At 35.9% G+C, this 57,006-nt stretch overlaps 3 protein-coding genes across 4 annotated transcripts; 2 read left to right on the top strand and 1 right to left on the bottom strand.

Annotated features, from left to right (window-relative positions):
- The first annotated feature begins 6,708 nt into the window (after window positions 1-6,708).
- XBCP3 (xylem bark cysteine peptidase 3) lies at window positions 6,709-11,545 on the top strand. The gene is made up of 5 exons (XM_088947745.1): window positions 6,709-7,526; window positions 9,906-10,141; window positions 10,275-10,415; window positions 10,512-10,943; window positions 11,289-11,545. The coding sequence occupies exons 1-5, from the start codon at window positions 7,103-7,105 to the stop codon at window positions 11,385-11,387; spliced, it is 1,332 nt and encodes a 443-aa protein (XP_088803871.1). The 5' UTR covers window positions 6,709-7,102; the 3' UTR covers window positions 11,388-11,545.
- Window positions 11,546-21,320: 9,775 nt separating this feature from the next.
- On the top strand, window positions 21,321-38,143 carry LOC148851259 (putative GTP-binding protein OBGC2). 2 transcript variants are annotated; one of them, XM_088947741.1, is made up of 10 exons: window positions 21,321-21,647; window positions 22,457-22,932; window positions 23,191-23,282; window positions 23,931-24,014; window positions 24,934-25,011; window positions 27,685-27,885; window positions 27,970-28,077; window positions 35,992-36,066; window positions 36,234-36,454; window positions 37,940-38,143. In XM_088947741.1, exons 1-10 carry the CDS (start codon window positions 21,541-21,543, stop codon window positions 38,034-38,036), a joined length of 1,539 nt encoding a protein of 512 aa, XP_088803867.1. In that variant the 5' UTR covers window positions 21,321-21,540; the 3' UTR covers window positions 38,037-38,143. The 2 variants fall into 2 exon arrangements, with proteins under 2 accessions (XP_088803867.1, XP_088803868.1); XM_088947742.1 differs by lacking the exon at window positions 24,934-25,011 and having other exon boundaries at window positions 21,383-21,647.
- A 316-nt stretch (window positions 38,144-38,459) lies between these two features.
- Window positions 38,460-54,872, bottom strand: LOC148851258 (Transducin/WD40 repeat-like superfamily protein). Its single transcript, XM_088947743.1, has 12 exons — window positions 54,364-54,872; window positions 53,710-53,819; window positions 51,821-51,890; window positions 51,074-51,212; window positions 50,803-50,940; window positions 49,702-49,841; window positions 41,801-41,848; window positions 40,995-41,105; window positions 40,733-40,914; window positions 40,509-40,630; window positions 39,462-39,538; window positions 38,460-39,375 (listed from the first exon to the last, which is right to left on the bottom strand). The coding sequence occupies exons 1-12, from the start codon at window positions 54,544-54,546 to the stop codon at window positions 39,265-39,267; spliced, it is 1,431 nt and encodes a 476-aa protein (XP_088803869.1). The 5' UTR covers window positions 54,547-54,872; the 3' UTR covers window positions 38,460-39,264.
- Window positions 54,873-57,006: the final 2,134 nt, after the last annotated feature.

Genomic DNA, 57,006 nt, shown 5'->3' with positions numbered 1-57,006 from the left:
AGTAACTATTTAAAATATATTAATAATTATTGAAAATTTTCTATTAAATAACAAACAAAAAATAGATTTATACATATTATTGAAAACAAATTTATCATAGAAAATAATAAATCATTCCTGAAATACAATAAATATTAATTTTAGTATATATAAATATAGATTATGTTTTTAAAGTTATTATTAATGAACATCATTTTTTTGAAAGATATTTTCTAGAATTATTAATTGGTATAAATGAAATTAGTTATTTACAATATTATTTATTTATTGAAATAATATCATTATTTAAAATTTAAAATATTGTTGAATTTAATAATTAATAAAATTATATTACTATTAATACATAATTTTTTATTTTTTTTATTTTACACTATTTAAGATCTAGTTATATTAAGTATTTCATTATTTAACTAAATATTAAAATCTTAATATATGTATTATAATTGAAAATTATTCAGTAAATATTTAAAATATATTATTAATTGGTTTAAAATTTTAATTTTAATATTTTGTTATTTAAAATATTTAGTTATTGAAATATTTAAATAATATTTCTTTTTTAATGTTAGATTTTTATTACTTGAATAACATGCATAACTTATATTGTTTGTACATAATTTCATTATGAATTTTGTAAAAATATATAATTATGAATAATATGAATATTATTAAATTGATTATAATCATTTTTTGTCTTTGTAATAAATATTTTAAATTTATTATAGAATTTTGTTAGAATATTTAAATAATTCTTACTTTTTTTAATTCAAACTTTCTTTAGATAGATATAGATAAAAGGTAGAAGAGAAGATAAATAAGAATTATAAATAATTTAGGAGATAAACTCTCTACTAAATTAGAGATAATTTTGGAGAAAGTTGGGGATAGTGGGGGAAGTTGTTTAGGAGAAATTTTAGGATATTAGATTATTTAGGTTATTGAAACATGGGGGGAGAGAAGGAGAGAGAGAGAGAGAGAGAGAGAGAGAGATTTTAGAAAGGTTTTTTTTTGGGGGGAAAGTAGAGTTTCTAATTTGTAGTTTCAAAAATGACATGGATTAAAAAAATAAAAATTTCAAAAAAGGGAGAAAATTTATAGACCATCAGATCACGAAGGGTGCTCAACCTGTACAACATAAGCACTTGCGATGAGTTCATAACTTGACACATATTCGTGATGAACTCATGACCTGAAACAGGTTGTGATGAGCTTTAGACTTGCGTGGACTTGTGATGAGTTTAAAGCCATCGTAGGACCGCGATGAGCGCAAATTCATTGCAGAACGAAAGCAAATAAAAGGAGCACGTATGTCATTAATAATGCGTGCGGTGCAACTTTGTGTGGGCCTAACAAGGATGCATAAGCTAAATAGTGACAGCACCCATGACACGTCAATTTAAAAGGGTCATGAAATGAAGTAACACACGTGTATTATGAGAATCCTCATACAAAAGAAAAGTTCATCCTTGATGTATTTCATAAGACACGTGGTGAAACCTTAATAGTGTTCCCTGGCAACTAACAACAAATCCAAGATTCCCTTTCCTAGTGGGAATCAAACGCTTTTGGCCCATTCCTTTCGGGACCTTGGGATCTCTCCCTATAAATAGGGGTCCATCTCATAATGAAATCATCATTCTATCACTCCACTCGCCCTAGCCTTTAGCTTACCTCATGCTCTTGGTTTTCCTTTGTCCTTCAAGGAGACCCTGTGCGTAGCCTAATCACCTTACTCATGCATTTAAATTGAATAATTCATAGAATTATGATTTATATTATTATTACATAATTTCATGATGAATTTTGTAAAAATATATAATTATCAATAATACGAATATTATTTAGGGGTAAGTAGATTATACTCTACCTTAGAATTCTGAATTCCACTATAGACCTATAACAATTCAAAATTTCAAACACATCCACCTAAACACCAATACTTGTCTGTGCATTGGCATCAATTCTGAGTTGACACCTATCCCAACTGTACGATGGAGATAAAATTTGTGGGGGTGGATTGGACAATAAAAATCTCTATTATTAAAGCTATTATAATTAATTTTTGTGCTTTGAATAAATATTTTAAATTTAGTATATAATTTTGTTATGATATTTAAATAATTTTGAAATTTTTTAATTGAAACTTTATTTAAATAGATAGATGTAGATAAAAAGTGGGGGAGATGATGATTTGAAATTAGAGATACCTTAGGAGAGAATTCTCTCCTAATTTAGAGATAATTTAAGAGATAAATAGGAGTTAGAGACCATTTAGGAGATAAATAGGAATTAGAGTCAATTTATGAGAAAGTGGGGGAAAATAGTACCACTTAGCTAAACATTAGAAAAGCAAATCACCCTTTCTTTATGGTTGTTAGAAATAGTTAAGCCTATGTGATATCTTTATTGGCTTAATGGGTAATTATGTGGAATTAAAAAAATAAAAAATAAAAAAATACAGGAAATTAGGAAGGGGGTTGGAGAAGGAGAGGCAATGGTGACAATCATAAAACCTCCCCTATGGTTTCACTTTTTGGACAAAAAGTGGACCCTACTTCTCATGAGTCACGATAAGGAAAGTGATGTCTAAGAGGGATGCTTGCGAGCTGAATTCACTTTCGCTATTTTGAATGGGTTGTTTTTGGGAGCCTATTCACATGACACCTTAGCTAATTCAGGTCCTCATTTGTCTTTTCAACTAAAAAATATATTGAGTGTAAATACCTTTATGCCCACACTCATTATGAGATGTCCTTCACAGTAGTCTATCAAAACAACCCAGGCTGTTTTTTACAAATAGGCAAAGGTTTTCCTTGTTAGCTCAAATCTATCTTTGGATGGATCTGTCATACAAAACCTGCTCACAATCTAGGGTTAATACCGGTTTCGTGAGTGGAGATGGTGGCCACTTGGGAGATGGTAAGGGTCTCACCGACTAGCTTGACCACAAGCTTCCAGTATTCTTGCACCGTGTGCTTAATCTCAACCAGGTATGTGTTTGGAACCGTGGGCGTTTATTCACTAAACATTTGTATTTGATTTGTTTACAAAACCAAGAAAAAGCAATAATGAACCCGTTTATTGACACTTAGGCACTATTAGGCACCATTAAGCACCACATCAACAAAATAGTGGATAAATGCCTATCCGTTGGGGGAAGCATTAAAATGAATCTTCCCCCAACGGTAGGCACACGCATAAATCAATGTTTGCTTTTGCAAGTCTCTATGCGTACTTATCTGCATAATTGGAGAAATGCTGAAGTGGCATTTATGTGATAGCGTTTATTCAATAAATGCCCACAATTCCAAACACTACCCACGTGGCTTCCCTTTAGAGATTTGACGGCTATTTGCCAATTTAGTGGATCTTGTTAAACAAAGAAGCTTTTTGATGGTGTCGTTGCCATTGTAGTTCACGTAGGTGAATTTCATTTTCTTAGATAGAAAAGAGTAAGCGATTATGATGAGAAGAACTACTCCTACTCGGTCTTTTTGTTAGAACTACAGATTAAGCCGGAGGTGGTAGTGGGGAGGAGCAACAAAGTAGATACATAGAGCTTATGAGATTTGATTTGAGTGAGGAAATCTTTCCTCAAACAGCCATTCCCATCCAGATTGAAATAGCTATGTTCCTCCTCTTGAGACGATGGAGTACTTCAAAATATCGCAAAATGACAATGTTGCTAGAGTCGTTAAAACTAGAGGTGTAAAGTGGGGGCACAACCCATCGGCAGCCCGCGCAAAGTGCAGACCATGCTGCCCACCCTGTGAAAATTATGGGGGTCGGCCTAGCACAGCCCACGACCCAGGACAAGCCAGACTGCAGGCCATGCCAGGCTAGGCCATAGGGCGGGCCTTGGGCCTGGGCTGAATCGGACTAGACTAAATGGATTACGAATTTACGATTACCCAAAAACAAATAAATAAATAAAACAATTCAAATAGGAATTTCATTTCATTTAAATTTGAATGAATAATGATACAAATTACAAAGCATACAAATATTGAAATATATAGTGGTTGGATACTTCATACTTCATACTTGGATAAAATGAAATATGAAAATATAATAAATTAATAAAATATAAAAAAATACAATATAGTTACAAATTGAAAATACAAAATTACGTTAATAGCAAATAAATTAAAACAAAATTTACAATAATTTGAAAAAAAATATGGGTTATTTGTTAAAATTTACAATTTAAACAAAGTTTACATTATGATGAAAGCATCATCTGCTTCACGTGAAATATCCGGTGTATGTAGTAGTATCATGCCCTCATTTGTCTTGTAGTTGTAAAGTTGTAATCTATATTCTAGATCATGACTACATCTAGCCAACTTTGGTACAGTGGTATTTGACTACTTACACTAAGACAACTAAACAAGACTCCGATGGAACTGTAGCCTGTAGACATCGGAGGGGTAAGTAGATCACGGATCACATGCCATGGCAGGATTGGTGGCGAGAAATGTTCTCCAACTTCTCCCAATATTTTTAAAACTTATTTTCCATTATTTCAACAATTCATTTAAATTGTGCGTTATTTCTTCTTCCTTCTCATGTGTGAGAAAATGTATGATCAAATGGCCATTACCACCCTTGCTACAATGGCTAAAGTATTTTCTACATTTTTGGCAAACTGCTCTTTTCCCCTTCCCCTCAACATCCTCTATTTTAAATATTTTCCAAATCGGGCTACAAAACTTGGGGTTTTGGGAAGAATCGACCATTTTTTTTAATTCTAAAAAAATAAAATTAATTTAATTGGATTACCCTAGATTGCCAGTTCAAAATCCCAACTTGATTTCAATGGTTAAAGCCTTTCAATGTCCAAGGCTCCAAGCCTCCCAAATCGCTAACTTAGAGAATCAAGTAATCAACCAATCAGACTATTAGAGTTCACTCAGATTGTAGAGAAAGTATGAGAGAGATTAAGAGAATAAGAGAATTGTTGAATTGGTGTGATGAGAAGAATGGTGAAGGATATGGCTATTTATAGGAATTGAAAATAATTCAATTGCCCAAAATACCCTAAAAACTAACTGTTTTTAGTTGTTAAGAGGAGCATTTTGGTAATTGTAAAGTTATTTATAACTTTATCCAAAATGCCCCCTAAATTAGTTGTTATATATCTATTAGGGGCATTTGTGTCATTTTCTCCCCTCCATATAGCTGTTATGGGGGTATTTATGTAAACCCCCCCCCCAAAAAAAAGCTGAAACTAGCTGTTGGGGGGACTTGGGGCTTGGGGGGGGGGGGGGGGCAATGGCTAGTTTTTGGATGGGCTGAGCGCGACCTGCTACGAGCCCTACGGGCCACTGGCACGGCCTGTGGGTTGTCGTGCCAAGCTGGGATGGGTCGGGCCGGGCCGGTCCAATTTCGTGCCAGGCCACAAGTGGCCCAACCCAATTTACACCTCTAGTTAAAACCTTTGTTGAAGCTCTTCTTAGGTGGCCCCTCCCCGTTGGATTCTCCATCAAAGATGCACTCTTCTTTCTTTTCTCTTCTCGACATCCTACAAGGGTGGATGTTAGGAAATGCTTGCCCTAAATGACCATCAAGCTATCAACTATAACCCGTCCCTAGCGTCTATACTATTCAAATCTTGACCAGACAACAGGTGCATGAGAGGTCCACTGAACTTATCAGAGATGCTGTATTTAATGCTATGTTTGGTTTGAAGGAAAAAGTATGGAAAAGAAAGGAAAGGGAGAGAAACCTTTACAAACTTTATATAGATTTCCTTACCTTTCCTTTCCTTTTCCTACCTTTTCCTTCAAACCAAATATGGCCTTAGTGGATTTGATTAGGGTGTTCATTTGATTGGTTCAGTTTGGAAATAGAACCTAACCAATCTTTCAATTAGGTTATTTTCACAAGTTGAACTTAATCGGATTAGACTTATTTTTGGTTAATTTAAAGGTATGAATGATATGAAAAATTTCTTTTTAACTAAAATGTCCCCAATTCTAAGGGGTACTTGGTCCCTCTCTAATTATAAGGGCATTTGAAATGTTACTTTTCACCTCATTGAATTCACTCTCATTAAATTTTATATTTAAATTATTAACTCTCATATTCTCTCATTAAATCCTATATTTAAGGCATTTTTCTCACTAATAAATTATACTAATTAAATTAAATTCAATACTTTTCTTGTTTAGTAAGATAAGGAGTCAACAATTTAATCTTCAGGGTCAAATGTATTAAAGTTGATGTCATAACTAAATAATAAGAATTAGAAAGAGATAAAAATAGAAAAAACTTTATAGAAAATATTTGGTACATCTCTAATATTTTATATTAATCGTAGCAAAAAAAATTTAAAAATAATGAATTTTTAATTGATACATATAATAAATTTATATAACTATAGAAATTGAATATATTAATTATGAACTTTATGTAATCATATGTGATCTCTCTCTATATACACAGAATTTATATAAAATTTAATATGATATTATATATTTATTATATTAAACAAAAAATATGACGAATGAATTTTTTTTGTCAATTGTATTCATGATAAAAACACAAAAGAATGCATTTAGCGTTTAACCTATGACCCATTGATTTGGGTCAAAAAGGTTTGATGGCTCAACCAGATGGATCATTGGATTACCGGCTGAGTGTTTTAGGTTTTTTGGGACGAATACCTCCATTTGTGCTTATTTCTACGATTCTACCATGAATTTTGATGGAAAAAGATAATTAGATAAATAATCATCAATCAGGGCTCATTTTTAAACAAGTGGTAATTTCTTTTCTGTTTAAAGTTTAAACATAAAAAAAGTTTCCTCAGGAGGCACGTGAGGTCCAGTGACATAATGCCCTTACCACGGAGAGCACGCCGAGCGACCGTCTCAGCTATCATCGGCAGCGGAGGATACGATATATGAAGACTCTCTATCTCGTTCTTGCGCTCAGTGGGGTGGCTGCGTCCATGCAATACATGTATTGTGTCGTAAGAGCTTCAACCTCTTTGGTCCATTCACAAATCACCCATTGGTCTCTGGTTGTGGCTGGAATCCCTACCGAGCACTCAGAACCCAGTTAGCCATTTTTTCTTTCTCAGTTTCTCTATCCCAAAATGGTTTTGTCTCTGTCTTCTCTACTACTTCTTCTTGTTATTTTTAGCCATGTTTATCTCTCTTACTCTTCCACTTCGGATCTCTTCGATCGTTGGTGTGAAGAACATGGCAGGACTTACTCCTCAGAAGAAGAGAGGCTCTTCAGGCTTAAAGTTTTTGAAGATAATCTTGCTTTCGTTACCGAACACAATAGCATGGCTAATTCAACCTATTCCCTTGCTCTCAACGCCTTCGCTGATCTCACCCATCATGAATTCAAGATCTCTAGGTTAGGCCTCGCTGCCGCGGCAACTGATATGGTTCGGTCTTCCCCTAGAGCTCCATCATTGATTGAAAGCCCCAGTATCGCAGGTCAACTTCCGTCATCAATTGATTGGAGGGAGAAGGGGGCAGTCACGAACGTGAAGGATCAGGGCAGTTGTGGTAAGTTTTTATTTGGATTTTTCTAAGTTAATTTCATTTTTTTAGCTCCCTTGAACAAAAATCATGATTTTTTTTTTTCCCTCAACTTACCATGATCAGCTTATATACACCCTTAGATAAAATCGATGAAATTCATATTTGTGCACCAAATTCTAACTCACTGCTTGAGCTTAAAAAGAACGAGGAAAACAAAAAAAGGGAAACATCTTTTCGGATACTTTTCGCTTCACAAAATAAGCAGTTGTTGGGTCAAGGGAGAAAGCTCCGAATTCGAGCACCACACATCTCTTCAGGCATCTGGGTGTCATGATTACCTTCTAATTCAACAAAAATAAGCATTCTTGTCCCCTGTGATTCTTGAATCCTACTAAAGTACCCCTTTTCGAGATCCTAATTGAGAGAGCTTTGCAATGCCCAATATTTTCCATATTTGGATCCTTTTCACCAAGGTCTCTGGCTTCCGATCTAGGTCTTGGAAAGGATTTCCAAACCAGGCTCTGTCTCTGGCTCTGATTAGGACCTTTAATTTTATTTTCTGCTAGAGCTGGGATTTGGAAGACTTTCACCTGATAATGAAAAAGAAAAAAATGAAGGAAGATCAGTACGCTTTTGAATATACAATTTTATAGGGATATTGAAGTGATCAGAAAATTTTACGAAATTGTCATCTTTATCTGTACAATTCCCATCAAACACTGGTCTGATTTGCACTAATAGTGATTCTACCTTACCAAAAAAATCTTGGCTTAAATTGGTAGATTAAACTTCAATGAAAGAAGATTTAGGACATGTTCTGAACTACTTGGTTACTTAGTTATTAGCAAATCAGACCTATTGGTAACCTGTTGATCATTGTTAAAGTACGCTATTTCATTGAGAGTTTGTATCAATTAAACTTGGGCTTATAGTGGCCCTATTGGGGATTCTGATGTAACTGAAGGTGGAACTGGAGTTCTTTTGTTGGGTTTAAGGACAGCTTCAGCTCTCACCTCTTGGTCTATCTTTGCTAATGGTGGGAGGTGACTCTAAAAATGTTATAAACTGGGTTAACAGGATTCAACAAGGCCCGTGGGTGTTTGACTTCCTTATTAATGAAATCAGGGAGACTGCTGCTAGATTAAACTGTTATTGTAGATGGATTCCTAGAGAGTTAAAAAGTGTTGCTGATGGGTTGGCAAAAGCTGTGGTGTATAGGGCTCTTTTGCATGGTGGGAATTCTTTACCTATGTAATTCTGGGGAATTTTTTTTGGTTTTATTGGTTTTCTTGGCCTTTTGTATTAGCTGTCCTGTACATCCTCTTTTTTTGCTTCTGAAATGAAAGTTACCCTTTTTCAAAAAATAAAAAAAGGCCATTGTGCAATGCTGATCCCAGCTATCTGGGATTTTGGGAGGGCTAGGCTGGATATGGACCTAACCTTCAGTATTTCATAATCTACAAGAAATATATAATATGAATTCAAATGCTCTCTTTCTTTTATATTAGAACAGTAAATTATATGGCTCTTCATTATACATTTTATTGCACTTGACAGGGCATAGGTTTGGAGTGTTTCTTGTGTCTGCATGCAAGTTGACTTAAGAGAAGTGAAAAAAAAACTGCCTTAGTAGTGCAAGTAAAGAAAACAAAATTAGGTTTTAAGCCTTGGACAAATGAAGTTAAATTACAGGAAAGATACCTGGGAATTTGTGATCATGGTACTTGGTTTAATATAGTTTCAATTATAAAAGATAAAAACCTAATTAATGCGTGCTTATGACAAAAACTAAGCTGAGATTTGTGATTTTATTTGTTCTCATGATTCACAACCTATTTTGTGCATGTTATGTGGTATGCTCAGATTATAAGTCTACAGATTGGTTTTCTATAGAAAAAGAAGTTTGCCAATGAATGAATCCAGCCAACCTATGTTCCTTAATAAGAATTTAAGATTTCCAGATCAGGATGTCTTTACATCTCTCAATTTCCCATCTTTTTTCCCTCAAGAGGGAAGACATAGTGATGGTAGATGTAATATTGTTCTAATAGAATATATTGAAATTGCACATAAACTGTAGGCAAGGGAATAACAAGGATTGTTACCTAAACTTCCAAAATAAATTTTCAAGGCTAACTATTTTCTTATTTTATTGACAGTTTTTGAGAGTGATCCCTAGGTCTTTTTAAAAACTTTAATTGTTTATCACTTCTTAATTTGTTTGGGCCAACAAGTTTGTTGGAAAGCCTTCTATGAACTGCCACTTGTAGAAGGCTTGGATTCATGTAGCTGACCCATACAGTTGGGATAAGGCTTGGATGCTGATGATGGTGGTGTTTACCACTTTACCTACACATTGTAGCATTTTCTCATTTATAGATGATTCTTTTTGGTTTTTTCCAGGTGCTTGTTGGTCTTTCTCAGCCACAGGTGCAATAGAAGGCATAAATAAGATAGTCACTGGGTCTCTTTTGAGCCTCTCTGAACAAGAGCTAGTTGACTGTGACAGATCTTACAATAGTGGATGTGGGGGTGGGCTTATGGACTATGCATTTCAATGGGTTATAAAGAATAAAGGGATTGACACAGAGGACGATTACCCATATCAAGGTGGGGAAAGGACCTGCAATAAAGACAAGGTAATTGCTTCTTTCCTCCAGCATTTTTGTACTTGTCCATTGAACATGTTCCTAGGATCATTAATTTTCTTAGACTATATTTCTTTTCTGCATGCATACTGTTGTCTGATATCCGGACTTTGTCTTACTGTAGTTAAGAAAACATGTTGTAACCATTGATGGTTATACTGGTGTACCATCCAACAGTGAAAAACATCTGCTCCAGGCTGTTGCTTCTCAACCTGTGAGTGTGGGTATATGTGGTAGTGAGAGAGCATTCCAATTATACTCAAAGGTGTGTCTTTACACTTAATTGCCAATAATTAATTTGTTCCCCTTAAGGATACAACAAACATTAACAGTGAGGGATTTCCGTACATTTTCTTGACAGGGGATCTTTGGTGGCCCATGTTCAACTTCTTTGGATCATGCTGTATTGATTGTTGGGTATGGTTCGGAAAATGGAGTTGACTATTGGATTGTGAAGAACTCATGGGGAACCCACTGGGGAATGAATGGCTATATGCACATGCTGCGTAATAGTGGCAGTCCACAAGGAATATGTGGTATAAATATGCTAGCTTCATACCCAACTAAGACGAGTCCAAATCCTCCTCCATCACCTTCCCCAGGCCCTACTAGATGTGATCTTCTGTCTTACTGTCAAGAAGGGGAAACCTGCTGCTGTACCCGGCGTATCTTGGGAATATGCTTTTCATGGAAATGTTGCGAGTTGAATTCAGCTGTATGCTGCAAAGATCACCGATACTGTTGCCCACATGATTATCCAATTTGTGATACTGAAAGGAAGCAATGCCTCAAGGTTTGTATTACATATCCTTCATGAAAATAAGCAAACACCTAGGTATATTCAGCTGATTTAATTTGATCAAGTGAAAATTGGATTTTTCTTTTTCAGATTCTACTTTTCTCCTTAATCTCACCACTCATTAATTCTTTTTTTTTTTTTCCCTCTTGGTATGAATTTATCTGTATAATGTATGCATCTCCGTGTATGCATGTTTTGCTAGCATTATCTTCTATGTATCGTGTATGTATGTTTGTATGCATGCATATTACCAAGTATCTCAATAGGAAATTAGCTATTCAGGATCTTGTTCTTTACTATTTCATGTCTTCATTACCAGTTTTATTCTTATGCCTGCAGAGTACTGGGAATTTTACAAGTGTAAAAAGTCTTGACAAGAGCAGTTCGCTTGTAAAGTTTGGAGGTTGGAATCCACTTCTTGGGAATTGGAATTTGTAATGTGCTATTTATGCAAGTATGCTATCTTGTATCATGTGTATGTTATCCACAAACAATTTTGCATGTCTTTAAAATTTGTATCCTCTATACACTCTATCCTAAGTAATTACTGGAATTTGTTGGCAGGGGCAGACAATATTATCCCCTGAATTCTAGAAGCATGGTTATATCAAATTCCCTAAACTACCCAATACACCAAAAGCATAGTTAGAGAATAAATATGTTAACAAAAAAGATAACTCATGAAAAATGTAAACAAAAGGTCTCATTTTTTTTTTCATTTGAGAGAACAATGTTTGTTCAAAAGACACCTGCTGTTCAAATACCAAAAATAAGGTGGAATCTTTGAGTTTAGTTCCCTTATCAAAAGGGTGGCCACGATCGAGCTCTTCATGAGCTATTCGAACTTGGCTCAGCTCGGTTTCAATTGAGGTCGAGCCTAGATTACAAGTTCGTTTAATAAATGAGTCGAACTGGCTAGAAATATATATATATAATAAAATATTATAATTTTTATTTTTTATAAAATATATTTTTCAAATCGAGCTCGAGCCGGCTTGGCTGGACACAAATCCAACCCCCATCCGTGTATTCATGGTCAGGTAGGAAATATGGATATGAAATCATTCTCAAGGAAATCTATAATTTTGATCGGATTGGTTAATTTGGTTTGGTTTTTAATGGGTTTCGGTTTCGGTTTCGGTTCTGATATTTAGAGGTTTGGTTAATCGAAATAACCGAACTTGTTAGGGTAAATTAGTAAGTTTATAGGCCAAAACACAGCATCAAAACCCAAGAGCTCGACATGTAATGTCTCATGTGTCATGTCTCCAGTCTCCCTTTGGCCTTCCTAGTTCCCTACGCAGCTCTACCCTCTGCGCCTCTCTTTGCCCATTGCTCAGTCTGCTCTCACTCATCAGTGACAGTCGTCACTTTCTTTCTTCTTTTCTCTTTGTCTTCTACTCTTCACTTCTTCAAAGTTCAGTCTTCTCTCTTCTCTTCATTTCTGAGTTTCTCTTTTATCTTCTCTTAAAATCTTCGGTCTAGCACCAGCCGCACCACTCACTCACTCACCAGTGGCAGCGACAAGTGATACTTCGGCAAGGCGGCGATGGTGACTGGTTCAGAGCGTGAAGACAAGGTTAGGGAACTTCTCAGCTTTTATTCTTCATTAAGAAAATAAACATAAACAGTTAAAATCCTTGAGGCTATTTCGTCTTCTCACCTTATTGGGACCCAATTTCTTCCATTTTTTCTTGCTATAAATCCCTGCAATTGACCATGGTTATTTCATCGTTAGAACTTAGAAGAGTATGGGCTGCCTCAAAACTTTCTATTCGAGTTGACCATTTTCAAGACTTGACTGTTTGTGATTCAGTAGAGTAGAAATGTACAATTTAGGAAGAAACAATCAAATAATGGCAAAAATTCGGTTCTAACCAAATCATCAACCGAATTAACCGAAAAAAAAATTGGTTCGGTTTGATCGGTTTAGGTGAAATTTGGTTTTAGAACATAATATATCAGTTTTATAAAATTCGGTTTGCTCGGTTCAGTTTTTAACCGAACAAACTGAATGCACAGCCCTATAGAGTAGGGACCCGTGCGATGCACGGGAAAGTCAATATGCAATTGGATGACCGTTAGGTGATTAGCACCCTGTGATAGATGGTCCAACATCCATTTATTAGATGTCTTAACTTGAGGCTACGATGAATGGCATAGGGTCTCCAATAATAATAAAGGAATATTGTAGTCAAGTACCCTCCAAAGTTATTGGAATTTTGTTACACACAGGCTTGAAAGAAGAATGAAGAAAATGCTTTATTACGAAGAATAAGTAGAACAAATTCTATTCTAAGCTGGATAAGAATAGTAGAATGGTTAGAATGGTTGAACATTAAGGCTCACTTTGGAAGCTGTACGAATGCAAATATTTTACAGAGTAAATACATACAAAATATAAGGTTTTGCACTCTACGTATTTGTATTTGTACTCCTTTTAAACTCAGGCTAAAGGAAGTTTAAATTATCCAAATTATAATTGATTTCTCACCTTGTACACGATATGATTCATGGTTAAGGAAATTAAAGTAAAAGGAGCACTATAATATTTTCAATTGGTATTATTTTTGAGTTTTATCTAATTAGTCGGTGCAAGACCCAAGTTTAGGCATCTAGGTGAAGTTACTAATTTGAAAAATCCAAACTGTATCGAGCCCGGCTTTAGGACCAGGCCCATTCAAAGTTTAACAAATCTCAATCAACCTGTCAAGTTGCACCATAGTGAAGAAAGTGGCCAATTTCCTGTTTCATTCCTATTTGTACCCAAGTTTATGTTATTTGTAATATTTGTAGCTCTCTTTGTTGATCGTTATCTAGTGAAAAGTATGCTACCATGTAATTTACCTTGGATCACCAAAGGAATAGCAATACTAGTAGTTCTCTTTAACTAAGTTAATATAGTCAAACTTAACAGCAAAATGTTAAATATCATCAGAATATAAAGAGTATTAAAGACATTTCCAAGGAATATTATTGAATTTCCCAACAATTGCACTGGTTGTAGCAGAGTCTGATCCAATTCCCAAGATCTTCCAGTTCTGCCCAAAAGCAAAAAGAAGAGCTTTAAAGATAGCTAGGAAGTAACTTGCAAAATGCCTTTTTTAACTTCAAAAGTTTCACCTGCAGCGACAATGAAACCACAAAACCATGTGCCCCATCGGTTATATTCTTCATACTTTCACAATCTGAAACTGTAAGTCATGAAATTTCTCCAATTTGACCCTGTAACTGGGTAGTGACAGGCAAATGTTACTTTTTTTTATAACCCGTAATATCTAAAACATCCATAATCTATTCAGTATTAACAAAAGAGACAATCAATAAAATAATTAAAAAAATTGGGAACAAAAGAGATCTAAGGAAGTTATTACAGAAAAATATACTTTTTAGCATGGCTTTCAAAACAGGACTGGACCGGATGGTCGGACTGGAAAAACTGAGTATCGGTCACTTCCGTTTTCCCTCAAAACTGTTTTTTTCCTCAAAACCATTGATTTTGGTCAGTAAATCGTTGAATCGACTGGTTAATTGTTTGAACCATTCGAATGGTTTTGATCGTTTTCCATTTTTTTTTGTCAGAACGGACTGGTCGTTCAGATTGAACGGTCGGACCGTTCAAACCTCTGTTTTTAAAAACCATGCTTTGTAGAGTGGCAGACAATAATTTATTTTTATTAGGGAAGAAGCCAAAGTAATAGTAGAGCCGAAAATACTAACTATAGGTAACTAATTAGAATTAGATAACATCATAAAGTGGAGCTTGCGTAACAGATAAGAGAAATATAAATAAAATGACAACAGGGGTTAGACAACTTAGACTCTTAGTTGTAATGCCTCATGCTCGTTAAGTTTTTTGGTGATATCTGTTATTGGTGGTACTCAACACCTATATGGCATGAATCTCATATTTGTATTCTTTTTTCTTAGGCTATGTGGTTTGAAAGAATATGCAGGGAAAGGAAGAGAAACCTTTACAAACCCTGTACAGGTTTCTCTGTCTTTCCCTTCCTTTTCCTTCAACCCAAACATAGGCTCAGTAAATGTTGTCTCACTTGTCAAAAATAATTACAAAAATCCTCATGCCCTAGCTTCTCTTTCTTAGTTATTAGGTGGATTCCATCATATCTCACAAAAAGATTTGAAAGTCCAGCCAAATACTTAGCTGCACAATACAATATATTACATTAACTTCAATATACATTGAATCACATCATTGGCCATTTTATATCAATTGGATACAACTATGAAATTTGACTAAATATATATGCAATCAGCTTAATAGATTACAGAAGTCTTTAACTACCTGATTATAAGGATCAACATAGAATAGACCCTGTAAAAAGTAAAACATTACCAGCAGACCAAACAAATAGTCAGAAAACTCTCCAAATCTCAAGTCCTTTGTTGTTGGTTTTTCCAGAGCCTGGAGGAACCACCTATAGTCCTGTTAAAGTACAATATGATGCAGTTAAAATGCCATTAGAAAATATACCACTTTAAACTTTCAACAAATAAATTGAACTTACCCTACGAGCACCAATTCCTTATTTTTCTTGAAGCTTAGGCTCAGTTTTTACTTTTAGTTACTCAATAAAACTAATTAATCCCAAAGTAGTGAATAATTTCATTTCACATGCTGAGAACTTGCTTCATGATATTCTAGGGGCCGATTCTCTGATAATTTCACCTTCTTGAGAGGCCTAGGTTTGTTCGGACTTTGTTGTTTCCATAAATTGATTTGTTGAAGGACTTGATTTATTCCAAAATGGCTATAAGGTTTATCGGCCAACACTTGACAGATCAGCATTTACTCTATGCTTTCACTTATGGTTTTTAAAAACGATTCAGAAATGGAACTACTTTGACCACTCGTTCCTGGGTCAAATGGTCCACCCATCAGGTCTGAACCCTAGTCAGATGGTTTTTGGGTCTAAAACCTGATCTTAGACATGACCGTTCTTGGGCCAACTGGTCCAATCATTCGGTCTGGTCCAGTTTTTAAAACCGTACTTTCGCTAATAGCATTTAAGTGGCTCTCGTCAATATCAGATAGTTTTCCATCAAGCACTTCTACAACATCATAGATATACTCATTAACGGAAAAGCAATAGAAGAGGAATGGATTTTCAAAAGGATAACATTCAATAGAGCAGATCACACTTCTTACAGCATTAACTAGTGAATGACCCCATACTAAGTATGGGAAAGTTAATTATATATATATATATATATATATATGAATAAACATTAATAATTTTTATTACTATTTTTATTATTGTTTATAAACTGCCAGTTTTCAAGACACTCATACAGTCTACAGGTCCACATAAATTGACCCTTATATGCCAAACCTGTAAAATTATACAGGTTACTAAATTCAACTTGAACCATTTATTACTTTAATTTAACCATTCTTATTTTTATTATTAATTTATTTTAATATTTAATTTAATTATATAATAATAATATTAACTAAATTTATAATTATTTAAATATTTACTTAAAATATTTTTTCCAACCAACTATAATTATTATATAATAGATTTGTTAATTCATATTTTGCATTTAAGAATAAACATTAGTGATTTGGCTTAACAATTTTAATGACAATTAATAAATATTGATTTTATTTAAGGTTTAATTACTGTATTCAGTAATTATTATGGGGTATGCTTTGAATAAACATTAATGATAATTGATGATTGTTATTTTGTTTTGATTATTTACTTAATTAAGTACTTGATTATTACTATTATTATTATTAATTTTATGTAAATAATTGATTGTTATTATTATTTACTAAATTCAGTAATTTTCAGCAAGTAATTATTTGATTTAATTTGAATTATTTCATTTTTTAATTATTTATAATAGACATTTAGGATAGTCTATTTATTTGATTTAATAGACTTACCATGTTTTATCTAGACAATGACCCCATACTAAGTAAGGGGCAACTACAATATCATTTAATTTGAAATTTATTATTTAACAATAAAAATCAATGTCATGTTGAGCAGCCCACCCCTAAAAAAGTATCAATAACTTTGGAATCATTAATCTGTTTATAAAATAGTAAAATAAGATGGATGTTTACAACAATATCACCAATATTGCTTAATATTTAGGGACATATGAATGGATAAAAAGCAATTAAATGATATCTATTCAAAGAGGCAAAGAAGGAAGAAAATCGCTCAAAGATCTGCTAAGAAAAACAATCCATGTCAAACAACATTTGTAGATGCATCCATCCTTTGAAGTAAGAGATGAAAAATATATGACTACAATCAAATCATCATGTATGGTTACAATCAATTGATAATTTAATCGGGACTCCAAAGCCCATCCAATAGAGGAAACATAAAAGAAAGGAGAATAATTGGATCATTCTAAGTATGGAAGTCACCTCCAAGTTAGGTGGCAACCCTTTTTTTTTGGTTGATCATGGTTACAGATTTTAAGTCTAAGCTCCCACAATGCACGTAGACCAGCTAGAATTTATCTTTAGGAAAAAGGCAGGGAAACATGTATATAACATAATGGTATGTTTGAATTATGGGAATTGGGTTGAAATTATAATTTTGGGCATATTGATGTGTCAAATTCAAGTCAATTAGAATACTAATAGACTTTTAGTTCATTCATTTAGTTGCAATTTGAGTATATTTTTTTATTCCATGTCTTTATTGAGTAATATAGATTAATAACATATTAATAATTATGAAATCAGTAATAATAATAAGTATATTATTATTACTATTATTTACTAATAATATATTCTTATTATGTGTGTATTGATTTTGAAATCAGTAATATTAAATAATAACAACAATAATAATAATAATAATTATTATTATGAAATAATTAATTTGTTATAATTATGATTCTTAGTCAATTTCTAAAATAATAATTGCTTTTCTATTTCTTTTAGTTTAACAATAATGGATAAATGAAAGTTTATAATTTAACTTTTACCAAATGAAATATTTATTGGAGAATAATAATAGTATTAATTATAATTACTTATAATAATAATAATGTAAATAAGTAACACTAATTTTATATTTATAAAATAATTAATATGAATTAATATAAATATAAAATGATTTTATCCCGATTAATAATTATCATTGTTATAATTAATAAATTAATTATCAGTAAGAAATTATAATCAGTAATTAAATTTTATCATAAATCATTATTATTAGTAATAATTGGTTATAATTATTGATAATAATAATATAAATATATATAATTTTATTAATTAATATAAGTATTAATTATAATTACTGACAATAATAATATAATTAATTATTTAATATAAATGTATGAATTATAATTTCTGATAATAATTCTAATATAACAGTAAATGTTTATTTTAAAAATAATTAATACGAGTTAATATAAATATAAAATGATTATTTTCGAATTATTAATTGTTGTTATGAAAATCGTTATTAATTATCATTCTGAATTAATAATGAGAAATATTATCAATAATCATTTAATATCAGTAATTAAGTATTAGCAGTAATTATTATAAAAAAATATTATCAGTAATTAATTATTATCAGTGGGTTATTATTATTAGTAATTAATAGTTGGAATTAATTAATTAAAAGCCATTAATTATTATTAGTACTCCTCTCTTTCAAAAAGCTGACTCATCATCATCGTCATCATCAATGACAATAACTTGATAAATACATACTTTGATAAAAATAGATAAATATAATTAATTTATTTTTTTTATCTTTTGAAAAACTAAATAAGATAAAAATAAAATGGTTAACATTGCAAATGAAAAATTATTTGGATTTTTGCAAGAAAAACTTATTGAACATAAAAACCAATTATTCAATAAGGTCATTAATCAAAGAGTATTTAAAATTATTTAGTAAATAATAATTTTAATAAATTAAATTAATTAATTATCTATCCAAATTAAAGTGGGTAATTTCAGAAAATAATTTTAAGTAATTAAAATTTTCTATTAACATTTTTTAATAATAATCAGTATTATTAATAGATTAATAATATATTAATAATTATAAATTCAGTAATAATAATACATATATTATTATTAACTTATAGTATATTCTTATTATGTGTGTATTGATTTTGAAATCAGTAATATTAAAGTATTATTATTATTATTTTATTCTTATTTTTATTAAGTAATTAATTTGTTATAAATATAATTTTTAATTAATTCATAAAATAATATTTGCTTTTATAATTCTTTAAGTTTAACAATATTGAATAATAGAAAGTTTTATAATTTAACTTTTACTAAATTAAGTATTTATTGGAGAATAATAATAGAATTAACTAATATAATATTATTAATTATAACTACTTGTAATAATAATGTAAATAAGTAGCACTAATTATATATTTATAAAATAATTAATATGAATTAATATCAATATAAAATGATTATATCCCAATTAATAATTAATATTCTGAAGTAATAATTATCATGATTAGTATTAGTAATAATTAATTATAATTATTGATAATAATAATAATAATATAACTATATTAACTAATATAATATTATTAATTATAATTACTTATAATAATATAATTAATTATTTCATATAAATGTATGAAATATAATTTTTGATAATAATTATAATATAAATAATTTACATTAAATATTTATTTTCAAAATAATTAATATGAGTTAATATAAATAAAAAATGATTATTTCTGAATTATTAATTACCATTATGAAAATATTTATTAATTATCATTTCGAATTAATAATGAGAAATATTGTGAATAATAAATTATAAGTAATTAAGTATTAGCTGTAATTATTATAAGAAATAGTTTTCAGTAATTAATTATTATCAGTGAGTAATTATTATTAGTAATTAATAGCTAGAGTTAATTAATTAGAAGTAGTTAACAATAATTATTATTAGAAATCAATAGCGGGAATTAATTAGTTAGTTTAATAGTTAACATTAATTAATAGCACAATTTCCTTTTTTTTAGAAAATGATTGAAAGTGGGAGCTTCCCATTTCTCACAACTCTGCATGGCAGTAGGCTCCACTCTCCATGTTAGTGGGCTCTTTTCTTGAACTACCACTAATCAGAATTTGACACATGTCTAGTGGATTGAACTACCACTAATCAGAATTTGACACACGTCTAGTGGATTCTGTTTTTGAACCACCACTAGTCAGAATTTGACATTGTCCATTTTATTTAAATTTTTGGAATGACATGTGTCTCATTGTAATATATATATATATATATATATATATATATATATATATATATATATGGGAGTGATGGAGTAAGAAACAACTCATTCATTAGGAGGCGGGAAGAATCTTATATTATTTCCTTTCCTTCATCTTCTGTGTTAAATTTTCAATGGGCTCAGGCCCTAAGGCTATGTTTGATTTGAAAGAGAAAGTAGAAAGAGGAAGGGAAAGGCGGTGAAACCTTTACAAACCTTATATAGGTTTTCTTACATTTCCCTTCATTTCCCTACTTTTTCTTTCAAATCAAGCATAGCGTAATAAATGTAAGCCTGATGTAGTTGAAATTTCTTCAAATCAGACATCAACCCAATAAGTTGGATCTATTTCACCTATTCTGATCTGATCTGATTGAAACCTGGGCATACGTACATATAGCACACGAGCGATATTTTTCGAACTTTTTTATATTTCAATATCCAGCTGATAAAAAAACTGAGAATGCATATTTAAGCCAGAGGCAACAACCATTTTGTAGTTTGTACAAGTTATAAAGATTTCTTGTCTCCACCTTAGGGTGTCAATTGGACTGGATTTGGTCCAATCCAATGTGAGTCCATTACAAATAGATCTGGTCCAATCCAGTCCAATGAATATTTTGAACCATTTTGGACCGATCCAGAGACTGTTCAATTTGTTCAAAATTCTGTTAATTTAGATTGGTTTTAACTCAAACCTGGTCCATTGACACATTTGTTCTTATATTCTATCATTGGACCAGATAACGTCTCAATGCAATATAAATTTATTATGGATGGACTAAGTCCAATCCAATATCATATCGATCCATCCAGTTGTCCAAATTCAATATGTCTTATTGGTCCATCCAATCCATCCAAATGGATTTTGGGTTAAACTCCGTCCAAATAGATTTTGATTTGGACGGAGTCCAACCCAAACCGGTCCATTGACACCTCTATCTCTACCCCCCGAGATGAATCTTACAATAATTTGACCAACTTTCCCCTTCAATAAAAAAAGTGATTTATTCGTATAGAAAAAAAATAATACGTGTCTTGGGGCTGGCCCGGCTGAGTGCGTTGTTATCGGTTCGGTCCGGGTCTATCATGAGTGGTCCAGACCAGATCCATTGGCAGCTCTATACATCTGTGACCCGTTAAATCAGATTTATGGGCTTACTGGATCTGGGCCTGCACGGGCTTATTTGAGAACCGAGATATTACAATTTCACAACACGCATACTGAGATGGTGAGATTCATTACCGCTTTAGAATCACGGATATAACACGACGGACTCTGTCGTCTCTTCCGAGTTCCGGCAGCACTCAGAGAGCATCGTGAGAAATGGCTTATACTGCTTCCCCGCCGTTGTTGTCGTTTATGAATGCTCAACTTCTTAAGGATCACTCGTCGTTCAATTTCTACTCCAATCGTCTTCTTTTACCAACAAGGTATTTGCTTCAAGAATTGAGTGCATGATGCTATCGGAAAACTAAAATCATTATCCACTCCTTGTTCTTATTATATACTTCTCTAAACTTTTGCAGCTTCGTTACGTTTCTTGCTTGTTGGTTTTACTCCAAATTTTATCTGTTTCGTAGCAAACGCTTCCTACAAATTAATTTACTTGCAGACTTCCTTTTCAAGTGGATTAGGTGCCTTTTTTTATACTTTGGAAAAGTTTTATTTTTTACTTTTAAGTTTCCTGTTGAGGATAGCTGATGGGAGGAACCGAAGAGAACCGACAGAACTATTCTTCATTCTTGTTTTCTTTGGTCGGAAAAACAATTTAGCCTAAAAAATAATTTGGAATTTCAAGTAAAATGAAGTTGACAGTATATTTTCAATGCCTCTGCCTTTCTTTTATTGAAGAACGAACAATTTTAGAGGAAGCCCATTTCATAATTTCTGTAGAAAAGAGAAAAGATTATATTGTATTTTTTTTTTACTATCTCCCTCGTTTCTTTTAGATTCTATATGTGCAATTAAGAAGAAAAGTTGAGTTTCAAAGACCATTTTCAGTATTCTTTTGTATTTTATTTGGTAACTTTTCATGTTTTCCAACTTCCGAATATCTACTCTTTTTGTAATGTCTTGGTCTCAATGATCAAATTCCTATTTTATTTGAGCTTCCTATCTCTGGTCATAGACGCTATCTTAATGCTTCTCCATGTTTCCTGTTTATTCAAACTGTTTTTTTTTTTTTTCTTTCTTTAGTTCTCGTGGTGGTAATTTGGTCCACTTCATATCTGAGTTACAGGTTAGTTCAGCAAAAAAGAAGCCACTCAGTAAACACTCGATACCGTATTATTAATTGTAGACATGCCAAGGTCAAAGAGTCTCCTTCGGCAAACCTTGCTGCAATGATGAGGGAACCACACAAGTACTTTGATCAAGTCATCATAACAGTTCGTTCTGGAGATGGAGGCCATGGAGCGATTCTTAGCATGCCCAACCAAAAGTCTGATTCAAAATCACAAGAAAAAAATAACCAGGGGAGGAGGAAAAAGAGTTTGTATAAAAGGGACTTTGATGGGTCACTTATCCTCCCTATGGGTGGACATGGGGGAGATGTAGTTATTTATGCAGATGAGAGTAAAGATTCATTGCTGGAATTTCACAAGAAGAGTCGTTACAATGCAAAGCGCGGGGGAAATGTTGATACAATGGGTGTATTGACCTCCCAACTGCATGATGGATTTGCTGCACCCACACTCTGTATCCCTGTTCCAGTAGGTTTGTACATTACACCACCTTCTATGGAGACTCTTAGCCTGCTTTTGTGCCCAATTCCGAAGAAAGAGAATATGCTAGGGGGGAGGGGGAGGGCAAATGAAGGAACACAAAGGATGGTTCCAACTATTTAAATCTGTTGACATTTTCAGTACTTATTTCAACCGTCCAGAGTGAAATGTAATATGGACATTATTAACAAATTGAACTGATATATCCTTTTCTGGAGGCATTATCTGACTGTTTGTGTACCTATGGCAGGTACAGTTGTAAAACGTAAGAGAGGAATGTTTCTGGCTGATTTAGCACGCCCGGGTGATAAAATTCTAGTTGCAAGAGGTGGGCATGGAGGGGTAAGCCATTGTTCTTTTGAAATTACTGGAGATTTGGGTAGATTTTCTATGCTCTATCAAATACTTCACAGTGATCATTTCTCAAATTTGGGTATTCCCTGTATTTTAATGTTTCAACAACTTTTATCACTAGCCGTTTGGTTGTCTCCAAGTTATTGAACATTATGTTGGATGGCCTGATAAGGGGCTCACATTCTTAGAGGCTGTTTGGTAATGTGTCAAGAGGATGGATTGAATGACATATTTCTTTGCCTTTTAGTGGATGAAATAATTAATTGAGGCATATTAATCATCCCAACTTCAGTTCCAAACATTAAGGAGATCAGAACCTCCTTAAAAACTTATTCACTAAAAGACAAAGCAATAAGTAATTTAGTTCAGCGGTTTGAGCTATTATCAAATTGTCACTTAGTGGAACTTTAAAAGTACCTAGCTATGCAGAGAAAGGAAAAAGAAACTTATCACTTTGATCCACAGCATAGCCCTACATCTCTTTTACAAGATTCCATGGAAGCATGATTCTTTACGATAGTTATAGATTTCTATTGTCTTATATAATATCAATTGTATTAATAGGATTGCCATTAAACATCTAGTTGCACCACATGGTCAAGCATGACCTTTCCTATGTTGTTAATCTTGTTGCAGATCAGTTTGCTGGAAATGCCTGAACATAAAAGGAAAAAAATAATGGCTTTAACTACTAATGTTGTGAGAGATGACAGTGATAAGGTATGATTGCTAATGCCCTGTTTCAGACCTTCTATATACCATATTTGATTCTTATTTTGTGAAATGGAATGATCCTTACCTTTTTCAAAAAAAAAAAAAAAGAATCTTATTTTGTGAAATGCATATTCCTATAGGCCATCTCCAAGTTTTTGTCTGTTTGACACTAATATGTTTTTTCTGGATTAGCTAATTTTCTTTTTTGGGTTTTATTTTCTTCAAACATTAACATATTGGAACTAATTAGTTTTATTGAGTAACTAAAAACAAAAGAAAGTTGGAAAAGGGTGGGTTGCAAGATATAGCTTATTCACTACTTTGGGATTCAATTCATGAAAAGTGTTTAGCTGGAACTGTGCCCTAGGTTGAAGATTCATGTAATTACCCATGAGAATAGAAGTGATCTTTTTTTGATTGATACCAATGGGAGTGGAAGTGCTAATATCTTAGTGTGTGTAAAATGCAGGCACCCACTTGCATGGACACCAGATGTTACATATTTTGCAATTTGCTTAAATTTCTACTCGACTATACATACACATGTATCTTCACGTGTGTGCCTCAGGTCTTCCAACTTTGATCATTAGAAAGGCTATCACAAGATCATTTAAGTGCCATTTAAATCCCATAAGAATGATTACAGCCTCGAGTCTTGACACTGAATCTTCAGATCTCAACTTTACATTAAGATGTAGGCTCTTGTAGTTGCCAACCTTGGCTTAATCTCCATTTTACGGCAGAACACTCCGCACAAATTGGCTCTAACAATTTACTTTAACCATTTCTTGAGGGGAAACATCTTATATCTTAAAGTAAAATTTGACCTGATAGTTTGTAATCAGGTTGGTTTTAGTTAGTTAATGTTCATATCAGATGCTTTTTATTATCGAAACGTGAAAGATGATTTGCCAATTTATGGCAGGTTTTAGTTCTTGGTCAACCTGGTGAGGAGGTTAGTTTGGAGTTGATACTAAGAGTAGTTGCTGATGTTGGCTTAGTGGTAAGTATTAGTTGTTCTGACTACTTTCTTATTAAATTTGTTTGGTAGAGTTATTGCTTTGGTTTGACTGTAAAATCTCAGACTGGGGGTTAAAGTCTGAGAGCTGCTACTTTGTGCTAAAAATGCTGAAACTTAGGTCCGTATCCAGTTTACCCCTCGCAAGAAAAAGACATCCAGAGCTTTTTATTAGATATGAGTAGTGCAATACCATAAGCAATCATAGCCCTTTGCATTCTGTTTTCTCTTTCTTTTTTCCCTTTCGAGATAATAATCCCCCGGATGTAACCAATAAAGATTAATCAAAAGTTAACCAAGTGAGTTTGTTAAAGGGAAGAGAAATTGTAGAAGAAACTGCAAATACATGTTTCTTGCTCGCCCTACAAGGGTTTCCTTGCAGTAATATTGTTAGTAATTCAGATGGTCAAGTCTTACATTATCTTTTATAATTAGTATGATGTGAGAAGTGGTGCCTGGTATGGTTTTTTTCCATTCATTGCTGCTTTTCTGCATCTTCATGACATGGCAAGACTTAAGTACTCTTTAGTGCAGAGCAATATTGAGGTGGTGGAAAATGTAAGACATTGGTTTCCTACTTTTAGAAGAGATAATGACTTGGAAATTGAGTTGTTACTGGTTTTGTGAGTTAGGTATAGGTCCCATATGAGGGGTGGGATAGGGAGATTAGAAAGATTCACAAGGGAGATCCGAAGGAGCCTTTTTCAGTAAGGTTTTTCTTCACTTTGTTGAGGGAGATGCCTAGGGACTTGACATTAGTATCTGGAATCATTTTTAGGGAAAAAGCTATCTTGTAATGCAATCATCCTTTGTGTGGAATTAATCCTTTTCAGTTAGCACGTTTCCAAACATCCACTAAAGCACTATAAGACACTTCCAATGGAAAATGATCAACCATGGTGACACTTCCTTCGTGACCCTGATTTGCTAGCAAGCCTGAGGATTAGTTACCTTCTCTCCATATGTGAGAATAGAATACATTCATTTGATAGCAGTCAGTGGTATGCTGACACTCATTCAATAAGGCTCTACATCTCCATGGCACCTGCATCTTCTTGTTGAGGCTATCACTGGTAGTTTGGAGTCTCTTTTTGGATCATATGCTCTTCGCACCTAGTTGGACTGCAATTCTATAGGCCTCAAGTGCAGCCCACATTTCTACAATGGTAATTGTTGTGATTCTAATTGGGCCTATTGCCATGATAATTTCTCCTTTATTATCCCTACCAATATAGCCAAATGCACTGCTTCCATCCTGTCATGGAGGCATCAAAATTTATCTTAATCATGTTCCTAGTGGGAGCTCTCCAGCTAATCCAAGGCTGTTTTTTATTATCAGATGACTTTATAGAACTCATTAGTCTAATGGCCTCAAGAAATTCCTTCATATGGATAGCTGCACTCTCCAATACTCTGGTGGTCTACCAGTTAGATTTTTGAATTTCTTATCATTTCTATTTTTCCATAGGTAGCATAACAAATAACATACCTTATCAAAAAAAACCTAAATCTCGCTTCCATATCCTCATCATACATCATAGCCTTCCAGTCCTTGAACTTCATATTTTCTCCACTATCATCCAAGTCTTCTTAGCAATTTGGCAGTCCTTAGCAATATGATTGCTATCCTCAGGTTTTCCGCAAAAAGGACACCCAGGACCACAGTTATGATTTATGACCTTTCTCTATTAGTAATTGCTGGAAGCTTGTCCATTAGAAGAATCCATAAAAAATCTTAATTTTTGGAGAGCAGATTATACTTCCTATTTTCTTGAGGGCTTTTAATAGACTTCTGTTTTGTAAAATCTCAGTATTGGTGCTATTATATGCTGATTTAACCAAGAATTTGCCTTCAGCATCCTTATCCCAAATCAAATTGTTCTCCACTTCATCACTTAGAATGTGAATGGCAGATATTTCTCTTGCAATGTGCTCAGGTACCATCCTTCAAATCAAGACATGTTCTAACCTTTAGAGATTAGGTCAATGGCATCTGCCACTCTCAGCTCCATGTTCTCCTGAGACCAATTCATATTATTTATTCTTTTGTTTTAGTGGGGTATTGGAAATCCATCTATTTGTCCAAAATTTAATCTGATTACCCCTTCCAATCTCCCATATTAAACCTTAGATGAGAGTTTTCTTGTTGTGTATCATTCCTTTCCATGCTCATGAGGCCTGCTTTTAAGCTTTTACTTTCATTATTTCTCTGTTTTTGAGGTACTTCTTTCTCATAACTGCAAGCTAAAGATCATGGTCATCTTCCTCATAATACTAGTTTTCGTATGTTTGTTAAGTCTTTTCTGCTTCTAAAATATTCAGTCATGTTTTGTTCATTTAGGCCTGTTTATGCAGACCAGATCAAACATTAGTTAATACAATTGCTTTCCAGTTGCTAGAAACAAGGTTCAAAATATTGAAACATATCAGTGCGTATTATATGATTTTTGACCTCATTGATATACTGCTTCCTTAGAGTTCGGCAATTTCGTTGGTCTTAACCAATAAAAGAGGTCATATGATAATTCTGACAATTTGTCAAATAAAGAAATAAAAAAATGAGTTCTGTTTGATTGAAACTCTTGATATACATGTTTTTTCATATCAAGAGTATTGATACTTTAAACCTTGGCTAGAAGTTGTTTATTTTTCTCCCAGGGGCTTCCAAATGCTGGAAAATCAACTCTGTTGGCAGCCATAACACTTGCAAAACCTGATATTGCTGATTATCCATTCACAACTCTAATGCCAAATCTTGGACGCCTTGATGGTGACCCTAGTTTAGGAGCACTGAAGTATTCATCTGAAGCAACATTAGCAGATTTGCCTGGTCTCATTGAGGGTGCTCATCTAGGAAAGGTATATCTTCACATCTCCATTTTCTTCATCTCTATTTGTCTATGGCTTAAAGTTGCTAAGTCTAAGATCCTTCTCATCTTGCAGGGTCTTGGTCGAAATTTCCTGAGGCACCTAAGAAGAACCAGACTATTGGTTCATGTTGTTGATGCAGCTGCTGAGGACCCTGTGAAAGATTACAGAACTGTTAAAGAAGTATGCTTTTTCTTACCCTCAAATATCTTCCTTTTTGTATGCTTTATGGTTTCTTTTTTTTTTTTTTTGAGTACCTGATTTATGATTTTCTTTTGCATAATCTAGAGATATATATTTTTATTGATGTCCCATATTTAGGCCCTATTAAGTGACTTAATTTTGTAAGGTTATTGATCATGTCATAGCATATGGTATGTTTTTACTTGAGATGCAGTTTCTTATGCCTTTATGTGGGGAACTCTGTCAATCTTTTAATTTCTTTTCCATATGCTTGACCTTGTAAATGCTTGGATTCCCTTCTCTCTCTCTCTCTCTCTCTCACTGTCTTTATAATGGTTTATTTTTAGTTGGGTGATTGTAATTGCTTTATAGTACTTAAAAGGTGTAACCTCAACTTTTTCTATTTAATCACTTGTGTTAAAGTGATCCGAATATGGGTAGTTTAGTCATCTCATGTTTGTTAAGTACCTTGCTTATGTGGCAGTTTTATTAGAGATACTCTGCCCCACACTTATGTAAGGGCAGTTTAGTCTTTGTAAAGGTTATTAGAACCTAATAAACATTAGGGGGGTCGAATGAATAGTAAATCAATGAGTTTCGACTAAACCCTCCTGTTCTCTCTCTCTTTTCTTCTTCTTCATCTTCTTCTACCTTCTCTCCTGGTTTGGGTTAATGTAGCTGCATTCGAGACATGGTATCAGAGCGAGGTTCCTGACCTGCTTCAGTTTGTAAAGCATCTCAGCTGTGTTTGTGACACCTTCTTCTTCGTTTCTGGTTAGTTAATGGAGAGAACTAGTTCGCCCTAGGTCTGAGACATCACAACTCGTTTCTCTCTGCTGCGCACAGTCGTCTTCATCAAGGGAAGTGATTTTAGCAGTGAATGGTTGGTTGATACTCTCAAAGGAAGGTTGGTTATCTAGTCCTTTTGTGTTGCTGGTATTTCTGGGTAGAAACCCTTCAAGAATCAGTTAGTACTGATTAGAACCTAGAGAACTAGGTTCATTGTTGCCCTGGAACGGGTTGTGTACAGTAGCCGAATGGTGTAGGGGCTGCTGTAAGTGGTCGAGTGGGTTAGGGCTGCTGTAGGCGGCCGAGTGGTGTAAGGTGTAATGTAGTGACCTTGCCGAGTTCTTGTGGTTGTGTAATGCCCTCTTAAATGTGTTAAACAAGTCTGAACTGGATGTAGCAGATTTGACTGTGTTATGGTGCACAACTTTTATTGAGTGGTTGTAAGAGGGCCTACATGTGATTAGTGAGTGCTAAATTGATGCTCGTGTGATTCGTGGGTTTGTGAAGTCAGCAGTAGTGTGAATAAGAACAAGGCGTGGGCTCTCACAGTTTTGTTTAGGGGCTGCAATAGGTGCTGAAATATCAAACTGTGAATAACATCAGTCAGCTTGTAGCTGAGAAGTCAGGTTAGAGGCAACTGTGAAAGAGTACAATGGCAGCAATAGGAGATGGGTACAATGATCAGAAACCTAGTGTGGTGGTTTCCCCCGACTACCTAGGGGTACAAAAGACCTCAATTAAACTGAATGGGGAAAACTACGTTCCATGGGCTAAATCTGTGGAAGTTTTTCTCAAGGCAAAGAGGAAAGTGAAGCATGTAAAAGATGAGAAGCCACCGGCCGACTCTCCAGGGTTTGATGATTGGGAACAAGAAGATGCTCAAATCATGACTTGGCTGTGGAATAGTATGGAGCCCAAAATTAGTACCAACTTTATGTTCCTTGATACGGCTAAGGATATATGGGAGCATGCTAAGAAGCTATATTCTGGACAAGATAACACAACAAGAGTATATCAGCTTTATCAGGAGTACTTTGATTTACAACAAGGAACCAAAACACTAGAAGAGTACTATGCCTACATGAAGAATATAAGGAATGAACTCAATGTCTATCATCCCCTCACTCCAGATATTAAAGTTCAGCAATAGCAAAGGGAACAACTAGATGTTACAAGATTTTTAGTGGGCTTGAAGTCGGAGTATGAACCAGTTAGGGCCCAAATATTGGGGGGCTCTTCTCTTCCTACACTTGAGGAAGTTTTCTCAAGGCTTCGTAGAATTTCTTTGGGATTGTTGGACAGTTTTGTATGCCCTTAGCTTCAATCAGAATGATGTACTTTATGAGTTTATTGTAAATGAATAAAAGTGCATATTTGATTCATGTTCCCTTGGTATGTTTCTGTGTAATACCCTTAAACTGAACACTTAATGAGACTCGTGTTAGTTTAGAATGTTCACAGCCGGTGGGTCGGTCTGGGGAGACCTATCCTGATAAGGCTGACACTGTTGTGCCACCAAGTCGGTTGGAGTGGTCTGTCTCAGCTGCCAAGGTGAGACCCTCGGCACATATAGTGTAGGATTAATTGAATCTTTGAACTGGATCAGATTTCTAGTATTGCCCTGGACCTTGGAGATTAATGGGCAAAACTGGAAAGTTACACTCGACCCCTAGACTCGATTATGATACTGCACTAGGTGTCGGATTGGGCTGTCTTTGATGTAAATCAGTGAGATCCTTAACGGGGGTCAAAACCTGGGTATATTGGGACGGTCTGAGAATTCATCTGAATGGATGATCATAGTGACATGATCAGCCCCTTTGTCGGACAAAAGTAATGATCGGGGATGCACTCTCACTGATGGAAACCAAGACTGCCGGTAACCGATTTCAATCGTTGAAATTTGTCTTGCAAAATATATTTTATATGAGATATAAAAGTATATATACATTATGGTTTCCAAAATGTTTGCAAAAGGTTTTAATTCCCGGGATCCATATAAGTAGAGAGTGCAACACCGTTCCTTGTAGCCGAGGGAGAGGTCCTCTCTTGTCGGGCAGTGTTTGATCATTATGGGCTGAGAGGTTAAGTGTAAGACCATTGAGGGTAATGCCTGATGGGCTAATCTTGCATTTGCCCACAGTCCCTGGGTGTTACAAGGTGGCTTGGCCCAGGGACCACTTAGGGTAAGTGTTGGGCCCATAGAGCCCATTTGATGGGTTTCAGGGGGTGAACCGTCCATAACAGTGTATTCGGCCAGGCCTTGTAACAAAGGTTGGGCCGAACCCATGTCGCTGATGTGTAGATCAATGCTTGGGTCCCACGCCATACAAGGAAGCCCAATCGGGCAGTAGTTAGGAAGGCTAAGTGAGCAAATAAGCTTAATGGGCCTAAAGCCCATTTCGAACTGGACTAATTTAATAAGTTAAATATGGGCGAATTCTGAGATGGATCAGCAGTTAGGATAGGGTCTTAACCATATCCACTCAGAGAGTCCAGATCTGATCTAATCTGCAGATAAGATAAGGGTTTATCCTTATCATCTAAAAGGATGTCTGATCCAAATAAGATTTGGATCAACAACTCCTAATTGGATTAGGAGCTTATCTTTTAGAATTACAAAAGAAGGAGGGGGCGGCAGCCTTTAGAGACAGATACTCACATTCTCTTCAGAGCTGAAATCCCAGAAGAAAGATTTCTGCAATCCCTGTGAAAATCTTTCTTGCCGCCTCTTTCCTGTAGCTGCCAGACATCCAGTTCGATCTCCAACTCTGTGGGAGAAAGCAAGATTTGATCTTGTCATTAGTTCTTTGAGAAAGAATTGATAGGAAGCTGTGCTCACGTGCCATCCTACTGTTTCTTGCGAATGACAGAGTTCTTGGACAAGAACACTGCTGATTCTACTCCATCCTACACTGCGCCATCTTCAGTGGGAGCAGTCTTTGGATCATTCATTGGGTGTGAACACCTTCATTGAGAGATAATATTTCTCTGTATCAGGTATACCTCCCTCCTACTCCTTTTGGTTCAGTTTATGGTTCAAGATTGATCATTGAAAATATGATTTTCTAAATAGGGAATGCGATTCCCAGTTGAAGGGAGAGAAAAATTTTTGAAATTCGCCCCCTTTATTCCACAAGATTTGGGCGTCCATACGATGGATCTCTCATCCCTTTAGGGACGGACAGAGAACTCCACACAGTTTGATAGATTAGCACTTGTGACAGCTAGAGGAGGTGGACATAGTACAAGAGGGGGAGGTCATGCTCCCCATGGAGGCCGTGGCTGTTCCATGATTGGTCAGGGTGGTCATGACTCAGGGGGAGGCCGTGGCAGAGGGAAGAATAACTCTACAAGGAAGTGTACTCATTGTGGTAGGGAAGGACACAGTGAATTTCTGTTATGACCTACATGGCCCTCCCTCTAAATGGGCTAATCATGCTGTAGTAGGTGAGGTTGATATCAGTGACAGTAAACAGGCAGACCGGACTCCTCCCACATCTACATCTACTTCTGGGAGGAAGATGGTGAATGTACCGCGTGGCGAGTACGAACGGTTCCTTCAAACTACTTCACTGCATACCACTGCCACACTTGCCTAATCAGGTATTGCCTGCATGTCATCTAAAACCCCTCTGTGGATTATTGACTCTGGAGCCTCAGATCATATGACCGGGACTCCAGGTGTGTTCTCTTCTCTTTCTAAAACATTCACATCACATACTGTTACACTTGCCAATGGGTCTTCATCTCCCATCTATGGTGTTGGTAATGTTGACATGGCTTCTGTACCCTTATCATATGTTTTATATGTATCTAAGTTTTCATTTAATCTTATGTCTGTTAGTAAAATAACCAAAGCTCTTAACTATTCTGTTACCTTCTTTCCTTCCACTTGTGTTTTTCAAGATCTCAAGACGGGGAAGAAGATTGGTGGGGGGCATGAAGTTGGTGGATTGTATTATGTTGACGGTGGTGGATCTTCAATTGCTTTTCAGATTTCACTTACTCTACAATGGCATTGCCGACTGGGACATCCATCTCTCAAGGCTCTCAAGATTTTGGTTCCGTCATTGAGTCATTTGTCAGTTTTGCAATGTGAGTCATGTCAGTTTGGGAAACATTGTCGTGTGTTCTTCAGTCCAAGAGTTGAGAGTCGTATGTTGAGTCATTTTTCTTTGGTTCATTCAGATGTTTGGGGTCCAATCAAAATAGTCTTATAATGGGTACAAGTATTTTGTCTCTTTTATTGATGATTGTTCAAGAATGACATGTATTTACTTAATGAAAGAAAGAAGTGAATTGTTTTCCATTTTTCAAAAATTCCATGCTGAAATACACACACAATTTAGTGTTCCAATCAAAATTTTCCGTTCATATAATGGTCGTGAATACTTTCTTACTTCATTTCAACAGTATTTAGAACAACATGGCATTATTCATCGGACCTCATGTGCATTCACTCCTCAACAAAATGGGGTAGCTAAACGGAAGAACCGTCAACTTCTTGAAACTGCTCGGTCTATTCTTCATCACATGAATGTTCCTAAACAGTTTTGGAGTGATGTTGTACTCACTGCATGTTTTCTCATTAATCGGATGCCCTCTTTCATCCTTCATGGTCGGTCCCCCTTCTCTATCTTGTTTCCCACTTTATCTCCATTCCCATTAACTCCTCGTGTCTTTGATTGTGTGTGCTTTGTCCACAATCTGAGTCCTGGAATAGACAAGCTAGATGCACGCTCAATTAAATGTGTCTTCCTTGGCTACTCACGGACTCAAAAAGGGTACAAGTGTTATAATCCCATTACCCGAAAGTGCTATGTCTGCCCTGATGTCACCTTTTTTGAGTCTGTCCTCTTCTTCTCAAGTCTTGAAGCACCTTCGTCCCCACCCGTACTTCCTCTTCCTCTTCCTGTCAGTGATCCCGTTCCAGATGCTGTTGTTGGAGTAGACTCATCACCTCATCCAGTGCAGATCACCACCGAACGGCCACCAATCCGGCAAGTGTATACACGTTGAACGACACCGGCCCCTCCTCCAGCTTCTACCTCATTTGCGGATCCTCTCATGGCTCCTATTGTTGAACTTTTAGACCTTGACCTACCCATTGCCTTACGGAAAGGTAAACGCAGTTCTACCATTCTTCCCGTTTCCAATTTTGTTTCATTATCTCGTCTTTCTACCTCACTTCGCCAGATTTTTTCACTTTTGTCCTCTATTTCCATACCTAACAATGTTCAAGAAGCTCTTAGTTCACCTGGGTGGCGACGGGCAATGGAGGAGGAACTTTCTGCTCTTCAACATACTCAAACGTGGGAACTAACTACTCTCCCACCTGGTAAGCATGCTGTGGGCTGTAAATGGGTGTATACTGTGAAATACTTGCCAGATGGTAGTGTGGAGCGTCTGAAGGCCAGACTTGTTGCTAAAGGTTACTCACAGTTGTATGGAGTGGATTACATGGAGGCATTCTCTCCGGTGGCTAAGGTTGGTTCTGTTTGTGTACTAATTTCCCTGGCAGTTATGTATGATTGGCCTCTGTTTCAACTTGATATAAAGAATGCCTTCCTCCATGGTGATCTTGTGGAGGAGGTATATATGGAGCAACCACCTAGGTTTGTTGCTTAGGGGGAGGATGGTAAGGTATGCAGATTGAAGAAGGCAATTTATGGGTTGAAACAATCGCCTCGTGCTTGGTTCAGGAAGTTCAGTGAAGTGGTGAAGAGTTTTGGAATGAAGCAATGCCAGATTGATCACTCAATGTTCAACTATGACTCAGAAGCTGGAAAAATTCTATTAGTGGTATATGTGGATGATATTGTCATTACTGGCAGTGATAAATTGGGGATTGACAAACTAAAGGTATTTCTGCAAAATCATTTCCAATCAAAAGATCTTGGAACATTAAAGTATTTCTTGGGATTAGAAGTTGTCAGGTCAAAACAAGGTGTAAATCTGTGTCAAAGAAAATATGTTCTTGATCTATTGGAAGAAACAAGACTGTTAGGTGCAAAACCGGATGAGACCCCTATGGAACCAAATGTTAAGTTGAGCAGTGATACGGGAGAAGTCTTTGAAGATCCTGGAAGGTATAGACGACTAGTGGGGAAGCTGAACTATCTGACTATCATGAGACCTAACATATCCTTTGCAGTCAGTGTGGTGAGCCAATTCATGCAGAACCCTCGTATACCTCACTGGGATGCAGTTCTTGGAATTGTAAGGTATCTGAAAGGAGCTCCAGGCCATGGACTATTGTATAAACCAGGAGGAAAACTTGAAGTAGTGGGGTATACAGATACAGACTGGGCAGACTCGGTGAATGATAAAAGATATACTACAGGCTATTGCACATTCCTTGGAGGAAATCTTGTGACGTGGAAGAGTAAAAAGCAGGCAGTTGTGGCCAGAAGTAGTGCTGAAGCTGAGTATAGGGCCATGGCACATACTACCTGTGAGTTAGTGCAGTTGAGGAATCTTCTACAAGAAATTGGGTTTCACATGGATAAACCTATGAGACTGTATTATGACAACCAAGCTGCACTCCATATCTCATCAAATCCTGTATTTCATGAGAGAACAAAGCATATAGAGGTTGATTGCCACTTTGTGAGGGAGAAGGTCCTTGCTGGAGAGATAAACACAGAACATGTGGGCTTGAATGATCAATGGGCAGATTTGTTTACAAAAACTCTAAGCTCAGGGAAAGTGAACTATCTATGTAACAAGCTGGGATTATATGACATATATTCTCCAGCTTGAGGGGGAATGTTAAAGTGAGCCTAATAGGGGTAGTTTAGTCATCTCATGTTTGTTAAGTACCTCGCTTATGTGGCGGTTTTATTAGAGATACTTTGCCCCACACTTATGTAAGGGCAGTTTAGTCTTTGTAAAGGTTATTAGAACCTAATAAACATTAGGGGGGTCGAATGAATAGTGAATCAATGAGTTTCGACCAAACCCTCTTGTTCTCTCTTTCTCTTTTCTTCTTCTTCATTTTCTTTTTCCTTCTCTCCTGGTTCGGGTTACTGTAGCTGCATTCGAAACAACTTGCATTATGCATTTTATTTTTTCCTTTTCCTGTCAGCATTATGGAAAACAAAAGAATTTATTATTTTGCAGGAGTTGCGGATGTACAATCCTGAGTACCTTGAACGACCGTATGTTGTAGTGTTAAATAAGATTGACCTTCCACAGGTATGTCAATGTAGACTTGCTTCCTTAGACCCTAAACTTTTCCAAAGAAATATTCCTTTGTTATTGGCCAGTGAAGGATGACTATATATTTAGTTTTAGATGCATTTTCCCTAAAATTTGTGCTATTTTTTAGGTTTAAAACAGTTATGCTCAGTTCTGTTTTTCAGGCAATGGATAGGCTGTCATCTTTGATTCAAGAAATATCAAAGATTGGATGTGATGAGGCACCTTCTGAGCCAGAAAAAAATTCTGAGGAAGTGGTCCAGGCACTGTCATTTAAGAGTGAACAAGCAAACAAGCATTCTTTTGGGTCACTCAATGGAAACAGAAAGGAAAAAGAAGTCGATGAATATCCACGTCCTCTTGCTGTTGTGGGTGTTAGCGTTTTGTAAGTGCATTTTTCTCTTTTCATCCGTCTGCTCTTTTATTTTCGTGCATGTTTTTTGTTTCCTCTTGATTTTAATGGGTGCATTTGGCTTTATTGACGTTGAATATCTATAATATAATGTTTTAAAATGTGGAATTGTGACATGAAGTGCCCTACCATCCTAAGGTATGAGGCATAAACAAGAATGCAGGATAAGCATCCTGAGCATGGACTTTAATAAATAAATAAAATATGATGAAATAAATAAAAATAAAGTAGGCATCCCATAAGAATAGAAAACTTCATGAGAAATTAGAAAAAAAAAATATTTGCAAATTCCAATAATAAAACCACAATTTTTTAATGAATACTTCAATTCTATATTTGAATGTGATGGTTTTATTTTATTTTTTTAAATAATAAAACCATCACATTCAAATATAGAATTGAAGTATATTTGCATCAAGTATCACCATCCATAATTATACAAGTATCATCAGCGATCAATATATTACTTACAAAGTTTAGAGTTAAAATTTCGGAATTAACAATTTACATAATTGCACAACAGCACAACATTAACATAAACAAGTGTGTCATCTCATGTTCAAATGAAATGAAATTAAAACTATGGTTCCCCTACTTCTATTTATAACATTTTATTATAATATTACAATAAACAAATTTAAGGGCGTTTTCATTCTGTATTATGTTAATAAATATATAATAGGGAACATGATAAAATGGTTTCTCACGAGGCGTACATACAACTGAAGTGTATGCCTCATATGCTGTTTTTTCCCTTCTTTTTAAGCTTCAAATAATTGGCTCTCCTTTCAGTCCCTTTTCTTTTGTGGGGTGGGGTGGGGACATAACCAGTGCAGAACTGTGGGCCGACCCTGATTTGATATTCAATTCTCCTAGAGGCTTTACATACGTTGCTGTTGACAGGATATGTATTTATGTATTACATGTGAGGATTTATTGGGTGCTCCCTGTGGCTTGTTACCTGATTTGTAGTTGCCTTTGTTCCCGACCTTGTTGCATTTTACCTCCACCAGCACATATAGCGCAAAGTACCCTACTGAGATATCCTTCAAGACATGTTAATTTCATCAGTTTGAGGATTGGTTGCTTTTTTGTGCAAGTGTGAATGCATTTATGTGTTTTTTGTGGGCTAATGATATGAAAGTAGAGATTACTTTCTTCGGTTTCACAAGTGCTTTTTATGGATTACCTTTATTTAACTACTTAAATGCCTTGCAAAAAAGGTGACTCTTATGTGGTTGCCTCATTGTATTATTAGTGACATGGTCTTGGACTCAGTATCATTACTGGGTGTCAAACAGATAGATTTTGAATTGAAAATAGAATCTCCATTGTGAAAAGTAATGCTAGGGCAGATAGGGAGATTTTGAATTGAAAATAGAACCCTCGGTAGTGAAAAAACCAAAATAGTTTTCTCTCATAAGCACTTTGTAAACACGTTCTACTTTATTATTGCAGGAAAGGCATGAGAATCGATGAGATGTTGAGGGAGGTACGAGCAGCCCTAAGAAAGCGCCAACCTTCTGATAATGCTTTGGAATTGATCAGTGTATGAGACCGTTGTTGCTCAGGTTGTAAACTAAGTTCCATTGTTGTCTGATGCCAGATCAAACGATTTTTTTTGGTGCGTAAATTGAGTACATTCGGATTCGGTTCGGCCAAGTCACAGCAATGCTTGCATGAAGCAAGCTCACTAACAGTCTAATACGAGATCACAATATACGCTTCTGAAGCTAATTTGGCTCTCCCAGCCTCCCGCAAACTAGCAAGACTGTTAGAACTTAAGATGCATCTGATCAACCAAAGTTAAACCATGTCTTTTGACGTTTGTATCACTAGTTAGCTGCTTACGGCTTCCCCCAGTTGGTTCCTTGCAAGTATAGCATTCGTAGCCTGTAACATAGTGTTATTTACATGCATGAGCAAGAGCACAACATGAAGGAGATTTACTGTAACATACTAATAAAGACCGTTCTGATTTCTGATAATATTATCATTTTACTATACGTTCTGCAATGAGCACAACCATTTAAATGAGGATTAGAAAAACTGTGGACCATTTAGATACAGCGTACAAGGAATTTCAATTCAATGGCCTGTTCTTTTACAGTTCGTTGCCACCATGTCGCTATCTCCTTCAGCTAAGCGATACCAATGGAATAAGCCTAGTTTGTTCAACAGTGGTTTCTCCAATTTGCACGGTGCATCAATGACTACCCACATACGTATGTCTCTCCATTGCTGGGAACTAGACTAAATCACTAAACCACTCTAACATAAACCACATCAGTAGTACTAAACCACTTGACATGAACTACAAAAGTAATGCCTGTAAACATTTGATCGTCGTGTACTTTGAGTAAAGTCAAACTATTAAAACCTCCTGTGCCGCAAAACACCTTGCTATAACCAATAACCTACAAGCGGAGAAGCAACACAAATTCCAATGAAATTACGGACATGCCTGCGTCTTTGCTCAGAAACTCAAGGATATGAAATCCATCAATGCAAGTCAGGAAGAGCCAATGAAAGATAAAGATTACACAGAACTAATTTCCAGCATGGATTTCTATCCTCATCTCGCATCCTTCTTTTCTGTTTTTAATTCCTTGGACATAGGCCTCGTATATCTCAAGTCTCAACAATGTTTGAAACGACCAATTTGAAACTGTTGCATGTGATCTGGGCTACTGACAAAAGTATGTAATGGGGCAAAAAGTACTGACATTTTTCTCTACTCGGTATACGTGTATCGGACACCTGCATTACTGTATACGGTTGTTTCAACTTGACTTCGCTCTCTTCCATACAATAACAGTTCCATCAGAATCTGATGAAGCCAATAAGTTCTCACCATGGTTCCAAGCGATCCCTATAACTGGAGAACCATGACCCTGCAATTACACGGGTTTAGTTATGTTGAGAGACATTTATAGACATTGACGAATGATAAAACCGAGGACACAAGTGTAAGGCGGACCTGTAGCTTGTTTACACAAGTGTGCCTTGGCCGAGTCAAGTCATAGAAATAGACATTTGAGTCCTCGCTTCCAGCAACTTGTATAAAATAACAAATTGAAATGTCAGTAGGCCAGAGCATATCATCAAACAAATCCCTAAGATTTAGCAATGAAAACTAAAACAAATACTTTGCACAGTCAAGATAAATAGTTGGTCCCTTGTAGTTTGCTGTCTTTGCACTCCCTTTCTCTGGTATATTCCCTAATATGGCAGTGGGTTGCTCCTTGTTTTAGGTCATCTTTGGTGTATTTCTGTTCTTTTGTTAATAAGTTCATTATCAATTAAAAAGGAAAATATTAACTGTATCACTGATGTGGCACAGGTAGAAGGGTTACAAATCAACCAATTAATGAATCTATTTACCCTGTCCAATTTTATCCAGATTGTTGGGCTTTTCTTAAACAGAAAATGATGGTTTGAATGGTTAGGATGATCTAATCATCCCACCATTTTTACCATGTAGGTCTGACAAATGGGGCTGCTAGATGGCATCCACGTTCAAGGGGCAAATTGCAAGCAAATGACAATCTTATTAATTATATTTCTGCAAGTTTATGCATATAAGAGGATATGGATGTGGGCAGTAGAATGGTGGGTTGTCATTTTGTAGCCAACCCCAAATAGCCAGCATTAATACCTACAAAAAGCTGGCATAAAGTCAATTTTAGAAATTTGTCTATTGACACATCCTTCTGAATACAGAGAACAAAATTCAGATTTTGACTTGATAACAATTGCAAGCAACATGTTGGGCATCAGATGACACAAACTTTTCAAGCATGTCCACTATAAATGGTTAAGCTTGTCCTAGAAATCAAATGAAACTGTTCAAGAATGAGAGTTGAGAAGATTCTTTTCTTTTGTTGATTTGGCATGATTTTGAGTGTAGAATGAAATTAGTTTAACTTGGAATAGGATTTGAAATCAAAATGAACTTTGATTCACTATTAAGGGATTCACTGACACATGAAAATCCATATTAACATTTAAATCATGGCAAACAGACCTATGAATTCTCCTTTTTCAAGAGAGAGCAAAGGGCAGAAGGAAGCGCGTATACGGTGGACTCGAGGAGCCAATTTGAGAGAGCATCGGAGAGTCAAATAACCCTGTATTTCCAAAGCAACACTGTAGGAAAGAATCTTTCAGTTTCCAGATGAATAATATCAATTGAAAAGCAAGAATTATACAGGAATATTAGATTTGTAAAGGATAACATAGCAATCAGACCTGAAAAAAGACAAGCTTCCATCTTGTGCACATGCTAGCAACACAGGCCCCCTTGCCAACAGAGAAAATGTTCGATACTGGATAGTTGTGATTGGTGATTTACTGTTATTGCTGCCTCGATTGCGATGAGTTCGGGATAATGCTCCTGTGTGGGAAGTCATACTTACAGTGTATATGCATCCCTGCACATCAACCAGATTGGAACCATATTTAGACAGCACATCTTCACCAAAAAATTAATGCCGTAATGAATTAAACACACCTGAGCATCCCCACAAAATATTAGTTGACCAGTATGATCGTGATCCATAGCTGTAACCTCGCTCTCAAATCCTGCTTTATTTATGATCCTCCCAGTGCTGAAATTAATTACCTGGAATCAAGTAGATTAAGCTATCATGGATAAGATGAGATAAACAGAAATTGATAACTGTGAAACACCATAGAGATAGTGAAGTTGAAAGGACTGAATCAGATATGTTCTGTTAAGTTGGTGCCAAGAAAAAATGTTGCATTTTCAAAGCAACAGGATGGGTTATAAATGTATTCAGTAAGCGTCCAAAAAATCCTCTATTACCTGTAGCCAACTTGTATTGGGTCTAGTTTGCTGTGGTGAATTGTACTACAAAACTGTCATTTCTTTTTTTGTTTCTTTCTCCATTAATGGCAGATTTAGAGTTCATAAAAAAGATGAGAAAGAGATATTTTGATGGTACTTGATCAGAAACGCAAACCCTTTAGTTTCTGAGTAGCCAGGACAAAAGTAAAGAAAAAGGGCGAATAAGAAAATGAGACAAACCACAAAAGGATGGACATGCAGTACAATACCACTTCCAGCAAAGATTGCCAGAAAGGACTAAATAGAATGGATACTTTAAGCTTTTAAATAGAGGAAAGATAAATTGCTTCACACAAATTGTCTGTAAGAGAACTAATTCCTACAAGTATTTGATGATACCCCAGAACGTTCTTACAAAAGGAGAAAGAGCAAGCCAGTAACTATTATTCAACTTTGGGAAATTGGATTTACTATAAGATGGCGGAAAACAAAAGGTAAGATATACATACAGTGATTTCTCTGTTTGCATTGCCAACTGAAAGGAAGTTATTATTTACCTGCATGCAAGGAAAAGAAAGAATAAACATCACTTGAGTCTCACTAGTAGTAGTTATATTGGAAGAAGGCATATCTAAAACCGATAATGTTTCTGTATGCCAAATAAAAGGAAAAAAAATGTATACAACAAGAATATAGTGAGAGGATCAAAGGTTTTGGGGGAAAATGGAAAAGTGAATGAATATAAGACACATAAATACCCATTACCAAATAGAAAAGAAAAACAGATTAGAAAACCATTACTCAATGTTGGTCCCAGCTCTCTGGAGCCTTGGGAGGGATGGGATGGATACAGACCTAACTTTTGACTTTTTTGTTACAGCAAATACCACAAAAAACCTGCAGCTGAGAGGCAACCAATAGGACCAAACAACAATGGAAGATAGAGTTGAGAAATGTAACACCAATCACCAAGGGAAAACCAAACACATTGACAACATAATTTGAGTCGACCATCAAAGAATCCAAAAAAAATCCTACACTTCCTGCCCCTCCCCCACCAAAATATATTCAATTTGACATAAAAAGACCTTTGACTGACATCTTGTATTTTTCTTCTTGTTAGGACTCCGAAATGGGAAGGGCATTTCATAGGGATTTTTTGGAATTTTTGTTAATCTATTAGTTCCATTAAAGATACACAACAACCATCTTACTCTCAATATAGAAGTATCTAATCAGTCAAGGTTTTGAAATTTATGCTCCAGGGCCAATTTCCTATTCTGTAAACTATTCTACAAAACCCATGCACTAATCCAATTAATTTGTGGTAATAGGGACAGAATTAAAGCACCTTTTAAATTCGAGAATGCTTGGTTTGAAGATGCTGATTCTCTCCCTTTATTTAAATCTGGAAACTGGAAAACAATCTGAACTCAGAAACAGAAAAAAGAGCTTGCCTTAGCCTAATTGAAGAAATTGACAGAGCAGAGGAATTGGGCCCAGTTTCAGAGGAATTAAGATTGAAGAGACTTCAGGCAAAGTCTGTTTTTGATAAATTGGCAGTCAAGGAGGAATTAACGTGGAGACAGAGAGATAAGACAGTCTGACTTAAAGCAGGGGACAGGAACACTCATTATTTCCATAAGATGGCAAATGCTAGAATCAGAACTTCTTCAATTAGCAAACTTATTTGGGATGATAAGGTGGGAGAATCTGCTGCAGAAATCAAAGTAATTGCAACTTCCTTTTATAAAGACCTCTATAAGGAAAGTCGGAAGTGCAGACCTCTCCCTTTAAATCTCCCCTTTAAGAGGCTGAGTGAAGATCAAAGAAGCTCCCTTGAAAGACCTTTTACTGAGGAGGAGATTAAGTCAGCAGTTAGCAATTTGGATAAGAAATCTCCTGGGCCGGATGGTTTGTCCAACATATTTAATATTTTATGTAAAGAGTTGGGATTTTGTGAAGAAAGACATTCTAAAAGCTGTTCACGCCTTCGACTCAAGTGCTTCACTGCAAAGAAGCTTGAACAACACTTTTGTCACTCTTATTCCAAAGTTGTAGGGGTTGTGCACTTAAAAGACTTTAGGCCAATAAGTCTTCTGAACAGTTTCTACAAGATTTTGGCTAAAGTTTTAGCTGAAAGGATGAAGGAGGTGTTAAATAGTGTGATCTCAAGCACTCAAAGTGCTTTTGTGCTGGGTAGACAACTCATTGATTTGGTTCTAATTGCAAATGGATTGATTGACTCTAGGAAGAGGGAGGGGATTCCTGGTTTGGTGTGCAAACTGGACAAAGAAAAAGTTTACGACCATGTAAATTGGAGATGCTTAAATTGTCTCTTGGAAAAAAAGAATTTTGGGCAAAAATGGAGGAATTGGATGAAAGTCTGTGCCTTCCCCAAAAGGTTCCATCCTGGTAAATGGACAATTGGTAGGTTTCTTTGAGAGCTCCAGAGGGCTTAGACAAAGAGATCCCCTCTCTTCTCAGCTCTTTACTTGTATAAGTTAGATTTCTAGTGACACAAGAGTGGGAGGATCATTGGGGGAATTTGACAGGTAGAATATTACCTAGGCTTACGTCGGATCATTGGCTAATTTGTCTTACTCAAGAAGGGAATGGGGACGGACCAAAGCCTTTTCGTTTTGAACATATGTGGCTCACAGTCCCGGGCTTTGTGCAAAATGTGAGAAGCTGGTGGGAGGAGGACACCTTAGTGGCTAGATGGGAAGGGATTAGATTCCATAGAAAGCTTAAGAATTTGAAAGGAAAGCTAAAGGAGTGGAATTCCAATCAGTTTGGAAGGATCGAAGAAAGAAAGCCTACCTTGATTAGTCGGATTGAAGAGATTGATAGAAAAGAGGAAGAAGGACAAATGGGCTTGGTAGAGAAGGAGGAGAGGACAAATTTGAAAAAAGAGTTGGAAGTTACACTGTTGAGAGAGGAGATATCGTGGAAACAAAAGTCAAGAGAAAGGTTGATAAAGGAAGGTGATGGGAACACTAGATACTTTCATGCAATCGCAAATGGTAGGAGAAGGAAAAATTGTATCTCCATGCTGGAATTATCATCACCCAACAAAATGACATTGCAAAGGTTTTTGTGGATCACTTCAAACAAATTTATGGAAGGTCAGTAGAGAATAGATGGATCTTAAAGGGTTTGACATGGCTTGCTTTAGATAGCACCTTTAGTAGAGAAGTAGAAAGTGGTTTTAAGTTGGAAGAAGTGAAGGCAGCTATCTATGGATAGGTCCAAGGCTCTGGGTCCAGATAGATTTACCATGGCTTTTTACCAAGATTGTTGGGAGTGGCTTAAGGAAGATTTAATGAAGGTTTTTGAGGAATTCTATCACAGAGGGATGATAAGTAGAGGGGTTAATGCTACTTTTATTGCGTTGATTCCTAAGAAATCAGGAGCATGTCACCCCAAGGACTTTAGACCAATTAGCTTAGTGACACGTCAATACAAAATCATAGCCAAGGTTCTCTCCAACCGCCTAAAGAAGGTACTTCCATCAATCATATCACAGTATCAAGGAGCTTTTATTAAAGAAAGAAAGATTTCAGATCAGCTGCTCATTGCAAATGAGTGTGTAGAGGATTTTAGAAAGAATGGGAGGAAAGGTATTGTGTGCAAGTTGGATCTGGAGAAAGCCTACGATTTTGTGGATTGGGTCTCTTAATTGAAGCTTTGAGCAATTGTGGTTTTGGTGCAAGATGGTGCAAGTGGATTAGAGGTTGCCTAAAATCTTGCATTTTTCAGTCTTGGTGAATGGGTTGGTTATAGATTTCTTTGGTGCTATGAGAGGTCTGAGACAGGGGGATCCTCTTTCACCGTTTCTATTTACTATTGTTGCAGAGGTATTCAATAGATTGATCATAAAAGCAGATGAAATGGGTGTTTTAAGAGGGTGGAGAATGGGGAGAGACCGGGTGATGGTAACCCATCTTCAATTTGCAGACGACATCATTATTTTTTGTGAGGGGCAAGGTGAGCAGAAGGCTAGGAATCTGAGGAGGTTATTGAGCTTGTTTGATATGTTGACAAATCTGAAGGTTAATCTCAATAAAAGTGTAGTAGTTGGGGTAAATATGGGGCGGGAGGAGTTGGAGCTGTGGGCAAGGGAACTCAGATGTGTGTCTAGTGATTGGCCTATGAAGTACTTAGGACTCCCTTTAGGTGCAAACCCTAGGTCTTTGACCTTCTGGAGCCCGGTAGTGGAGAGATTTGAGAAGTTAGCGGCTTGGAAGAGGAATTATATTTCTTTGGAGAAAATTATGCGGGTTTTCTTGTGGGAACCGTGAGAAACAAAGAAGGATCACCTAATCAGATGGGAAATGGTTTGTAGATGGAAGGAGGATGGAGGGCTGGGGTTAGGAACGGTGAAAGAAAAGAACCAGGCTCTTCGGGGGAAGTGGTTGTGGAGATTTCCGAGAGAATCAGACAGGTTATGACATAAAGTGATCGCTAGTATTCATGGGCTCTCTGTGAACGGGTGGGATGCTGAAACTTCTAGCAGCGCCTCTTGCTTTTCACCCTGCAGAGCAATTCAAAAATGCCTTCCATTCTCAATCACATCAGATTCGATTTTAATTCAGGTAACAAGATCAAGTTCTGGGAGGATCTTTGGGTGGGTGAAGCCCCTTTAAAGGTTTCTTTCCCTTCTTTGTTCACCCTTTCTGCTCTCAAGGGTAAGCCAATTTCTGAGTTTCTATTCTCCTCTTCCTCGGCTAATGGGCTTGGGTGGAATCTAGGTTTTCGTAGAAATGTGAGGGACACTGAGTTAGGCCTTGTTTCAAACCTTCTACACATTCTTGAAGGGGTTTTCCCAGACCTAAGTAAACAAGATGATAGAATTTGGACTCTACATCCTTTTGGGTTTTCAGTTGTGCTTCTTTTTTCAAGTCGTTGTCTGTGCCTTCTCAACCAATTACTCCCTTTCTGGTCAAAGAGATCCGATTCCCCCCAAAGTGAGTGCTTTTTGTTGGGAGATCTTCCATGGTGCAATCAACACTCCTGATATTTTACAGAAGAGGAGACCTAGATGGTGCCTCTCCCTAAATTGGTGCTGCTTGTGTGAATCCAATGGTGAATCTGTTCTTCACTTGTTCATTTCCTGTCCATTTGCTTGTGGTATTTGGGATCGGTTCTTTTCTCTTTTTGGGTGCAGGTGGAATACTCTGGACAGATTGGACAGGTTGTTTGATAGATCCACTTTCAACTGGCCAAAAAGGAGGGGAAGACTGATGTGGAGGTGCACAAGAGCAGCAATAATATGGATCCTATGGGAGGAAAGAGATAAATGTATATTTGAGGAAAAGAAAAGAAGCAAGGAAGCTTTAATTGAAGGGATCATGGCAAAAAGTGGTCTTATGGATAAAGACTTTGGAGTTGTTCTCAGATTTCTCTATGTATGATATATTAAGGAACTGGAGAACAATTGCAACCTCAACTTCAGCTAAGTGGAAGACACTAAAGGACTGGGAACCCCCAGAGGTAGGTTTCCTGAAATTAAATTTCGATGGAAGTAGTTTTGGGCACCCAGGGCCCTCTGGAATTGGAGGGTTCTAAGGAATGAAAGCGGAGTGATTTTGGGAATGTACTTAGGTCCCATTGGAGTGTGTGACTCCGTAACAGCAGAATTGAAGGCAGTACTTTATGGGATGCAGAAATCTTTGGAAATGGGGTTTCAGAAGCTAATAGTTGAAGGCAACTCCAAAATAGTAATAAGTTGGTTAAAGCAGAACGAGAAGATTCCTTGGTTTTTCAGAAACAAATTCAAACATTTCAAGAGGTTCTCAAGCGATATGCAGCTGATATTTCAATGGGCTCCTAGGTTGGCAAATGGCTTAGCTGACCATCTAGCAAAGCAAGGGGTAAATAGAGCAGAGTGCTTCTGGGCTCAATTGTGAGACTGATCATCAATTTGTCTATGAATTCTATTGTTGGTAGCCGAGGCTGCCCATGTTTCTGTATTATCTTTTTTCTCTAAGTAATGAAATCTACTTTGACTATTGACAAAAAAAAAATCTCTCTAGTCGGAATGCAACTGAATTTGGTTTGTGGGAAGGGTTTGCAATTGCCCCAAGGGAGGAAAAAGTCAACATCCTCCAATTTGCTGATGACACCTTATGTTTCATAGATGCACCTCAGGAGCATTTGGAAAACTTATTAGGGATTCTCAGCTGGTTTGAAGTAGTAATAGGTCTGGAAGTCAACCTTAATAGAATCCAAATTATCCCAGTGGGTCAGGTTCCTAATTTGGAGGAATGCACCAAAGTAATGGCTTGTCGAGTGAAACAGCTTCCTGTAAAATATTTGGGACTGCCCTTGGGAGCTAAATGTTCTTGTTCAGCCATTTGGAACCCGGTGATTGAAAGATTGGAAAAAAAATCTCTCCTCTTGGAAGGCAAAATATCTGTCTTTTGGAGGAAGAGTAACCCTTTTAAAAAGTACCTTTTCAAAATTTCCTACTTATTTTCTTTCCCTTTTCCCTGTCCCAGCAAAAGTGGCAAAGAGACCGGAGACTCTCCAAAGGAAATTCTTGTGGAGGGGTTGGGAGGAGGAAAAGAAGATTCAACTTGTCAACTGGGATCAAATATGTCTTCCTATGGAAGAAGGGAAATTGGGTTTAAGGAAAATCAAGGTAACTAATTCGGCTCTTCTTAGTAAATGGCTCTGGATTTGCAACAGAAAGGGGAGCTTGGTGGAGAAGCCTGATAGCCGCCAAGTTTGGGGTAGAGTGGGGAAATTGGAGATCGAGAGACCCACTTCCTAATTGGGGCTGCTCTTCATGGAAAGGAACGATGAGATATTTTCCCTTGTTTAGAGAGGGTTTAAGCTTCAAAGTAGGCAGAGGAGACAAAATCAGATTCTGGAAGGATCCTTGGTGCTTGGACCATCCTTTGGCTGAAGATTTCCCTCTTCTTTATCAGTGTGCCACCAATCAGAATGCTTCGATTGCCGACTCTTACACATTCTCAGGTAATGAGGTGACCTAGGTACCACAATTCAGAAGAAGCCTTTTTGATTGGGAAGTGGAAGAAGTTATGAGATTGTTGGAAATTTTACAAGCTCAGAGAATTGACAGTAATCAGGATGACCAGGGGACTTGGAATTGGTCTAAAGAGGGTAGCTTCTCAGTTAAATCAATGGCCAGTAGATTAAGTAGTAGAGCTGCAGTGGTGGATTTTCCATCAAAGAAGATTTGGAATTCAATTAGTCCCTCAAAAGTGAACTTACTTCTCTGGACTATGGATTTAAATAAATGCCTGTCTAAAACCAGCCTAGAAAGAAGAGGCTTGTAGATCCCTGATGACTCTTGTACTCTTTGTGAATCATACCCAGAGACTACTGATCATCTTGGTATTCACTGCCCGATTGCCGCCCAGGTGTGGGACCATTTCTTACAGGCTGTGGGGATTTGTTGGGTCATGCCAAAATCTGTAAAGGATGTGCTCTGCAGTTGGAAGATCAGCAATTTGAAGAAAAAAGGGAAGCTAATCTGGCATACTATCCCGACAGCAGTGCTTTGGGCCATTTGATTTGAGAGAAACAACAGAATATTTAACCAAAAAGTGAAAAGTCCAGAGGAGGTAGGGCAGGCGGCAGTCAGAAAATTGATGTCCTGGATATCTGTCACTCCAGAATTCAAACATTTAAACGTACTCCAGTTGTTGAGATCTCAGTCGATTTGGTATTTGTAATGGGGGGTGTCCCCATTCCTGGCTTGTCTTTGGCAGGTTACTGTTTGTATCTCTAAGTTTTTCTAATAAATTTACCTTACCTTTTCCAAAAAAAAAAAAAAAAGCTTCACCTAAACATCCAAAGAACACAAGGTTAAATGCCCATTCCAAGTTCAACATAGTTTGTCAATAAACTGGGGGTCATCATCTTGAACAAACATTTTTTTTTTGAACCAGTATAAATAAACTGGCATATCTTTTGTCTGAATGATTTTTACAAGAAAAATGTCTTTTAATTGCTCCACCCTCATAGGAGATCTTTGACTAAAGAACTTTTTGATTGGTATCTTCGATTAAAGACTTCCTTTTCCATAGTTCTTATAATTGATTGGCTAATACTAACCATTCCCATAAGCATGAATACTATGACTAGCATTTCAAACAGAAAACAGGAAATAATTTATCAAAAAATTTTCAAACAGGAAATAATAAATCATCTTTAGAATAATTCCCTTTATAAGAATTATTTGGTGTTTTCATATGATATCCAAAAATCCTGTCCAAAACACTTACGTATGGTTCTGTCATCATGTGAAGTTGAAACAAGGGCCACATTTTAATTGTGGTAAAATTTTGTCCGGGTTTATTTATATATAGATATAAACAGACATGAACATTTTGTTTTTTGAGCATTCAATTAAAGAGTATTGATGCTGGTGTCTCACTGGGTGAAAACGAATGCACAATTGTGAAGAGACTCCATATATAACTCGAATGCAATGGCCTTCTGATATTGCCCAGACTCTCACAGTTTTATCCATTGATGATGAAGCAATATATTGATTGTTGGATGAGAAGTCAAAATCTGTAACAAACAACCATTTTAGAAACAAGGCCTTCAAGTCTGACACAGATAACAAAAGCGTAAGACTGCAGTATTTTCCTATGGTGAAGATCCCATTAACTACTTGAAAACGAGTAATTCACAATTTCACATACAACCATATAACACCGTCATCATCTAAGTCTTGACCCAACCATTATGGGTTTGGCTATATGAATCCTGTTTCACATTCACCATTCTGTTCTGTTCAGTATAACTATATAACATATCCAAAAAACAAGATAAGAAAACGAGCAGGTTATAACTCATAGCCAGTCCTGCTTGTTTGGGTGTTAGTGCAGGCATAAATTTTTCATCATGTATGGTTGTTAGTGCACTTTAGGATTTCAAGGATCTTCTTGCAACAGTTTTGCTTGGTTGGCATGCAAGCATGCGAGCATTTTGAATCATGGTGAACATGCTTAGATCGGTCTGGTGGCAAAACAATAATGGCCAGGAAGGTCCTGTTTCAAGCTTGCTGAATTCATCTAGACATGATAAACCAAATAATACTGTGATATTGTCCCTCTTCCACAAATGATCAACAAAATCATAATACTGCTTACAAATCCTAGTCCACGACTAAATCAAAATGGCAGCACATTTCTTCTACTTATCTTCTAGAATTTATTTTATGTTATGTGATTTATAGTGTAGTAGTATACCTCTTAGAACAGTATTACATTTACCAAATACACAAAAATGTAATAGCCATCTGATCAACAACTCCAACATGATAATTTGATAAGACTTCTGGCATATACTGTTCAGACATAAAAATAAGCACTTATACCACTAAGATCTAATTAAATTTCAAAGGTATCAGATTTTAGACTTCCAAATGCTACAAAAAATATAATGCAGAATTCCCAGTCAATATGAAATAAATCATGGAGGACAGGATACAAATAAAGACCATGGAACTAGTACCACTTAATCCAACCTGTGACATCCTTTGAATGCCCTTTCAACTGTTTGATAACTGAAGGTGGCTCGGAGACAGTACAAACTGTCAAGGTTCCATCAGAGGCTCCATAAGCGAGTAGATCTGAACTCATGTGTCCAAACTTCAAGACTGTAACTGGAGATTAGAAAAAAAAAATTAATCTGCTTCCCATAAATGAGAAATCCCAGTGTAGAGTATCCAGGAAAAAGGCAGAGAAAACTAAAACCTTTCTAACATGGACACACATAAACAATGAGGGAGAGAATACCTGAGAATTTGCAGTTGTCAAAGATGCAATGCATTCCTACAAAAGAATATGCAGGTTCCACCCTGTTACTCGGATGATCAGAATCACTTGCATTAGAGCTGAAACTCACACGATGGCTTGGAGCATGATTTCGTAGGTCCTGTAAAGAAAAAAAGATACCCCGTGAACTCTGTAATCCATTGCAGGTTCCAAGAAAGAGGGAATTCAAAACCAGTTCTGTTCAGAGGAGAATTCAACTGGATATCTCTACCCCCAAAAAAGAATGAAAAATAAAAAATGATCTGTGTAGAGTTTAAATTAATATGATTCATTAAAATGGATATGCAAGTCTTCCTAATTTGGAAGTGCCAATGCATAGCATTGAGAACCCAGAGGAGTAATGGTTCATTTCATGAATTTGCACAGACTTTACCATTAGGTAATCGGGCAAAATACATTATCAATACATGCCTACGAGAGTTACACCATGCTTCCTAGTGTCCTCAAGTAGTTGTATGACATGACAGGTGGTTATGGGATTTATGAAGCATGGCATTCAGTCTTCAAAAAACATGAAATCATTTAGATCAAGGAACTATGGATCATATTACAACAAATGATTCCTGCAGATTCCACTTTTTATTAACCAGAATCCCCACCCCAAATATAACTGCTAATTCCTAACCATATTAGGTGAATTAGTTCTGAAGTAGATGCAAGAATCTTTGAAGAATAATGAAAAGAATTTTGTAAATTAGTCGAACATACCCTGCTCGAGCTCCAGCTGTCCACCTCAAACGTAACAGAGGGTGGACCTGGAGATGGAACCCATCGCCCACTGATGCATCAACCAGTAAATTACCCTGATGTCAGAATCGTATGCAAACATAAATTTACAGATGAATGAGAAAAGTTAAATGCATCATTAATTCTTTTCCAGCATAGGATATGAAGCACAAAACCAACAAAATATATTAGATAAGAGATAAGAGTGACAGGGGTGCAATTTGGGTGGGCTCAGGTTGGGCTTTTGTCAAAATTTGAATGAGCCAGGCCCACAGCAGTGTAAAATGCCAACTTGGGCCAACCCGAGTTGGCACCCCTAAACAGTGATGATTGAACAATGTTCAAAAAATGGCAGATAAAATGGTAAACAGTGTTTAAAATAGTTTTAAGATTCAACAACAGTATAATGGGTTCTCTGTTCTCTATCACTCATCCAAATGATGACACAATTTGATTGATTGCAGAAACCATTTTCAGACGGTACCAAAAAAAGCTTGAGCTTTCTTATGTTCATAAAAAAAAAAACAAAAATCTGAGTCTCTGAGTGACTTGATCAAAGATTTTCAATTGATTCTGATTCATAGGCCCCGTTTTCAGAAATAGTACCATTTGAGATTGAGATCTGACCAGGTTGAAAGCATTCTCTTAATCTGTTGTCACAATATAGTCCATGAAAATCAGACTTCACAGAGTTATAATCCATTCTGCGAAACACAAAATTTTAGGTTTTTGAAATTCAAATCTGACATTTGGACCATTGGATGACTAGCATGTGATGCATAATAATTAATAAGCAGAGAACCTGAGTCTTCCACATTAATAAGCCAAATATCATTGTTGTGTGGTGAGACAATCTTGAAGCTTTGGAATAATCTGGACAGTCTTGATATTCCTGATAAGTATTTTTCCCACATATCCCAAATAAACAGAGACATTTGAGGATAGAATTTCCATTTTTGGATGTACTGGAGCTCTAGACCAAGTGGAATTTCCACAAAGCTTAGCAATGTAGTGAATAAGAACTTAAGAAGCAACGGTATAAAGAATTCCTTTTGATGAGCAAAAGCAAAGATTTTATTTATGAGAAGAAAGGAAATATTACTAATTATAGTGGTTTTCAATAGCAATATTGTTACTGCATCTTGTTCAAGGATAAATGCTCATTTAAGTTACTGAATGACAAAGACAAAATTGTGTTCCTTTCTGGTTCTATCCTCCAAAAACATTCCACGAGTGAAGCATTGAAGTTTTGATTGTATGAACAAGTTAAAGACAATGAATTGCTAGTCATTTTCCATAAAAGCAAAAGCCCAGGTGGTTTTAGTTTGATATGGATTACGACAAAAGAAACTTATGCTTGAAGTCCAATCCCGGATGTAATTTTGTAGCCTCATCTTGTGCACCATGTGCACTGCTTTCTAATTTTACGTGAATGAACAAAGAATATCCTTCCATTACAGTGCCTTCCATTTTCTCTACTTTTGGTTCTCCAAACTTCAAGAGATGGATGCTAACATAACAGTTATTCAGTCTCTCTATTACACTTATCTATTGAATTAATGGACTTCATTTTTATTGATGTTTAAAGAAAAAAGCTCTTGCTTACATTTGCGAACTATTAAGGATATTGAAAGAGCTGAGACGCATGGCAATGAAGGATTTATTACCAATATTTCAGTTTGTTTCCTTGTCTCTTTTTTACTTAGGCCCTTGATCAATCCTCTTGCTCATCCATTGTGTATCTTATTCATTAAGGAATGTATTAGCTTTTACTTCTCTCACTGGGTTTTCATTAATCAGGAAAAGAAGATAAATATGGTGATGATTATCTTGCCATCGTAGTCATGGTCATCAAATACAACTTCACTGACCTGTGTCCGGGTGTGCTTGTATGGCTTGATAAACGAAAACTATCCCAATTCCTTGGCCTGCGAATATAATTACGGTATGCTACGTAACCTCTTCCATTGCATTTCCAGTCCTTCAAAAGGAAATAAGTGTACAAATTAAAAGAGTAACAAAATCATCTTCAGAAGATGAACCAGATTCTCCAAATATGAACAAACGTCCAGAACTATCAAAGCATTGGACATTTGGCAGGATAATACATAAATAAAAGGTTGATCGCTTAGAGCTGTTCAAAAGGAAAATCACTTGCATGGCAGAGGAAAGATCGTCAACCATACTAAGAAATGTGGTGGTATAACACCTCAGAAATTTCTTAACAGCAACAAGAAGCTGAAACAAACTGTGGATCTTATAGCCGAACTGTCAAAATTCTCGAATGCAATTGCCAACTTATTGCAGACATGTGTATCTAGCTTTCGCATGCCTCCTAAATATCTCGGGCGTAATGCATGTATTATCCAAATTAATGGCATTATGCCAAGTTTCATCCTTTAATCAGATCAACATTATAAACCAGACATTGTATTTAGCTTCGGATTCGAACACGTCAAATAAGCACAACAACGACAGTAAAAATAATTCTGCGAGAAACGGTAAATTGGGCAAATAAAGCATACCATTCGCCGATCTACACCAGATTCAGCCTTCCTGTAGAGAAGAAGACGTCGAATTCCAACGTAATCGGGATCGACATCGGCACTCGAAGGCTGAAGCAACCAGGCGAAGAACTCCGGATCTATATTTTTCTTCTCCTTCTCCTTCTCTTCCAAAGAAACTTTCTCTAATGTGTCCTCCGCCATTATCCAACACTTTCAGAATTTCCTTCATATAATAGGTTTAATTGGTTAAATCCCTTCAAATCTCGTCTCCATGTCACCGGATCGAACTACAAAGACTACTCTTTAATGAACAGTTCCTTTCCCATGAGTTCCAGCAAATCTCCCGTGCGCCTATGGTCTGTCTGGATCTAGCTGTTTCAGCGAAGTTTAGGTCTTCTATTCTTCGACAATTCTGTTGAGATCGGAGCTCGAAACCTGTGAAATTGGGATTGTAATGCTTCGTTCTGCGAATGGAATTGGAGAACTGAGGTGCACACGACAGGGCTGTTTTCGTACTCGATCTCGATGGCGTGTGAGAGGTGTGCGACGTTTTTTTGGTGGGAAATTCGGGTCAGACCAAGTTAGCCCTGAACCCTGGGATGAAAATCGGACCAAACCGAATCGAACAATTGGTTTCCTTCACTACCACAAATAATAATATATATGTTTTTTTTTACATATTTATTATTTTTTATTATTATTATTATTATTATTATTATTATTATTATAAAGATGTAAAAAAACCATATATATAAAGCATCATCAATAAAAATTTTAGGTTTAAATAAATATAACTTAATTAATTTTCTAGGCTAATAGTATTTTAAATAAAAAAACTTATAAATTTTAATGCCTTGGTTCTTCATTAAATTTGAGAGCTCTAAAAGCAAAAAGAAAAAAAATAATAATAATGGAAGTATGGTTATATATATATGGTATTGCGAAATACATTACAGGAAATCCACTATAAATGGGCGGAGACTGAGTTGGGTGCACATGAGGTGTGTAGTCAACTTTGCCATGGAGAAGGGTTTGATCCCACGTCTCCCAATCAGAGTGACGCCAGTGACCAACTCAGCTACTGAGTCATGGGCAAAAAATATAATTTTTTTATATATCCCAAGAGAAAAATTTATTCATCAACACTTGATATTACATATAGGGATGACAAATACTCTATCCGATAGGTATTCACCTCTATGGGGCATTTTTTTTTTTTCATTTTTATTCGCTTGAAGGATGAATCTTAGGGGTGGAGACAGGTTTTGAGATTCTACAATTTATGCGGGTATAGGTCAGGTATGATATTAGACTAAACCTGATTCTCCCTAACATATTGTTAGAAAACATATGAATTTTATGTATTGAGATTCTAAAACTTGTTGATTCTAATTTTCATTTACATTTCTGTCTGAATCAAATAGATTATGGGAATAGATTATTCTAATTATGATTCTAAAGGATTTGAATCAAGCAGATCATTATAAATGTATTTCCAACTTATAATTGAAATTGTTACTTGTGTTACAAACTGACCAGATGAGAAAATGGCTATACAAGATTACAAGTGTTTATCATTTCCGTATGATCGATTAACTCAATGGGTATCCATTACTAATCCGATGCAGCCCATTTAAGTTGACCTGACTCAGTGATGTGTGGAAGAAATAAAATAGGAAGTAGAATACAAAAATTACAAAAAAAAAATGAGATATCTCACACACAACTACCCATGTGTGAGAAAAATAGTAGACTTTTCTAATTAATAAAAATTGTAAACATTAAAGCATAGCGTAGATTACATACTAAGGTCATGTTTGGGAGTACCTAAAAACAATTGTTTATTCAAAATAAGTGCTTATATGGGCCATTAAGCACTTATCGGTATTTAGGAAATAAGCCTGAAATAAGTGCTTATTTTAAAAGCAAGGGCTTTTTTTAAAGCTCAAATTTCCATCTTTTTTAAGTATTTATACAATAAGCATTTACTAAATTGTTTCTTCCAAAACTATCCCTAGTTGAATTTTATAAAAGTACTTTCGTAAAAATGTTTTTATAAAAGTACTTTCATAAAAGTGATTTTATAAAAGTGTTATCGTAAAAGTACTTTTACAAGAGTATTTTTATAAAAGTGCTTTCATAAAAATACTTCAATAGGAGTATATTTTAAAAATTTGAAAGAAAATGAAGGACGAAATAGTCACAAATGCTTATTTAAGTGCTTATTAGAGAAAAAAGACTACCAAATGCCCAATATGAAATAAGTGATTATTTTTTAAAATAAACACTTGAAAATTTTGGGTGCCAAATACAAACAAGTGCTTATTCGAATAAGCACTTATTCAATAAGCATTTATTTTTAACTTAAGCACTCCTAGGCATGACTTAAAGCTATTATTTATTTCTTATGGCTAAAACTTAGAATTCAAACAAGAGATCCAATACTTTTTGCTCGAAGGGGCTACATAACGGGGGTAGCTAGGGGTGATCATGGGTCGGACTTTGCACTTATGATAAGGACCATAGCTTAGGCTCAGGCCCGACTCGGGGTTCCGGGCCTGAAACATAAGCCCTAGCCCAGGTCTACACGGGCCCGAGCCGGGGCGGTCATGATTTTGGGCCAATGTCTTTCATATATAAAACATTACATATCTATAATAT

This window comes from Nelumbo lutea, chromosome 5, assembly GCF_056320005.1.
Source record: "Nelumbo lutea isolate HS-2025 chromosome 5, American lotus-T2T, whole genome shotgun sequence".
Lineage (NCBI taxonomy): Eukaryota > Viridiplantae > Streptophyta > Magnoliopsida > Proteales > Nelumbonaceae > Nelumbo > Nelumbo lutea.
This window is presented reverse-complemented; position numbering and strand designations above follow the sequence as displayed.

Coding starts and splice junctions, on each gene's coding strand:
- LOC148851259 (XM_088947741.1), top strand. CDS start 21,541: ATGGCTTATACTGCTTCCCCGCCGTTGTTGTCGTTTATGAATGCTCAA. Junction 24,015..24,933: donor TGAGAGATGACAGTGATAAG/GTATGATTGCTA, acceptor AATTTATGGCAG/GTTTTAGTTCTTGGTCAACC. Junction 36,455..37,939: donor GTTGTGGGTGTTAGCGTTTT/GTAAGTGCATTT, acceptor TTATTATTGCAG/GAAAGGCATGAGAATCGATG.
- XBCP3 (XM_088947745.1), top strand. CDS start 7,103: ATGGTTTTGTCTCTGTCTTCTCTACTACTTCTTCTTGTTATTTTTAGC. Junction 10,416..10,511: donor CATTCCAATTATACTCAAAG/GTGTGTCTTTAC, acceptor TTTTCTTGACAG/GGGATCTTTGGTGGCCCATG. Junction 10,944..11,288: donor AAAGGAAGCAATGCCTCAAG/GTTTGTATTACA, acceptor TTATGCCTGCAG/AGTACTGGGAATTTTACAAG.
- LOC148851258 (XM_088947743.1), bottom strand. CDS start 54,546: ATGGCGGAGGACACATTAGAGAAAGTTTCTTTGGAAGAGAAGGAGAAG. Junction 49,842..50,802: donor GCATTCAAAGGATGTCACAG/GTTGGATTAAGT, acceptor TGTTTGTTACAG/ATTTTGACTTCTCATCCAAC. Junction 40,915..40,994: donor TATTTTGTGGGGATGCTCAG/GTGTGTTTAATT, acceptor GTTGATGTGCAG/GGATGCATATACACTGTAAG.